Below are 72,089 nucleotides of genomic sequence, written 5' to 3'. Positions count from 1 at the left end.
TGCAACACCCCCACCTCTTGCCCCTCCGATTCTATCACATCTGAAACAATAAAATCCTGGAATATTTAATTGCCAATCGCAACCCTCCTGCAACCATGTTTCACTGATCGCCACAAAATCATACTTCCAGATGTCAATCCAGGCTCTAAGCTTCAATCAAATTTCCTCAAGCTCAATTGCAACAAATTTGAAATCATCATCATCGGTCCAAAAACGCTCACCAAATCCACCCAAAACTTCATCCTCAACATTGATGGTCTCCGAGTATCCACCTCCCCTCACATCCGGAATCTTGGAATCATCTTTGATCAAACCCTCTCCTTCGACAAACACATCAAACACATCACAAAGACAGCCTTCTTCCACCTCAAAAACATTGCCCGTCTCCGTCCATCCCTCTCCTCCACAGCTGCAGAAACCCTCATCCACGCCTTCATCACCTCCCGTCTGGACTACTGCAACAGCCTCCTCTATGGCGCACCCTCAAAAATCATCAGTAAACTTCAATACATTCAAAACTCCGCTGCCCGTCTACTCACCCACACCCCGATCCGTGACCATATCACCCCCGTCCTTTACAAACTCCACTGGCTCCCCATCCCCCAGAGAATCCAGTACAAAATCCTCCTCATATCCTACAAAGCCCTCCATAACCTGGCCCCATCCTACCTGACCGACCTCCTCCACAGGCACACTCCCACCTGCACCCTCCGCTCTGCTGCTGCCAATCTCCTATCCCCCCACATCCGGACCAAACTCAGATCCTGGGGGGACAGGGCTTTCTCCATCGCTGCTCCCACCCTACGGAACTCACTACCCCAAACCGTTAGAGACTCCGCCACACTCACCACATTCAAAACATCGCTGAAGTCTCACCTGTTCAGTACTGCCTTCAACCACTGAAGGTCACCTCACCTTCTGTCTCCTTTCTCTGTTCGTTTACTTACTTACTTATTTATCTATTTATTCATTTCCCTATGTTCTCTAAATCTCTGTAAAGCGTATTTGAGTATATGAAAAGCGCTATATAAATAAAATGCATTATTATTATTATTATTATTAAGCTCATCCACCTTTCTTACAATGCTCCTAGCATTAAAATATACAAATTTAAGGGACCCATCATTTCTTATTCTCAGTTTATTTATTTTCACTTCTTTCTCTCCTACATATTGGGTCTGAGTGTTACTCTTTTCTGCCTCCTGCCTCACACACTGCCTATTAGCTATCTGTGTTTGAGTCCCTCCCCCCAACCGTACTAGTTTAAAGTCTCCGCAATTACCTTAGCAAATCTTTACCTTAGTAAAGCAAGTGATATGGTGAACGAGCAGGTTGCCAATGAATTATTAGAGGAAGAATACAATAGACTTAATCAACTGGGTATAAGTCAGAGCTATGAAGATCACAGAATGTTCCAGCAGATACAACAATAGGATGTACGGGATTCGTCATAACTGGGGACTGGGAAGTGCTTACGGATCTTCTAGTTGTGATTGGATGAACATTTTTTCCATGGCTCTCAATTGTGCCCTCTCCATTCTGTTATTTGGAAACTATATAAACATTGACTTGGTATGTATGGGTATGTACGTCCCATCCTGTTCCGGAGACCGTGGGCTCTGTCGGAGCAGGCTTGGAGGAATCATCGCAGCGCTGCATTAAAGGTTTGAATTGATGAGCAAGTGTTTGGATCAATTATTATTAAACTAGATTGACATAAATAACCGGAATCGTCACAAGGATACCCAGATCTTTTTGTACTTCCCCATTTCCTAACTTGACACCATTCAGACAATAATTGCTTTCCTGTTCTTTCCACCAAAGTGGATAGATAACCTCACATTTATCCACATTGAACTGCATCTGCCATGCATCTGCCCACTCACGCAACCTGTGCAAGTTACGCTGCATCCTCATAGTATCCTTCTCACGGTTCACACTGCCACCCAGCTTTGTGTCATCCACAAATTTGCTAATGTTTGAACATTAACATTTCAACGAATAACACATAATGCTCCAAATTAAATTTAAAATGCTTGCTTCAAATCTAAGAAAGAGGCAGTTGATCAACTCTGCTATGCCCTGCGCCCAGTGTGAAATATTAGTTCCAGCCGGTGAACACGAAGGATGACTATTATCTGAATGGTGTCAGATTAAGAAGAAGGGGAGGTGCAACGAGACCAAGGCGTCAGTGTCACTCACTGAAAGTAAGCATACAGGTACAGCAGGCAGCGAAGAAATCTCATGGCATGTTGGCCTTCATAGCGACAGGATTTGAGTACAGGAGCAAGGAGGTAACACCCGGAGTATTGTGGACAGTTTTGGTATCCTAATTTGAGGATGCCCATTCTTGCCATTGCGGGAGTGTAGCGTAACCAGGTTCACCAGGTTAATCCCCGGGATGGCGGGACTGACATATGATAAAAGAATGAATCGACTGGGCTTAAATTTACGGTAATTTAGAAGGATGAGAGGGGATCATATAGAAACATGTAAAATTCTTAAGGGATTGTACAGACTAGATGCAGGGGGAAATTACTATTTTGGGGGAGTCCAGGATCAGGAGTCACAGTTTAAGAATAAAGGGAAGGCCATTTAGCATTGAGATGAGGAAAAACTTCTTCACCCAGAGAGATGTGAATCTGTGGGATTCTCTGCCACAGACGGCATTGGATTCACTGGATGTATTCAATGGAGAGCTAGATAACGGAGTCAAAGGATATGGGCTATGGGGAGAAGCCACGAACAGGTGCTGATTCTGGATGATCAATCATGAATTGGCTAGTCCTGCAACACCTTTCAATGTTTTCTATGTTTTCTAACACAAGGTGAGGCTCTGTTCAATTTGTTGTTTATTTTGTGATGAATGGTTTCCGACCGGTCGACAGGTTGATGTTAATTTAAGCCCACAGACCAGACAACAAGGTTCGTCTGGCGGCAAATGACCAACTCATCCTTGTGGCCTGTCCACAAGGCAGTTCAGAGAGTGCTGCCACACACACCGACAATATTTGTGCCTATTTAACAAGAAATGCATGAGAACATGTTTACCTTCATGGTGTGTACATATGGTACACGTAAAAACTGAAAGAAACACTTCACTTAAGCAGTTGACAGGCCGATTTTTGAGCTAATCTTGGTCTTGGTCTTGGTTCTGGGTGCTCCAAAATATTCCAAATGGAATTTAAACTGGAGGTGGCGGAGTATGGACTTAAGCATGCAGGGCTTCTTGGAGAAGTGCTGCCTGAAAGGTAGTTGCGTCTAGTTGAGTAACTATAGTAGGGTGAAGACTATTCCATGCTTTAATTGTGCGAGGGAAGCATGAATTGCTATACACATCTGTCTAGATAGCTGGGATCTCAAATTGAATCGAATGCCCTCATCTACTCCTGATGGGGTTGGGTTTGGTGTAGATGTGGTAATCTATGTCGAGCTGACTATTTATCATTTTGTAAATACAGGTCACACGGCGGGCTTTACGTCTGTCTTGGAGAGTGTTCCACCCCAATGAATTTAGAAGTTCGGTAACACTCGCTTCTCTCTCTTAGGATTTTGTAACAAAACGAGCTGCCTGTCTTTGGACAAGTTCGATGGAAGATTTTTTTTAAATTGTGTATGGGTCCCATGCTGCAACTGCGTAGTCCAAATATGGTCTGAAGCAGTCCCATAGTCCATGCTTGCCCAACCTCCCCCGAGGGCTCCGAAACCTCTTTCCAGGCAACAATTGTGAGATATCCTGGGTAAGGGTGTAGATTTACTCAAATGAAGTACAGTTATTCAATGTTATCAGTGATCGGTCTGGATAAGCAGTGACATTATCAATGCGGTCAGTGGTGGGTCTGGATCAGCAGTGACATTATCATTATGGTCAGTAATGGGTCTGGAAAGCAGTGACATTATCAGTGTAAGACAATAACTGCTGATGCTGGTAGAAATCGAAGGTATCGCAAAATGCTGGAGTAACTCAGCAGGTCAGTCAGCATCTAGGAGAGAGGGAATGGGTGACGTTTCGGGTCGAGACCCTTCTTCAGACTGATGTCAGGGGGGCAGGACAAAGAAAGGATATAGGTGGAGACAGGAAGACAGTGGGAGAATTTGGAAGGGTAGGAGGAGGAGAGGGGGGAAATAGAGAGACAGAGGAACAATCTAAATTTGGAGAAGTCAATGTTCATACCATTGGGCTGCAAGCTGCCCAAGTGAAATATGAGGTGCTGTTCCTCCAATTTCCGGTGGGCCTCACTACGGCACTGGAGGAGGCCCACGACACAAAGGCCAGACTGCGAGTGGGAGGGGGAGTTGAAGTGCTCAGCCACCAGGAGATCAGGTTGGTTAAGGCGGACTGAGCAAAGGTTTATTTGACACATTGTTACGACACACAATTTGACACATTATCAGTGTGGTTAGTGATGGGTCTGGATGAACAGTGGCATTATCAGTGTGGTCAGTGATGGGTCTGGATACACAGTGGCATTATCATTGTGGTCAGTGATGGGTCTGGACAAGCAGTGACATGATCAGTGTAGTCAGTGATGGGTCTGGATAAGCAGTGACATTATCAGTGTGGTCAGTGATGGTTCCGGATTAGCAGCGGCATTATCAGTGTGGTCAGTGATGGGTCTGTATTAGCAGTCGCATGACCTCATTTAATTTCGACCCCCATCTCTTGGATGAAATACACGACTGGATAACAATCGTCTGTTTTGCATTATTTCAGGTGTTTGACTGTAATGGTTTAACGCAGGCTCAATATCTTTTGTTAATCTATTGCATCTTGCTGCCCTCCCCACACCAGTAAACACGGTAAACACAGATATATTTGTTTGTTATTGTCATCTGAATAGATGTGTTGAAAATAAGTAAATATATCTCCCCAGCGTGCAATTTAATGAATAAAGATGAAAATTGAAAAGCAGATTCAGATCTGAGAAAGGGGGAGTTGAGAAACTGTGCTGTGCCCATCGCCCAATGGGGAATATTAGTTCCAGCCGGTGAACACAAGTTGAGGCTCTGTTCAATCTGCACTTTATTTTGTCGTGAACGACACAGACCAGTCGATAGGTCGATGTGAATTCAAGTCCTCAGACAGCAAGGACAGTCTAAACGCATATCATCAACTCATCTGTCTGGGCTGTCCATGCAGCGGTTCAGAAAGTGCTGCCACACACACAGAGTTGATTCCTGTGGTGGAAGGAACTGCAGATGCTCTTTTAAACAACAGATCGACACGAAATGCTGTATTGAGTCTGAAGAAATGCCTCGACCCGAAACGTCATCCATTCCTTCTCTCCAGAGATGCTGCCTGACCCGCTGAGTTCCTCCAGCATTTTGTGTCTACCTTCGAGATAGACACGATATGCTGGAGGACCTCGGCGGGCCAGGCAGCATCTCTGAAGAAATAAATAGTTGACGTTTCAGGTCGACACCCTCCTTCAGACTGACACTCAGTCAAGAAGTGTCTCGAACCGAAACGTCACCTATAACTTTTTTTAGAAATGCTGCCCGACCGGCTGAGAGGACTCTAGCATTTTGTTTCTATCTTCGACTTAATTGCTGTGCGCATTTATCAAGTATTTGAAGAGTGCATATTCCCTATGACGGCGCTAACTGGGACACGTTGAAACTGAAAGAAGCAGTTCTGAGATGAGAGACAGATATTTTTTAAAAGGGTCGATGTATGTGACAGGCAATACTTATGTTTTCTGTTTAATCTGCACCTTTGAGAAAGGTCGACACCTGTTGCTTTTAGTTCTTTGGATTTCCAGACTAGAGTTTATTGGTGACTAAATAACCAAACAGATGACAGGCTGTTTAGAAGCAGTGGGTACATGTCAGTGGTGTACCTGGTACACTCGTCAGACGCAGGTTCCTGTGACCCATGGTGAGGGATAGTACGTTTGAGTTGCAATTTCATCTCCCTCTGAACTTTTCCTCTCCATGTACCTGCTCAAATGCTTTGTGTTATTATTTTCAACCACGGCCCTAACCTTGCCAACATGATTCTATGCACCTCTGTAAGATCGACCACTCTTTACCCTCCTGCGTTCCAATGAATAAATTCTTGGCTTGTCCAAACTCTCCCAGTAACTCCGCTCCGAACCTTTTTCTGGGGACACACAGTCGTAAATCTTCACTGCACTCGTTACAACTTAGTGGCTTTTTTCCTATGCGTGGTAACGAAAAAACAAACAAACCACTCCAAGAGACCCCTCGATAACTTCTTGACCAGCCGAACATAGACGTCCAACCATATAACCATATAACCATATAACAACTACAGCACGGAAACAGGCCCGTTCGGCCCTACCAGTCCACGCCGACCACTCTCTCTGACCTAGTCTCATCTACCTGCTCTCAGACCATAACCCTCCAATCCCCTCTCATCCATATACCTATCCAATTTACTCTTAAATAATAAAATCGAGCCTGCCTCCACCACTTCCACCGGAAGCCCATTCCATACAGCCACCACCCTGTGAGAAAAGAAATTACCCCTCATGTTAACCCTAAACGTTTGTCCCTCAATTCTAAAGTTATGTCCCCTTGTTGGAATCTTCCCCACTCTCAAGGGGAAAAGCCTACCCACGTCAACTCTGTCCGTCCCTCTTAAAATTTTAAAAACTTCCATCAAGTCCCCCCTCAACCTTCTACGCTCCAAAGAATAAAGACCCAACCTGTTCAACCTCTCTCTGTAGCTTAAGTGCTGAAACCCAGGCAATATTCTAGTAAATCTCCTCTGTACCCTCTCCATTTTGTCGACATCCTTCCTATAATTTGGCGACCAGAACTGCACACCATACTCCAGATTCGGCCTCACCAATGCCCTGTACAATTTTAACATTACATCCCAACTTCTATATTCGATGCTCTGATTTATAAAGGCAAGCATACCAAATGCCTTCTTCACCACCCTATCCACGTGAGACTCCACCTTCAGGGAACAATGCACAGTTATTCCCAGATCCCTCTGTTCCACTGCATTCCTCAATTCCCTACCATTTACCCTGTACATCCTATTTTGATTTGTCCTACCAAAATGCAGCACCTCACACTTATCAGCATTAAACTCCATCTGCCATCTTTCAGCCCACCCTTCCAAAAGGCCCAAGTCTCTCTGTAGACTTTGAAACTCTACTTCATTATTAACTACACCACCTATCTTAGTATCATCTGCATATTTACTAATCCAATTTGCCACACCATCATCCAGATCATTAATGTAAATGACAAACAACAGTGGACCCAACACAGATCCTTGGGGTACTCCACTAGACACTGGCCTCCAACCTGACATACAGTTGTCAACCATTACCCTCTGGTATCTCCCATTCAGCCATTGTTGAACCCATCTTGCAACCTCACTATTAATACCCAACCATTTAACCTTCTTAATCAACCTACCATGTGGAACCTTGTCAAATGCCTTACTAAAGTCCATATACAGACAACATCCACTGCCTTGCCCTTATCAATTTCCCTGGTAACCTCTTCAAAAAATTTAAGAAGATTAGTCAAACATGACCTTCCAGGCACAAGTCCATGTTGACTGTTTCTAATCAGGCCTTGTTTATCCATATAATTATATATATTGTCCCTAAGTATCTTTTCCATTAATTTTCCCACCACAGACGTCAAACTAACAGGTCTATAATTGCTAGCTTTACTTTTTGAACCTTTTTTAAACAAGGGCACAACATGCGCAATGCGCCAATCTTCCGGCACTATCCCCGTTTCTAATGACGTTTGAAATATTTCCGTCATAGCCCCTGCTATTTCTGCACTAACTTCCCTCAATGTCCTAGGGAATATCCTATCAGGCCCTGGAGACTTATCCACTTTTATATTTTTCAACAGTGTCCGTACCTCCTCTTCTTTAATCCTCATAATTTCCATCACTACTCTACTTGTTTCGCTTACCTCACATAATTCAACATCCTTCTCCTCGGTGAATACCGAAGAAAAGAAATTGTTTAATATCTCCCCCATTTCTTCCGGCTCAGCACATAGCTGTCCACTCTGACTCTCTAATGGACCAATTTTATCCCTCGCTATCCTTTTGCTATTGACATATCTGTAGAACCCCTTGGGGTTTACTTTTACATTACTTGCCAAAGCAGCCTCATATCTTTTTTTCGCTTTTCTAATTTCCTTCTTAAGAATCATTTTACATTCTTTATATTCCTCAGGAACCTCATTTACCCCCTGCCGCTTATATTTATTGTATATCTCCCTCTTTTTCCGAACCGTGTCCAATTTCCATGGAAAACCACGGCTCTTTCAAATTATTATTCTTTTCTTTCCACCGAACAGGGACATAAAGACTGCACTCTCAAAATTTCACCTTTAAATATCCTCCATTTCTCTATTATATCCTTTTCATAAAACAAAATGTCCCATTTCACTCTTTTTAAATCCTTTCTCATTTCCTCAAAATTAGCCTTTCTCCAATCCAAAATCTCAACACATGGTCCAGATTTGACCTTCTCCATAATTATATCGAAACTAATGGCATTGTGATCACTAGACCCAAAGTGCTCCTCAACACATACCTTCGCACCTGACCCGTCTCATTTCCCAACAGGAGGTCCAACACTGCCCCTTCTCTGGTAGGTACCTCTACGTATTGCTGCAAAAAAACTATCCTGCACACATTTTACAAACTCCAAACCATCCAGCCCTTTAACAGAATGTGATTCCCAGTCTATGTACGGAAAATTGAAATCACCCACAATCACTACTCTGTGCTTACTACTAATATCTGCTATCTCCTTACATATTTGCTCTTCCAATTCTCGTTTCCTATTTGGCGGACGAAAATACACCCCTATAAGTGTTGCTAAACCTTTCTCATTTCTGAGTTCCACCCAAACAGTCTCCCTAATCGAGCCTTCTAGTCTGTCCTGCCAAAGCACTGCTGTGATATCCTCCCTGACAAGCAATGCAACACCCCCACCTCTTGCCCCTCCGATTCTATCACATCTGAACAATGAAATCCTGGAATATTTAATTACCAATCGCAACCCTCCTGCAACCATGTTTCACTGATCGCCACAACATCATACTTCCAGATGTCAATCCAGGCTCTAAGCTCATCCACCTTTCTTACAATGCTCCTAGCATTAAAATATACACATTTAAGAGACCCATCATTTCCTATTCTCAGTTTATTTCTTTTCCCTTCTTTCTCTCCTACATATTGGGTCTGAGTGTTTCCCTTTTCTGCCTCCTGCATCCCACACTGCCTATTAGCTATCTGTGTTTGAATCCCTCCACCCAACCGTACTAGTTTAAAGTCTCCGCAATTACCTTAACAAATCTGCCCGCCAGGATATTGGTTTCCCTCACGTTCAGTTGCAACTCGTCCTTTTTGTACAGGTCATACTTCCCCCAGAAGAGGTCCCAATGATCCAGAAACTTGAATCCCTGCTCCCTGCACCAGTCCCTCAGCCACGTATTTATCCTCCACCTCACTCCATTCCTATTCTCACTATCGCGTGGCACAGGCAGTAAGCCTGAGATTATTGCTTTGGAAGTCCTTTTTTTAAACTCTCTTCCTAGCCCCCTAAATTCTCCTTTCAGGACCTCTTCCCTTATCCTACCTATATTGTTGGTACCTATATGTACCACGACCTCTGGCTCCTCTCCCTCCCCTTTCAGGATATCCTGGACACGCTCAGACACATCCCGGACACCGGCACCAGGGAGGCAAACCACCATCCGGGTCTCCCGACTGCGTCCACTGAATCGCCTATCTGACCCCTTCTATAGAGTCCCCTATTACTATCGCTCTCTTCTGCCTTTCCCTACCCTTCTGAGCAACAGGGCCGGACTCCGTGTCAGAGACCCGGGCGCCGTCGCTGCCCCCAGGTAGGCTGTACTCCCCAACAACACTTAAACAGTAGTATTTATTACCAAGGGGTACATCCACTAGGGTACTTTCTAGTCACTGCCTCTGCTCCTTGACCCACTTGTCTGCCTCCCGCGGTCTTGGAGTGACCACCTCTCTGTAACTCCTCTCTATAATCTCCTCACTCTCCCTGACCAGACGGAGGTCATCAATCTGCCGTTCCAGGTTCCTAATACTGTCCCTTAGCAGCCCCATCTCGTCGCACCTGGCGCAGATGTGGATGTCTGGAAGACTATCAGACTCTCAGATTCCCCACATCCGACACCCAGAACAATAAACTGCCCTGGCACTCCTACTCCCCAAACAAAGTCCCGTACTCGGTTTCTAAACCTAACGCCTGGTCGCTACTCCAACTGCTCCAACCGCCCACCCAAAAGAACTGAGTGATCTCCTGGGAGAGGCGAAAAACCGGATTAAAAACCCAGGCCAATTTGGGGAAAAAAATCCGGGAAATTCCTCTCCGACCCCAAGCTAGGCGATCGAAACTTGTCCGGGAGATCACACAGGTCTTATTCCTGACTAACCCACACAATACCTCCCAAGTAACACAGCTTGGTGGTGGTGCTGCTGCTGCTACTGCTGCTACTGCTGCTGATTGCTGCTATGCTGCTGATTGCTGCTATTGCTGCTGATTGCTGTCTCTGCTGCTGATTGCTGCTCTGCTGCTGATTGCTGCTCCTGCAGCTGATTGCTGCTAATTCTGCTGATTGCTGCTTCTGCTGCTGATTGCTGCTACTGCTGCTGATTGCTGCTACTGCTGCTGATTGCTGCTGATTGCTGCTTTTGCTGCTGATTGCTGCGCCTGCTACTGATTGCTGCTGCTGCTACTGCTGCTGATTGCTGCTACTGCTGCTGATTGCTGCTACTGCTGCTGATGGCTGCTTCTGCTGCTGATGGCTGCTACCTCTGCTGATGGCTGCTACTGCTGCTGATGGCTGCTACTGCTGCTGATGGCTGCTACCTCTGCTGATGGCTGCTACTGCTGCTGATGGCTGCTACTGCTGCTGATGGCTGCTTCTGCTGCTGATTGCTGCTTCTGCTGCTGATTGCTGCTGCTGCTGCTGATTGCTGCTACTGCTGATGATTGCTGCTTCTGCTGCTGATTGCTGCTCCTGCTGCTGATTGCTGCTACTGCTGATGATTGCTGCTATGCTGCTGATTGCTGCTGCTGCTGCTGATTGCTGCTCTGCAGCTGATTGCTGCTACTGTTGATGATTGCTGCTACTGCTGCTGATTACTGCTTCTGCTGCTGATTGCTGCTACAGCTGCTGATTGCTGCTACTGCTGCTGATTGCTGCTAATGCTGCTGATTGCTGCGATTGCTGCTGATTGCTGCGACTGCTGCTGATCGTCTATATTTATTTCCCTGAGTGATAAGTGTCGATGCCTCAAATCTTCTGCACCACCCTATTTACCTGTGATGCCTCGTACACAGATCTGTGTACGTTTAATCCATCTGCTCGACCACACACCCCAGTGAAGGTCAGGACCTGGATTGACTTCCCAAAATAAACACTTCCCACTTCTCTGAAATAAGCCCCATTTGTTATTTCTCTGCACTATTTCCCAGCTGAAAGAAAACACCCTGCTATAATTCTTGATAACCATCAACTGGCTGCAAAGAGAAACCTGATAACTAGGGACAAGTCATCCTAGCACCTGTGGTGAGAACATTACCGGAGAGGATTCTAGACATAGACATAGAACATAGGTGCAAGAGGAGGCCATTCGCCCCTTCGAGGCAGCAACACCATTCATTGTGATCATGGCTGATCGTCCACAATCAGTAACCCGTGCCTGCCTTCTCCCCATATCCCTTGATTCCACTGGCCCCTAGAGCTCTCTGAGCGTGTGTATGTGTATATGTGTGCAGCATAAACTTTGTGATTCGTACAGCCAAAACGGTACACCATAGCGCCACGATTGTTGGCTCACGTTACTCACCATTTTCCTGGGCATATGATGTAACAACTCTCATACAAATGTAAGCTACATTTTGAAAGCGAGAGAGATTTTAAAGCTTACAAATTTCCTTTCTAACCCCTTTTCTTGAAGGTGTTCAGCGTGTGACGTCACATTGGGACCCGCACGACTTCAGGAGATCAGCTCGCTCCCCCCCGGACATATAACTAATGCGCTCCCCCCGGAACTTTAACTAATGCGCCCCCCATGACCTTTACCTAATGCGCTCCCCCCCCCGGACATTTAACTAATGCGCTCCCCCGCTGGACATTTAACTAATGCGCTACCTCCCACGGGAACCTTTAACTAATGCGCCCCCGGACCTTTAACTAATGCGCTCCCCCCGCCGCGGACCTTTAACTAATGCGCTCCACCCCACCCGGAGCTTTAACTAATGCGCTCCACCCCATCCCGGACCTTTAACTAATGCGCTCCCCTCCGGAAATTTAACCAATGCGCTCCCCCCGGACATTTAACTAATGCGCACCCCCCCTGCACCTTTAACTAATGCGCTCCCCCCCACCGGACCTTTAACTAATGCGACCCCACCCCCCCCGGACCTTTAACTAATGCGCTCACCGCCCCCCGAACCTTTAACTAATGCGCTCCCCCCCACCCCGGACCTTTAACCAATGCGCCCCCGGACCTATAACCAATGCGACCCCCCCGGACCTTTAACTAATGCGCTCCCACCCCCGGACCTTTAACTAATGCACGCTTTCCCCACCCTCGGGAGCACCGCCGCCCGTCCATGCATGCCTCGCGCCTGACATTCCTCAGATCGGCAGCGCTGACAGCCGGGAGGTGCAGTCGCCTCTTCCGCTCCGAGAGGGGAGTGAACCCTCCCGACTGACGGTAGGGCCGTGCTCGGTGCCTTGCTCTCCCCTTAACTCTCTCCTTTCCTCTCCCCTTTCTTCTCTCCTTTCCTCTCCGCTTTCCTCTCGCCTTTCCTATCCCCTTTCCTCTCCCTTTCTGCTCTCCTTTCCTCTCCCCTTTCCCTCCCCTTCCCTCTCCCTTTTCCTCTCTTCAATCCTGGAGGAGCTTTAAGCGGCGTTGCGGGGCCGCAGCCAAAAAAAGCCGTTAAAGACGTTGACAAACACGGGGGGCGGCGCCCGCAATAGTGACTGCAGTGGGCAATGGGGGTGGGGGCGAGGTGAGGTGTGGGGGTGAAGAGAGCGTCAGGGGGGAGGATGGGGAGGAGGAAGGGGGAAGGAGAAGGAGGGGGGAGGAGAGGTAGAGAGGAGGGTGAGGAGGGGGAATAGAGGTGGGGATGGAGTGGGTGAGGGGGTATGGGGAGGAGGAGGGGGTAAGGGTGGAGGAGGATGGGGATTGAGGGATGAGGGGGTAGGGTGAGGAGGAGGTCGGGGGTCGAGTAAGTGAGGAGGGGTGGGGGGAGGCGGAGGGGTGGGGTGACGAGGAGGAGGGTGTTGGAAGAGGATGGGGTTCGAGTGGGTGGGGGGGATGGGGGTGGGGGTAGGAGGAGGAGGGTAGTTCAAGTGGGTGGAGTGGAGGTTGGGGGTAGGAAGTTAGTGGGGTGGGGGAAGGAGAGAGTGGGGGAGGAGGGGGAGGGGAGGGGGAGAGGTTGGGGGTGGTGGGGGAAATGCGGGGGGCTGGTGGGGGAAGGGGAGGTGCATGTGGGGGTGGGTAATCGGATGGAGTGGGTCAGTGCGGGGAGGAGGGGGCGTAAGGGGGATTGAGTGGGGGGCTGAGGCTGCTTCACCAATACAGGAGAGGCTTTGGGGCCAGGTTTTACTCACTCACACCCTCTCACCTTCCCTGTCCCCCCTCTAGAAGGAATGGCCCCAACGTGGTCTAGTATATTATCAATCTAGAGGAGTTGTTGGCCTGGCTAACCTGGCTAAACAGGTTACAACCTGGCTAAACAGTGTCCGCTTCCTGCCACAGGGGTGTGGAATACTCCGATTCCGGGGTCCTAAGGCGGAGAGAGGCAGTTTCGCGTCAGCAAAATTGGTGAACATGCAAAGACCAGAAGGCACAGCTTTAAGAAAAAGATTAAAGTTCAATTGAACTGCCTGGGACACGTGTTTCTTTTAACCAGAGAGTGTCGCGTCCCTGAAACGCTCTTCTAGTGCAGGTGGTGGAGGTTGGTTGTATCATGGCTGTAATGAAGTGATCATACCGACGCTGTAATACAACACATGGCTTTTAATGCAACACTTACACCACAGGAGATGCAGTACATTCCAGCTCCGAGCTGCTGCACCTACATACTGACGCAGGCAAGTTCTTAATATATACAGCACATAATGGGCGGGACTACTACTAACAAACACTACGATTGGCTAGCATGCAATAGCCCATCTACATCACTACTAACAAACACTACGATTGGCTAGCATGCAATAGCCCATCTACATCTCTTCTTGTAGAAATAAAGAAACAACGGTAGCTTAAACACTGAACAACAAATGTAAAGAACATACTAGCAAAGTTACACAAAATCAACGGTACACAAAATCGCCATATCTAATGGGTGGCCTACAAACCCGTCCGGTCCTCTTGCGGTACGAGACCGCCTCACCTCCTTTCGTGGGAGAACAAGGGGAAGAGAGTGGGGACGCAACAGGCGACTTGACAGGACTAGTGGGAGACGACACGGGCGCGTCAGGCACCGACCGACGCGGGGAACCCGCGGCAGGAACAACGGTTGGTGGTGAATCAAAGGTGGGAGCAAACACGAGATGCGGGGAGTCACGACTCGGAGACGCAGGACGCGGTTCCTTCACCTGAAGGATGTGTTGACGGTTGCGTCTGTAGATGGCCCCATCCACTTTGACCAGGTATGAACGTGGCTACGTGGAAGGCCCGTAAATGTGTCCCAGCCGTGCATTGCCCTTGTCGGTTTGCAGACGAACCACTTGCCCACGTGCAAGAAGCGTGAGTGGCCTACTGGACCTGTCAAAAAACCGCTTATGTGCGTCCCGGTGACGCTGTAGCTGCCGCTGCACCACGGACGGAGACCGAACATGCGGCTGAAGCAGCTGCTGGGAGACAGGCAGGGGAGCACGGGTTTGGCGAGACATCAGACGCTGGGCTGGCGAACCTAGGACAGGATCTCGAGCATTGTTTCGTATATTGAGTAAGTCCAGGTATACGTCAGATTTGGCAAGGTAAGCTCGTTCCATGAGCTGTTTCGCACTCCGGACGGCGCGTTCAGCGAGCCCATTGGACTGCGGGAATTCGGGGCTGCTGGTAATGTGTTGGAAGTCCCATCGGTTAGCAAAGTCCTTAAACGCTTGGCTGGTGAACTGCCTACCGTTGTCAGACTGAAGACGTGCAGGGGATCCATGTGTGGAGAGGTGCCGTTGCAGCTTCTCGATCACAGCCTCCGAGGAAATGGTCCGCAGTAGGTCTATCTCGAACCATCCCGAGTAAGAGTCAACCAAAACCAGTTAGTGTTTCCCGCGCCACTCGAAGATGTCGGTAGCCAAACAGGACCATGGAAGAGACGGGACCGGTTGGGGCAGTAGGGGCTGCTTCTGTTGATGTGGTGCCAGGCTGTTGCAGACAGCGCACGTTTCGGTTCTTTCACGTATGTATTTAGTCATACCGGGCCAGTAAAACATGCTTTGCGCCCGTTGAAGGGTTGCCTCGGTGCCGGGGTGACCCCTGTGGACGTCGTTGCAGTATTCGTCCCGGAGTGCGGCTGGGACCACCGCTTTATGGCCCTTGACTATGATTCCGTCCTGGAGCACTAGTTCGTCGCGAACCAGGAAATAGGGACGTATCTCAAACGAGGTATTTGATTGCTTGTGGGGCCAGCCGGCCCGTATGACTGTGGACAACAATTGTAAAGTCTCATCAGCAGCCGTGTGTTCGGCTAGGCGGCGTAGACGATCAGTCGGCACAAACGAGACCTTCATGACCGAGAACTCATCCTGTTCGGAGAGGTGCTGTTCATTGATTCTGCGCGGGGCTCTGGATAGCGTATCTGCTATGTGCATGTCTTTACCCCTCTTGTAGACGATCTGGAAATCAAACCGCTGCAGCTGCATTATCATCCGTTGCAACCGTGCAGGGGCAGCGTGAATCGACTTGTTTAAGATAGTGACCAGCGGCTGGTGGTCAGTCTCGACGGTAAAGGTCTTGCCAAAGATAAAGTCCTTAAACTTGGTGCAGGCGAAAACCACTGCGAGCAGCTCCTTTTCGATCTGCGCATGACGCTGCTCGGTATCAGTCAGAGAACGGATGCATACGAGACGGGCTGGAAGCCGCCACCAGTCGTGGTCTGCAGGCACGCAGCGCCTAACCCGTACTGGGACGCATCGCAGGTGATGGTAACCGGTAGTGCCAGATCAAAATAGGAAAGTGTTGGCGCACTAGCTAGCTGTAGCTTGAGGGTGTCAAAAGCCCTTTGGTGCTGCTGATACCAGGACCACGCCGTGTCTTTGTGTGTCAGTTTGCGCAGGGGGGCAGATAATTCGCTAAGGTTGGGGATAAAAGGCAAGACGCCAGGCAGTGTTTAGTTAGATTCTTTATTATTCTTTACTCGCCTTGCTGTCGCCTGGTCAAGGGCGCCGACGACGTAAAAGTACTTCGTCAAATCGACGGTTACCCCTCGCACAGCAAACTGTGCCTCTGCCTGCTGAAACCAGACCTCAGGCTCTTCGGTCCACAGGGTCGGGAGTTTGAGGGCGACGGCCTCGAGGTCGGCAGGGCCGAGGGCGGCAGGACCGGGTTGCGCGAGGGCGGCAGGACCGGGTTGTCCATTGTTCGACATCACTACGTGTGATGTCCGTCGAGGTCACCAATGTAGTGGCCTGGCGGAGGCCAGAGAAAAGGCAAGACGCCAGGCAGTGTTTAGTTAGATTCTTTATTAGGCTGTGAGCTGGTGCCCACAGCGTAGTTCTCCAAGGGATGATCCACGCCTTCCCTTGGTCTGGCTTTTAACCCCTTTCACCTGTCCGTCACGTAACGAGGGGGCTGACCCGAGGAGTGGCCTGATCCGCCACACCCATATAATTAACCATGCCGAGGAATCGTTATAAACCGACAAAGTCGGTAGGAACCGGCCGCTCATTGATGGCTGCAGTTTTCAGTGGATCTGGTCGGAGACCGCTGCTGGTGAAAACATGTCCGACGTAAATGACCTCAGGAAGGCGAAACCTGCACTTTAGTGGATTCAGTTTGAGATTAATGTCCCTGGCGCGGTCGAGTACACGCTTCAGATTAACATCGTGTTCAGCCAGGTCGCGACCGTAGATAAGAATATCATCAACGATGATGGCGCACGGGTACTCCGCAAAACAACTGTTCCATGGTACGTTGGAAAACTTCGCTGGTGGAGTTGATGCCGAAAGGCATCCTCAGAAACTTGAAACGGCCAAAAGGTGTGGCGGAAGTAGTGAGGTTGGAGGATTCCGTGTTAAGTGGAAACTTCCAAAAAGAGATTTTGGCATCCAGGACCGAAAACACTGCTGCGTTACCAATCTGTGCAGCTACATCTTCTATGGTTCGCATAGGGTAGTGAGGGCGCTTGATAGCCGTATTAAGATCTCTGGGATTGATGCAGATGCGGTTCTCCTGCTTATTTTTCTTAGTTGCGACGACCATTGTGGAAACCCAATCAGACGGGTCAGCTACTTCGGCAATAACACCCATTGAGACCATGCGTTTGAGTTCATTGTATATTCTGTCACGCATGGCATGTGGAACCCGATGTGGCGCTCGGACCACAGGAGTGACGGCAGGATCCACAGTGATGCGATATTTGGCAGACAGCGTGCCCAGTTCATCATCAAAGAGGTCTTTGTAATGCGACAGCAGCTGTTGAGTAGGCTCATCAGCGAGGCATAGTTTGTGGACCGCGTGGCCGAAAAACACCAGGCCTAGATCGCGGCATGCGTTGATACCGAGCAACGTCTCTGAATTTGATGCAACAATGTAAAACAGCAGGGTGCGGGTCTGCTCACCAACAGTGACAACTTTGTATTTGCTCCTGCACCCACTTTCCAAGTGGGTGCAGGATCTCTCCCCCATAAGCCCGAAGCGTTGAGGAGGCTTTATCAATACGCTCAGCAGCGCGAATTTTGTCGAACGCAGTTACTGACATAACGTTGACCTTCGCACCCGTGTCTACCTTGGCGAGTAGAGGCCTGCTATTTACAAACACAGTTACTGCAGGGTCAAGTAGCTTGTTAGACGGAGGGAAGAGGGAATGAATGACTAAACTGCTATCTGCACTGACGGAACAGAGCGTGGGGGCTGACCCCTGTGAATCGTGATCGGCGAATTCCTGGTGAAGCAGGTGCAAACTGGTCCTGGGAACATTAGCAGTCACACGAGAACGACAACACCTAGCGAAATGGTTCAACTTTTTACAGGAATTCCAAGTCTTTCCGGAAGAAGCACAGAACTGACGACCCTTTGCAATTCAAACAGCGAGCATCAGGCGCGTTAGAGGGTCTGCGGGAGGAGAAGTCTGTAAGGTTAACGCTATGCTGCTGGCGTGGGTTGAAATGGACAGGAACAGCATGGGAAGCAGTAATCTCCGAAATACGGCAGGAGTGGATAGCCTGGTTTAGGGTCAACTCAGTGTTGCGAAGCAGCACAGCTCTCAGTTTGTCATCAAGCATGCCCCCTACCAACCTATCTCGAACATGTTCGTCCCGCAACGCACCAAATCGACAGCTCGCAGCCATGTGGCGGAGGTCACTAATGAACTGTTCAACCGGTTCATCAGCCCGCTGGAAACGAGCATAGAACTTTGTTCTTTCAATTATATGGTTCGAAGGCATCTGACACAGTTCCCTGAATTAGTTTAATAGAACCGCAGGGTCATCTATAGTCTCGGCAGGAGTGATTACCTGGTCGCCATCACCCACAACAGCAGGAGCAAAAACAAAGTTGTCAGCTCGGTTCATAGCCTCAGGACCCGCAAGGTTGTGTAAAACAGATGCACGCACATCAAGAGGGTCATTGCGATGAACAATGCGAGCATAATGAGTATAGTCACGCTCTAAAATGCGCCATCGTTCAGCAATGTCTAAATCAAAAACCAGAAGGTCCGGGCGACGGCACGAATTAGCCATAATAGAGTAAAACAGGAGCAACTAAACAATGAAAATAAAACCCGATAAACACAGAGGAGTAGGTTCGAATCGACTGACACCATGTAATGAAGTGATCATACCACCGCTGTAATACAACACATGGCTTTTAATGCAACACTTACATCACAGGAGGTGCAGTACATTCCAGCTCCGAGCTGCTGCACCGACTGACTGACGCAGGCAAGTTCTTAATATATACAGCACATAATGGGCGGGACTACTACTAACAAACACTACGATTGGCTAGCATGCAATAGCCCATCTACATCACTACTAACAAACACTACGATTGGCTAGCATGCAATAGCCCATCTACAATGGCTTTTATGATGCATTTGCATGGGCACGTGGACAATCAAAGACTTGCGGGATTTGGATCATGCGTCAGCAGATGACATAAATATATCTTGACATCATGTTCGGCCAAGAAATGATGGGCCGAACTTATCTTTCCTGCGCTGTACATTTCCATATTCTATGCACAAATGCACCGGTCAGCGTAAAAAATATATACCACAGTTGAGAATGCAGAATTATGATTTTTTTATTGCGTGCACCACGTTCAACCAAAAAGGATTGTTTTTGTAAACGCTATTGAAACAAAACCGTTAAATAATACATAAATGCAATCATTTCAAACTCACGTTCATGAGATAGGGCAAATGAGCATTTTGCATCAGTTTGGTGATGACACTCATTCCTTCTCTCCCGAGTTACTGCAGCATTTTGTGTCTACCTTCGATTTAAAACAGCATCTGCAGGGGGGGGGGGTTCCAACACTTTAAAATACACGTGGACAGGGTGCATGAATATAAATGATTATGATGAATGATGGGCAATCGCAGGCAAATGGGACTCACGTCGATGGAGCATGGAAGAGCTGAGCCCCAGGGCCAGATTCCGTGCTTTGTGACTCTGAATTCCGCAGGTATTCCGTAACTTGTCCTCGCCGTGTACGTTTGCATTTAAAAGTTTGGGCAGTTTAACGGAGTACGATTAAAAAACTAAAATAAGTGAAAATGGGTGATAGATTGTCGGCGTGGATCGAAGGGTTAAAGAGCTTGTTTTTGATGTGTGTGTAGCATGACTTTATGAGCGAACAAGTGCACGAATTATCCTGAGTGGGAATTTCACCGCGTTCATCAGCTCCTGTCTGAATTTACTCTGGGTCGCCACGTATATACACGTGTTGGTGCAGGTACTGAGAAGCTGTAAGAACCCCGAAGTGACGGTCGTGATATTGTAATAACCGGTGGGGGAGCCGTCATATCCGATCTTCGCAATACGCGTAAAGATGTAAAAGGCAGCTTGTGTTGCCCACAGCAATATGAAAGTGCCCGTGATACTAAAGAGTAAAACAATGGATTTCCTGCGGTTCTCCATCTCCGGGTCCTTGTCATTCTCTCCGTTGCTGCGGCCCCGGAGACCCCTGCGGACTCTGCTGGCCGCTACAATCCGCCTGACCGTCAGCACATTGATCAGAAGAATCAGAAAGAATGGGAGACAAGGGGTCAGAACGCGGTGTGTGACATCATATGCGATCCATGCAGACGACGTATAGAAGGTGGGTTTAGCGTAGCACTCCCAGGGGAGATTATCAAATTCGTAGCTAGGCTCCATCGTAAAACACCTGGGAATATTCTCCAAACAGCCCAGCACGACCACTGCCCCGATAACTACAGCCGCCGTTCTCTCGGTACAATATCTTATTTTCAGCTTCTCACAACAAATGGCCACAAACCGATCGAAGGTGAAGGCTACCGTCAGCCAGACAGAGACCACGGTGGTTGCAAAGACGAGGAATGTGATAGTCGTGCACACGGGAGTAATGTTCAGAAAAGAATACGGAAAATGAATTTGAATAGTCTTACGTAGAAACGGATCAGTGATGCCGACCAGGAGATCAGACGCTGCCATGGCCATCAGGTAGCGAGTGATGCATTTGGAGAGACCGCATTTACCTCGACAGAGTATCACTATCGCCAAAAAGTTCACTGTGAAGGACAGAAGAGGTATTACTGACACAAGACCTGCACAAATGTATCTGAGGAACATTGTCTGATTGGAAGGTTTTCAAACTTGGATGCGTTGACCAAATGATCTTTCGCCCCGACAAAGTACAGCGAGTGCGGCGTTTGGATCGCGGTGTCCACGCAACCCATCAAACGCCAATGTATATTACGTTCACAGCTTTTAATTCCGTCCACATTCTTATCAACTGCCCTCCAGATTGCAGCATCCATCCACACTCAGGCCCGTATACAGTAGTGAGAGAACCATTAATAGGCAGGTCAACTGCACGTGGGAGGAAAGATGAGCGCAGCCAGGAATAGCGCGGAGTCGGAGGAGGACGAACGATGAAACATTGCACATGTGGCACGGGAGGTAGAGATTGAACCTGCATCTCCGGAACTGTGCGACATCGGCAGTACTGACTATGGCGCGGTGGCGAGGATGTAGAGAGAGTGACGCAGGCCAGGATAAACAACGGGCATGACGTACACACTGCGGTAGTTACACAAGGAAAATGGATGTCTGACCAAATTAAACAAATTAATTATTGGAACAGGAAAAAAATGTTTGTTTAAGGTCGGCAGCGACGGAGTACTTCACCGAATGTCTCACAGCATGAACACGTACATGAAAATCAAAGACAAAACAAATTACCGAAAACAGCGACATTCGCTATGGTAGGGTAATATATATCTTCAATTCGATAGATCAATGGATATCCCATAGCTGTAAGACACAATTAACTCCTGTGGCTCAGTCAGTCCGTCATCGCCGCAGCTCTGTGGCCCTGCTTTCTGGTGCGCACCGAGATATACAGAGCGATAGGTCTCCAGCGACATGAACTCATATCTTCTGATCATCATTAGTGACACTCACGAAACAAACACCTTGCGTCACAGCCATTGACTGCGCCATGGGAGATGGCAAGCAAACAACTTAACGATCGAGTAAAAAAAAAGCGGGTCGCTGAAAAGAGAGTCTGAATAACGGTCACAATCCGAAACGTCACCTCTACACGTTCTCCAAAAATGCTGCCTGACCCTCTGTTACACCAGCACTTTGTGTATGTTTCACTGCAAATAGGAATTCATGCTTTCCAATGAATGGATGTTCCCTGACACTGGGTTATTTCATTTAATGTTGGTGCGATTTCGATGAATATCACCAGTGATCGCATCTACCACTGCAGCTATCGTATTTTTCCACCCAAAATAAATCATCATTCACACCACGGCGTCCCTGATATTGCAAGACAGATACTGAAATATTCGTTTGAATTTCCATTCGACATTTCTTCCTCACATTTTTGACCACGAATAGTGGTGGTGATATAATGCTGCTTCCCCGCCTTGATAACCGCATCTGGTCCAACAGTCCCCGGTCCTGGCGTGCTTCTCACACACTCCCTTCCTTCCATTAATCCCAGTTCCACTGAATATCGACACTGAGGGTAGCCCCTGATAAAATATTACTTTCGAAGACAATAACAAGCATCCGCAATTGCTGGTTTATACCAAAGATAAACACAAAACACTGGACTATCTAAGCGGGGCAATGTATATTTTATTATATTTTATGTAATGGCAGTTTCTATACCATCTCAAAGTCCAACTTCGATAGCCATTACTGCTCGGGATGGAGTGGAGGTATAGCTGATGCACACACCGCACCCTGAGATAACAACAACAAATCTTCCAAACGCTGTTTCTTGATTAATTGGTCTTTATTTAAGTAGCACAAATCAAAAGAGTAATTCATAACTTTTGGTTCTTATCAACTGTTTCTTCTGCAAACAATACAGTCGAGATCGTGTAGTCGTGTGGTCGTGGTTGTGGTAGTGTGGTCATATGGTTAAAAACTGTATTCTCTCCATCCTCCGAGACTAAACTGACCCCCAATCTCTGTGGCTCCGCTAGCCTCCTCAGATGTAGGCACTCCCCATTACGTATCAAATCACACCAACAAGCAAGCAACAACAAAAAAACAGAAACTAGGAATATTAAACAAAGCCGTAATATGATGATAGTAACTAATTTAAGCGTAAATGGCTCCTACACATCGGCCCCTAATTGTTCTCCGTATACAATGAAGTAATTACCAATAGATATTAAAAGGAGCTATAAAAGCTTACGAAGTTGCGACAGCATTTGATTTCTTCCCCCATGCCCGATCTGTTCATAAAATGTCGTAACAGCAATGTTGAAATATGAAAGTTCTTGGAGAGAATAATAGGATGCTTAGCCTCTTCAGGCATCGCTAGTTTATTCAGGCGACCAGCTAGTCTCAGACATCCTTTATCCAGTATCGGATCAAGCCTGCATAAATGACTACTTATTTTAACACCATGCTCATCAGCTTGTAATGTTGATAGCTCTTCCTTGTATCATTGTCTTTGACAGAAAGAGATAAATGCATCGTTTCTGCCTTAAAAAGATCATCAGGCCATCAGCACGGTCCCCGGTATGATGCCTTGAAGACTTGCATCTCTTTGTCAACTTTTTCTTTCAGCTTGTCAGGATCCGTTTCAAAGCTGCTCAAAGCATCCCGAGTTTGTCTTTCTCTTACGAGTCCACAGCAAAAGCATTGTAGTTTAAGAATCTAAGCTACCAAAGCCTTCAACTTATTCCATGATGAGAAATGGGTAATTAAATAGATTGTTGAATTCAATGGATCCTTGATAATGGCGTTCACTGAGATATCTTGCTTGATCTCAGGATCATTAGCAGATATTTCAGTTTCTAGGTTAAATCTTGGCAATTCTCGATCTGGTTTACAGAGGTACTATGGCCCATTGATCTATCTCTTACTGCTCCAGGTTTGCTGTTAACCCTCTAGAGGCTTCATCCGCAGGATTTTCCTTGGTATTAACATACTTCCACTGTGATACATTAGTCGCAACCCTTATAAAAGAGATCCTGTTTGCTACAAATGTTTGGAAGCGTTTGTCTTCATTGTTGATGTACTTAAGCACTGTCATGCTATCAGTCCAGAAGGTAGATTCCTCCAGCTTAAGCTGCCTTTCTTTTTGCAGCAATATGGCAATTCTGAGAGCCAAGACTGAGGCTGCAAGCTCCATTCTGGGAATCGTCATTTGCTTCAATGGTGCCATTCTGAACTTTCCCGTTAAGAATGCAGCATGTACTTCATTGTTATCAGTTTCCAGTCTCAGATATGAAACAGTACCGTAACCATTTTCACTTACGTCAGACAAATGATGCAGCTGTGCAAATTTGATTCGAACAAAGTTTGTAGGCTTCATACACCGTTCCACGCTGAACTCCGAGATCTTGTCGAGATCTACTAACCACTTTGTCTATCGCTGAGAGAAGGTTTGCGTTGTACTCTCATCCCATTCAAATTTCGTCTTCCTGAGATCTTGTAAAATTTACTTGGCTGGTAGTGTAAATGGTGCAAGGAATCCCAAAAGGGTCGTAAAGAGAACCAATCACGGATAGGATTCTTCTTCTTGTACATGGTCGTTCCTGAATCGAAATTCTGAACTTGAACACATCTGTTTCAACGAACCAGTGCAATCGCAGTGCTCTCTTCATAGGCAGATTGTCCTTGTCCAAATCCAACTCCCGGGTCTCCTTGGCCCTGTTATCTAGTGGAATGGTTTCCAGTACAGCACGGCTGTTGCTGATCCATTTCTATAGCATGAATCCTCCCTTGTTGCAGAGGGAAGTCAAATGTTTTACCATTTCAATCGCTTCTTGTTCCGTAGGCATGGATTTTAAACAATCGTCACATAGAAATTGCTCTTTACTGTGTTTGCCACGAAGTTGTAACGAGTGCAGTGAAGATTTACGACTGTGTGTCCCCGGAACAAGGTTCGGAGCGGAGTTACTGGGAGAGGTTGGACAAGCCAAGAATTTATTCCTTGGAGCGCAGGAGGATAAAGAGTGCTCGATCTCACAGAGGTGCATAGAATCATGTTGGCATGGTTAGTGCCGTGGTTCAAAATAATAACACAAAGCATTTGAGCAGGTACATGGAGAGGAAAGGTTCAGAGGGAGATGAAATTGGAACTCAAACGTACTATCCCTCCCCATGGGACACAGCAACCTGTGTCTGACGAGTGTACCAGGTACACCCATGCCATTTAGTCACCAATAAACTTGTCTGGAAATCTAAGGAAGTAAAATCAACAGGTGTCGACATTTTTCAAATGTGCAGATTAAACACAAAACATAAATATTGCCTGTCACATACATCGACCCTTTTAAAAAATAACTGTCTTTGATCTCAGAACTGCTTCTTTCTGTTTCAACGTGTCCCAGTTATGCACTTTTCAATTACTTGACAGATACGCACAGCAATTAAGTCGAAGACAGACACAAAATGCTAGAGTACCTCATTCGGTCGGGCAGCATCTCTGGAAAAAAGTTATAGGTTCCGTTTCGGTTCGAGACCCTTTTTGACTGAGTATCAATCTGAAGAAGGGTGTCGACCTGAAATGTCAACTATTATTTCTTCAGAGATGCTGCCTGACCCGCCGAGTTACTCCAGCATATCGTATCTATCTCGAAGGTAAACACAAAATGCTGGAGGAAATCAGCGCGTCGGGCAGCATCTCTGGAGAGAAGCAATGGGCGACGTTTCGGGTCGAGACCCTTCTTCAGACTGAAGACAGCATTTCCTGTCGATCTGTTGTTTAAAGTCTGCACTTCCTTTCTACACAGGAATAAACTCTTTGTGCGTGGCAGCACTTTCTGAACCGCTGCATGGACAGCCAGACAGATGATTTGATGCTGGAGAGATACATTTACTTATTTTCAACACATCTATTCAGATAACTGTAATAAACAAATATATATGTGTTTTACCGTGTTTACTAGCGTGGGGAGAGCAGCAAGATGTAATAGATAAACAAAAGATACTGAGCCCGCGTTAAACCATTACAGTCAAACATCTGAAATAATGCAAAACAGACGATTGTTATCCCGTCGTGTATTTCACCCAAAAGATGGCGGTCGAAATTAAATGAGGTCATGCCACTGCTAATCCAGACCCATCACTGACCACACTGATAATGCCGCTGCTAATCCGGACCCATCACTGACCACACTGATAATGTCACTGCTTATCCAGACCCTTCACTGACCACACTGATAATGTCACTGCTAATACATACCCATCACTGACCACACTGATAATGCCACTGTTTATCCAGAGACATCACTGACCACACTGATAATGTCACTGCTTATCCAGACCCTTCACTGACCACACTGATAATGCCGCTGCTAATCCAGACCCATCACTGACCACACTGATAATGCCGCTGCTTATCCAGACCCATCACTGACCACACTGATAATGTCACTGCTTATCCAGACCCTTCACTGACCACACTGATAATGTCACTGCTAATACATACCCATCACTGACCACACTGATAATGCCACTGTTTATCCAGAGACATCACTGACCACACTGATAATGTCACCGTTTATCAAGACCCATCACTGACCACTTTGATAATGTGTCATATTATGTGTCGTAAAAACGTGTCAAATAAACCTTTGCTCAGTCCGCCTTAACCAACCTGATCTCCCGGTGGCTGAGCACTTCGATTTCCCTTCCCACTCCCAGTCTGACCTTTCTGTCATGGGCCTCCTCTGGTGCCATAGTGAGGCCCACTGGAGATTGGAGGAACAGCACCTCATGTTTCACTTGGGCAGCTTGCAGCCCAATGGTATGAACAATGACCTCCAACTTTAGATAGTTCCCCTGTCTCTCTATTTCCCCCGCTCTCCCGCTCCTCCCCTTCCCAATTCTCCCACTGTCTTCCTGTCTCCACCTATATCCTTTCTTTGTCCCGCCCCCTGACATCAGTCTGAAGAAGGGTCTCGACCCGAAATGCCACCCATTCCCTCTCTCCTAGATGCTGCCTGACCTGCTGAGTTACTCCAGCATTTTGTGATACCTTCGATTTGTACCAGCATCTGCAGTTATTGTCCTACACTGATAATGTCACTGCTGATCCAGACCCATCGCTGACCACACTGATAATGTCACTGCTTATCCAGACCCATCACTGACCACACTGATAATGTCGCTGCTTATCCAGACCCATTAATGACCACACTGATAATGTCACTGCTTATCCAGACCCATCGCTGACCACACTGATAATGTCACTGCTTATCCAGACCCATCACTGTCCACAATGATAACATTGAATAAATGTACTTCCTTTGAATAAATGTACAACCTTTCCCAGGATATCTCACAATTGTTGCCCTGAAACAGGTTTCGGAGCTGTCGGGGGAGGTTGGGCAAGCAAGGACTACGGGACTGCTTCAGAACACATTTGGGATACGCAGGTGCAGCATGGAATCCATACAGAATTTAAAACTTTTCTTCCATCGAGCATGTCAAAGACAGGCAGCTCGTTTTGTTACAAATACCTATGTGAGGGAAGCGAGTGTTACCGAACTTCTAAATTCATTGTGGTGGAACATTCTGCAAGACAAACGTAAAGCCCACCATTTGACCTGTTTTTACAAAATGTTAAATGGTTAGCTCGACATAGATAATGACATTTACACCAAACCGAAATACATCAGTGGTAGATGAGGGCATTCGGTTCAATTTGAGATATCGGCTGTCAAGAAAGATGTGAACAGCAATTCATTCTTCTCTCGCAAAATTAAAGCATGGAATAGTCTTCACCCTACTATAATTACTCAACCAGACGCAACTACATTCCAGGCAGCTCTTTTCCAATAAGCCCTTCTTGCTCAAGTCCATACTCCGCCACCTCCAGTTTAAATTCCATTTGGAATATTTTGGAGGACCAAGACCCAAGACCAAGATTAGCTCAAAAATCGGACTGTCAACTGCTTAAGTGAAGTGTTTCTTTCCATTTCTACATGTACCAGATGTACACACCGTGATGGTAAACATGTTCTCATGCATTTCTTGACAAATAGGAACAAATATTGTCGGTGTGTGTGGCACCTCTCTCAAAACTGCTTGTGGACAGGCCACAAGGATGAGTTGGTCATTTGCCTCCAGACAAACTTTTCTGTCTGGTCTGTGGGCTTGAAATAACATCAACCTGTCGACTGGTCTGAAACCATTCATCACAAAACAAACTGCACATTTAACAGAGCCTCACCTTGTGTTAGAAAACATAGACAACATAGAAATGATCATCCAGAATCAGTACCCTGTTCGTGGCTTCTCCCCATATCCCATATCCTTTGACTCCGTTAACCCCAAGAGATGTATCTAGCTCTCCCTTGAATACATCCAGTAAATCCAATGCCTTCCAATAGACAATAGACAATAGACAATAGGTGCAGGAGTAGGCCATTCAGCCCTTCGAGCCAGCACCGCCATTCAATGCGATCATGGCTGATCACTCTCAATCAGTACCCCCGTGGGAGAGAATTCCACATATTCACAACTCTCTGGGTGAAAACGTTTTTCCTCATCTCAGTGCTAAATGACCTGCACTTTATCCTTAAACTGTGACTCCTGGTTCTGGACGCCCCAAAATGGTAATTGTCCCCTGCATCTAGCCTGTCCAATCCCTTAAGAATGTTATATGTTTCTATCCGATTCCCTCTCGTCCTTCTATATTCCAGTAAATTTAAGCCCAGTCGATTCATTCTTTTATGATATGGGTAGTATATGAAAATAACTGCAGATGCTGGTACAAATCGAAGCTATTTTTTCACAAAATGCTGGAGTAACTCAGCAGGTCAGGCAGCATCTCGGGAGAGAAGGAATGGGCGGCGTTTCGGGTAGAGACCCTTCTTCAGGCTGACCATATTCTTTTACCATATGTCAGTCCCGCCATCCCGGGGATTAACCTCGTGAACCTGATTACTCCCGCAAAAGCAAGAATGGCCTTCCTCAAATTAGGATACCAAGACTGCTCCCAATACTCCGGGTGTGACCTCATTGCTCCTGTACTCAAATCCTGTCGCTCTGAAGGCAAACATGCCATGAGCTTTCTTCGCTGCCTGCTGTACCTGTATGCTTACTTTCAATGAGTGACATGCAAGAACGCTTTGGTCTCTTTGCACCTCCCCTTCTTCCTAATCTGACAACATTCAGATAATAATCAGCCTTCGAGTTCACCGGCTGGAACTATTATTTCCCACTGGGCGCAGGGCACAGCAGAGTTTATCAACTGCCTCTTTCTCAGATTTGAAGCAAGCATTTTTAATTTAATTTGAAGCATTATGTGTTATTCGTTCAATTGTTAATGTTCAAACATTAGCAAATTTGCGGATAACACAAAGCTGGGTGGCAGTATGAACTGTGAGGAAGATGCTATGAGGATGCAGGGTGACTTGGACAGGTTGTGTGAGTGGGCAGATGCAGTTTAACGTGGATAAATGTGAGGTTATCCACTTTGGTGGAAAGAACAGGAAAGCAGATTATTATCTGAATGATGTCAAGTTTGGAAATGGGGAAATACATAGAGATCTGCGTGTCCTTGTGACGATCCCGGTTCTTTATGTCACTCTAGTTCAATAATAATTCATCCAAACACTTGTTCTTCAATTCAAACTCTTAATGCAGCGCTGCGATGATTCCTCCAAGTCTGCTCCTGCAGAGCCCACGGTCTCCGGAACAGGATGGGACGTACATACTCATACATACCAAGACAATGCTTATGTAGTTTCCAAATAACAGAATGGAGGGGGTACAATTGAGGGGCATGGCAACATGTTCGTCCAATCACAACTAGCCCCGTAGGCACTTCCCAGTCCCCAGTTATGACCAATCCGGTAAATCCTATTGTTGTATCTGTTGGAACATTATGTGATTAGGACGTTAATCACTTCGCAACCGTCCATAGCAAAGCAAGCAGTGATAGTTGTTTCTAATTAACCTTTACCCAGACGGCTATCTTTTTAGTCCTTGACTTAATCAGACTTACTTCGTATTTTACCTTAATTCCTCATTCCCCCCTTTTGTCATTTTATGACATCTATCAGGGCGAAAACTCAGCAGAGGCTCATCAGAGGCGGGTTATATAGTCATCCGACTTTATACCTGACCTCGCGGTGCTTTATATGCCCCCAGAGCCTGGCCCAAGCGGTGTTCAGGGTCCATAATACATTTCCCTTTTACAATGGCACCTCCTTCCCCAGCCAGCAGATAATCCAGTGCGTATCGGTTCTGCATTGAGAACAGCCGTATGTCTGACAGGCCCTCCTTTATTTCATTTATAGCCTCCACTGTGTTATTCCCCAGAATGGTGAGTCCGCACACAAGATAGCTTCCATTGTTGGACGCCATGGGCCCCTGCGGTCCTACCTAGAGTTATGGTGCTCAATATTCCCCAACCAATGGGGTGATCTCTACTATTACCGATCGCAGCTGGTTCCATCCAGTTAGCGCAAAATTCCTAAGAAATTCCTCATTTTGTTTTTATTTGGCCAACGGCGGATAAGTAGAAGCTCCACCGTACTGGGCAGGGTATAGTTGTGGGGGTAAGGATTCCTATCGCCACTTTGTCTGGGGTCTCTTTTCCCATTACCAGGAAATTGGTCCCTATCCCATTACTCAGGAAATAATAGAAAAATGGAAACATAGAAAATAGGTGCAGGAGCAGACCATTCGGCCCTTCGAGCCTGCACCACCATTCAATATGATAATGGCTGATCATCCAACTTAGTATCCCGTACCTGCCTTCTCTCCATACCCCCAGATCCCTTTAGCCACAAGGGCCACATCTAACTCCCTCTTAATTACAGCCAATGAACTGGCCTCAACTACCTTCTGTGGCAGAGAATTCCACAGATTCGCCACTCTCTGTGTGAAAAAAAACTTTCTCATCTCGGTCCTAAATCCTTCCCCCTTATCCTAAAACTGTGACCCCTTGTTCTGGACATCCCCAACATCGGGAACAATCCGGGTTTGGTATAAACTACTCCCGGGGTTCCTCCGTCAGAACCTGAAGTTGGACCAGTGCTACTCCAGTTATCATTACAGGGGAACCGGGAGTTGCTATCCACCAACATATCATCGGGTACATGTGTGGTTCTAAGGAATTACCTCTTGTGCCAAAGCGTGGTACAATGGGGAAGGTTGTTAATCGCCAGGTGTGTCTTATTTCCCCAACCACAGAATGTCTGCCACCCACTCTCAAGGTCAACACATTGGCTGGTGTTATGGCAAGTGGACCCCCAGGTTGTTGGCTGCGCCGGAATGTCTCCTTTGTGGTAACGCAGCTTACAGTGTTCTGGATTTTTACCACGGCACACCAATACCCGGTTCCATTCCAACAATTGGGGTATCCAGAGGTTGGTCCAGAGGTCTTTATACAGGTGGCTTGGTAGCTCTGACTTTGGGGATATTTAAAGGTAATGTACATAACGGGAGGGGGTAAACCGTACCCTTGGATAAAGTAGCTGGGCTCCATAACTGGGATTTGAGCGAGGTTGCAGGGTGACTTGGACAGGTTGGGTGATTGGGCGGATGCATGGCAGATGCAGTTTAATGTGGATAAGTGTGAGGTTATTCACTTTGGTGGTAAGAATAGGAAGGCAGAGTATTATCTGAATGGTGTCAAGTTAGGAACAGGGGACAGACAACGAGGTCTGGGTGTCCTTGTGCATCAGTCACTGAAAGGAAGCATGCAGGCATAGCAGGCAGTGAAGAAAGCCAATGGAATGCTGGCCTTCATAACAAGAGGATTTGAGTATAGGAGCAAAGAGGTCCTTCTGCAGTTGTACAGGGCCCTAGTGAGACTGCACCTGGAGTACTGTGTGCAGTTTTAGTCTCCAAATTTGAGGAATGATATTCTTGCTATTGAGTGCGTGCAGCGTAGGTTTACTACGTTAATTCCCGGAATGGCGGGACTGTCATATGTTGAACGACTGGAGCGACTAGGCTTGTATACACTGGAATTTAGAAGAATTTAGAAGGATGAGAGGAGATGTTATCGAAACGTATAAGATTATTAAGGGATTTGACACGTTAGAGGCAGGAAACATGTTCACAATATTGGGGGAGTCCAGAACAAGGGGCCAGATTTTAAGAATAAGGCCATTTAAAACTGAGATGAGGAAGCACTTTTTCTGTCAGAAAGTTGTGAATCTGTGGAATTCTCTGCCTCAGAAGGCAGTGGAGGTCAATTTTCTGAATGCATTCAAGAGAGAGCTAGATAGAGCTCTTAAGGATAGCGGAGTCAGGGCGTATGGGGCGAAGGGAGGAACGGGTTACTGATTGAGAATGATCAGCCATGATCACATTGAATGGCGGTGCTGGCTCGAAGGGCCGAATGGCCTCCTGCACCTATTGTCTATTGTCTATTGTCTATAATGCGGAAATAGGTTAAGGGGTAGGTCGTGTAGAGAAAGCAGCGGCTCTGTAGAGGAATTTGATGGGTTGGGAGAGTGGCAAATGGAATATAGTGTAGACATGAGAGAGGGGATTTCTTTAGTCGGACGGTGGTAAATCTGTGGAATTATTTGCCATAGAAGGCTGTGGAGGCAACGTTAGTGGGTATCTTTAAGGCAGCGATAGATAGATTCTTGATTAATATGGGTGTCAGAGGTTATGAGGAGAAGGCATGAAAATAGGGTAAGGAGGGAGAGATAGATCAGCCAGGAATGAATGGCGGAGTAGACAAGGTGGACCGAATAGCCTAATTCTGCTCCTATCCTTTATGAACTTATGACAATATTGCGGTGAAAAAGTTACCAATCAGATTCCTATTTAAAGTTTTCCCCTTCTACCTTGAACCTATGTCCTCTGGTCCTCTGAGCAAAAGATTCTGTGCACATACCCGAACTATTCCTCTCGTGATCTTTTACTCTAATAGATCACCCCTTATCCTCCTGTGCTCTTTGGAATAGAGATCCAGCCTACTCAACCTCCCTATAACTCACACGTTCTAGTCCTGCAAACATCTTCGAAAATCTTTTCTGAACCCTTTCAAGCTTGACAATTACTTTCCCCTAACAAGGTGCCCAGAGCTGAACACAATATTATAAATGCTGTGACCAGTGATGTGCCTCAGGGTTCAGTGTTGGGCCCGTTACTCTTTGTCATGTACATCAATGATGTGGTCTATAAATCTAAATCCCTCTCCCTACACCAGCCCCTCAGCCACACTACACCAGCCCCTCTTCCTGCCCTCACCAGCACAAAGCATTCCAGACATACCCACCACAGACGTCCTACTTTTCAGCCTTCTTCCTAACTCTCGAAACTCACGATGCAGAACCTCCTTCCTCTTGTTCCCAACGTCTTTTGTGCCCACGTGCACAACCATTTCCCGCTGCTCACCTACCCTCTTGAGGATGTTCTGAAGTCGGTCCGAGACATCTTGGACCCTGGCACCAGTGAGGGAACACACCATCATCGTGTCCCGCCTGCCGCCACAGAATCTCCTGTCCGCACCTCGGAACATGGCCGCACCTCGGAACTTGACACACCGATATGGCTCTGCCCGACGTCGGTCTCCCTGATCGAGTCTCATCGTTAGGTTTGGGTCCACCGACCTATCCGCCGCTCAGACTGGAAGCGTCGTTTGCCCCAAATGCTCCCAAGAGGAAATTCCCCCGTGGTCTCCTGCACCCGCTTCATCCTCGTTCTTTCTGTCCCTACCCGTCGCATCTGGTGCACTCTTGGAATGACGATCTAACTGCCATGTCCAGGAAGCTTTCGTGTTCCAGGTCATCCAGCAGCCGCTCCAGTTCCCTAACTCGGTCATTGAGAAGCTGCACGTGGACACAGTTCCCGCAAGTGTAGTGGTCAGTGACAGCAGCACAACCTGCATCACAGGCACTGCACTCGTGTCCCTGCCATTGCGCTTAAATATTTAAATTAAAAACACAACAGAATAAGTGTAGCCTCCTTGCGTCAGCCGCCTGGCCGAAGACTCTTGAGCCAAAGACTCGCACTTTACTCACCAAGGCCGCTACCCCGAGACCAAGCCCTGCTTTTATTTTCTGTTAACTAATTTTACTAATTAGCAAATTTTAAAAAATGCTGACTTAGATTCTGCAGCCATTGCCCGCACTCGCTCCTTCACCTGGCGCTTCTCTGTCGACCTTAACATGAACATCCACCACAATGACTCCTCCTTAACCCTCACTGTGATGGAAGGGGGGAAAATCAATGTCTCCCGTCATTGCTCTCCAGTGGTCTGGGGCCCCAAACCTGCCGTTGACGGGACTATCTTGACTACCGTTGCCGGCGGCGGTCCTTCCTCAAGCTCCTGCATCGAGAGGGGAGGGGTGGGGGGGTCTCAGCTCCCCGGCGTCGGGGAATCTACCCCGAGTCGGGGCTATCGAAGCTCGTGCGGCTTTGGAGCTTCCCGGCGTCGGTCTCAATCCGAGACTTCGAGCTCCTTGATTCTAAACTCCGCAGAGCGCGGTTGGAGCGTCGATCCCATGCAAGGAATCGGCTCCAGTGGTAGGTCCACGCCACGCGGCGGGGCTCAAAATCAGGCCCGAGCAAGGCCTCCAGCTCCACGTTGTGAGGCCGCAGAGCGATCCGGAAAATAATCGCATTTCCGGCAAGTTAAAAAAGTTTCCCACGACGCTCGCTGCCACCCCCCCCCCGCCCCCCCCCCCCCCACACACATAAAAGAAACCAGAGAACTTTAGCACATGCTTTCTGAACACACCAAAAATAACAACAAGAAGACGAAAAAGACAGACAAATTAGAGGCGAGGCTGCCATCGCGGCGCGGCACTGTCATTCGTAGAAAGAACAGAAAAAAGTTTGATCTTCCACGGAGAATGTTTCATCTTCCCCTGACATGGCATTTATCGATATCCACTGTTGGTCCAGTTCAGTGCACGTTGGTTCACAATCCGCTGGGCTGAATGCTTTACATGAAGTCGCGGTGACGCAGCGGTAGCGTTGCTGCCTTAGAGCGAATTATCTGCCTCAGAAGGCAGTGGAGACCAATTCTCTGAATGCATTCAAGAGAGAGCTAGATAGAGCTCTTAAGGATTGCGGAGTCAGGGGGTATGGGGAGAAGGCAGGAACGGGGTACTGATTGAGAATGATCAGCCATGATCACATTGAATGGCGGTGCTGGTTCGAAGGGCCGAATGGCCTCCTCCTGCACCTATTGTCTATTGTCTATTGAATGCAGCGCCGGAGACTCCGGTTCGATCCTGACTACCGGCGCCGTCTGTACGGAATTTGTACATTCTCACTGTGACCTGCGTGGGTTTTCTCCGAGAACTTCGGTTTCCTCCCACACTCCAAAGACGTACAGGTATGCAGGTTACTTGACTGGGTAATTGCAAAAATTGTCCCTAGTGTGTGTAGGATAATGTTAATGTGCGGGGATCGCTGGGCGGCGCGGACTCGGTGGGCTGAAGGGCCTGTTTCCGCGCTGTATCTCTAAATCTAAATCTAAAAAATCTAAATGAAGCTGAGTTGGGAAAGTGTTCTTAATTCAGACTGAATGCGACATGATTTACGTTCAACATGCAGCAACCTCAAGAGGTCTAATAGACAGAGCCTGTGAATAGATGGGTCCCGCGTCAGTGAGAGCTGCCCCATCGTAATCCCATTCAATAAGGATAGTCAACGGCAGGCAGCAATCTGAGACGGCTACAGACTGCGGTGGGGACGACATCTCTGTGCCAGCTATGGCTGGATCCGCGAGCGGAGATCCTGAATTGTTGATGAGGAGACCCGTGGTACTTTATTGGTGGTGAATCAACAGGAAGCCGGTGAAAGTTGTCGCGCCGGGTAACCTGCTCTAGAATCACAGAGTGGCCTGGAAAAAAAAAGGTTCTTCGGCTTAATCAGTCAATGCGCCCACCTGAGATACCGTGATTGCGTTGCGCTTGGCCAATATCTCTTAAAGCACGTCCTTTCCTTGTCCCTGACATAATGACCTTTAACAGGGTTTTGCACCCGCCCCTACTACCTCCTCTGTTCCACTTTGTTCTGTATAACTTGATCATGCAAAACCTGCACCATGCGACAGCTTTTAATATTTTACATCTAAACATTACTTTGAACTCTCCTTGTGGACTCCCTTACCCTGCTTAAAATCCTATGTCCAGCCATAACTTCTTTGTCTCCCATAATTTAATGTATGTCAACGTCACCACAATAGCTCTTGCGCTCCAGCAGAACTGCACACAATTTGTACGGTCATACAGGAGATGATGGGAAATTGCTTTCATCAGAGGGTGGTGAATCGGTGCACGATAGGCTGTGGAGACCATCAATTATTTTTTAAGGCAGAGATAGGTAGATTCTTGATTAGTACGGGTGTCATGTGGTCATGGGTAAAAGGCAACAGAATGGGGTTCAGAAGGAAAAATAGATCAGCTATGATCTATTGTACTCGATTGTACCAGACCCTACCTGACAGAAGGCAATTCTGAATTTAGTGTTGTCCAATTAACCAAATAAGGGAACTCAAGGTAAAGGATGCGCTTGGAGGTCGTGACCATAATATGATTAGATTTAATCTATAATTTGAAAGGGAGAAGGTTGAACCAGGAATGTCAGTGTAGCAGATGAACTAAGAGGACTGTGAAGGCATGAGACAGGAGCTGGCCAAGGTCGAATGGAAAAGGATCATAGCAGGAATGACGGTGAAACAGCAATGGCAGGAATTTCTGGGCATAATCCAGAAGATTATTCACTTGGTTATTCAGAAGGTTATTCACTCTGGAAGTAAGAATAGAAAGGCAGATTATTATCTGAATGGTGTCAAGTTAGGAAGAGGGGATGTTCAACGAGATCTGGGTGTCAATAGACAATAGACAATAGACAATAGGTGCAGGAGTAGGCCATTCAGCCCTTCGAGCCAGCACCGCCATTCAATGCGATCATGGCTGATCACTCTCAATCAGTACCTCGTTCCTGCCTTCTCCCCATACCCCCTCACTCCGCTATCCTTAAGAGCTCTATCCAGCTCTCTCTTGAAAGCATCCAACGAACTGGCCTCCACTGCCTTCTGAGGCATTGAATTCCACAACTTCACCACCCTCTGACTGAAAAAGTTCTTCCTCATCTCCGTTCTAAATGGCCTACCCCTTATTCTTAAACTGTGGCCCCTTGTTCTGGACTCCCCCAACATTGGGAACATGTTATCTGCCTCTAATGTGTCCAATCCCCTAATTATCTTATATGTTTCAATAAGATCCCCCCTCATCCTTCTAAATTCCAGTGTATACAAGCCCAATCGCTCCAGCCTTTCAACATACGACAGTCCCGCCATTCCGGGAATTAACCTAGTGAACCTACGCTGCACGCCCTCCATAGCAAGAATATCCTTCCTCAAATTTGGAGACCAAAACTGCACACAGTACTCCAGGTGCGGTCTCACCAGGGCCCGGTACAACTGTAGAAGGACCTCTTTGCTCCTATACTCAACTCCTCTTGTTACGAAGGCCAACATTCCATTGGCTTTCTTCACTGCCTGCTGTACCTGCATGCTTCCTTTCATTGACTGATGCACTAGGACACCCAGATCTCGTTGAACTCCCCCTCCTCCTAACTTGACACCATTCAGATAATAATCTGCCTTTCTATTCTTACTTCCAAAGTGAATAACCTCACACTTATCTACATTAAACTGCATCTGCCATGTATCCGCCCACTCACACAACCTGTCCAAGTCACCCTGCAGCCTTATTGCATCTTCCTCACAATTCACACTACCCCCCAACTTAGTATCATCTGCAAATTTGCTAATGGTACTTTTAATCCCTTCGTCTAAGTCATTAATGGTGAGTCTGTGGAATTCTCTGCACATAGTGGCCATTCCATCAGTACTACCTCAAAGTGTGTCACTCCACCAGCACTACCCACAGTGTGCCGCTGCATCAGTAATAAAATATAGTTTGTTGCTCCATCTGTACTACCCTACACTGTGCCACTTCATCAGTGCCTCCCCACAGAGCGCAGCACCATCAGGAATATCACTCGGGTTATCGTCGCATCAGTACGTGTGTCACTCCATCAGAAAAATCCATTATCACTCCATCAGTACTACCACGCAGCGTGTCACTCCATCAGTACTCCCCCACAGTGTCAACCATTAGTACTTCCTCGCAGTGTCACTCCATCAGTATTCCCCACAGTATGTCACTCCATCAGCCCTATCTCACTGTGTCACTCCATCAGTAATTCCCCACAGTTTCACTCTATTAGTATTTCTCCACAATGTATCACTGCATTAGTACTACCCGATGTTTATCATTCAATCAGGACTATCCCAGTGTGTCACCCCATAAGTGCTGCCACAAATTGTGTCACTCCATCAGTATTGCCGCTCAGTGTGTCACTGCATTAGTACTACACCACATTTGTGTCATCACAATAGTACTACCGCTCAGTGTGTTACTCCGTCGGTGAAACCGCAGAGTGTCTCACTGCATCAATACAACTCCATGGTGTTACACTCCATCAGCACTGCCCAACATCATGTCACTCCAGTGCAACCCTAGAACGTGTCACTCCATCAATGCTCCCCGCAGTATGTTCTTCCATCAGTACTCCCCAAAGTGTTTCACAACATCAGGACTATCTCAAATGTGTCATTCCATCTGCAATACCCCACAGTGTGCTAACCCATCGCTGCGACTCCATGGTGTGTAAATCCATCAATATGTCACCACAGTTTGTCATCGCAACAGTACTACCGCACAGCGTGTCAATCAATCAGTATTACTGTGTCAATCCAACAGAATGTGTTATTGCATCAGTCCTACCCCACAGTGTGTCATTCCATCAACACACCTCCACAGTACGTCATTACATCAGTACTACTCCACAGTGTTACACTCCATCAGTACAACACTGGTGCGTGTCACTCCATCAGTACCACCCTACAATATGTTATTCCATCAGTATTACACCACAGTGATGCACTCCATCAGTACTGCCTTGAGCTTGTCATTCCATTTTGTACGACCACACAGACTCATTCAATTAGTATTAACCATCAGTGTAACCCTCCATCTGTACTGCCCCACCGTCATTCCTACCTCAGTGTGGAAGTCACATTGTGCAACCCGACAGTACCACCGAACATTGTGTCAATACTTGCCCACTGTGCGCCGTTCTGTCCATACCACCCCCAGTGCGTCATTCAATCAGCACTACACCGAAGTATGTCACTTCATCAGTACAACCGCGCAGTGTGTCACTCCATCAGTACTGCTCCACAGCGTGTCACTCCATCAGTTTTACCCCAAGGGGTGGGGTGATGGAGTGACAAACTGCGTGGTAGCACTGATGCATTGACATGAGTACTACCACACAGTTTGTCAATCCGTCAGTACTACTTCAGTGTGGAACTATATCAGTACGACCCCAGGGTGTCAGTCCATCAATTCTACGCCACAGTGTGCGAGTTCCTCAGTACTACCTCACAATGTATCACTCCATTAGTCTACCCCACAGTTTCATCCATCAATTCTTCCCCACAGTATGTCATTACAACAGAACTACCTCACAATTTGTCCACACCCTCCTATGGAAAGCCCAAGCCAGATGGGCGGGCCATGTCGTCAGAATGCCCGAGAGTCGACTGCCAAAACAGCTTCTGTATGGGGAACTGTGTCAGGGCAAGCGCTCAGTAGGAGGACAGAAGAAACTGTTTAAGGACTGCCTCAAAGTGTCCCTCAAAGACTTGGACATTAACCTCAGCAGTTGGGAGTCTTTTGCTCTGGACCATCCAACCTGGCGTAGCAAGCTCACCACAAGAGCCCGTGCAGCAGAGAACAGACGCACTGCACAGGCCCAGAGGAAACGCACCGCGCGCAAGGCCCGGGCTACCTCCACTTCCACTGCAGCACCCATCCACTTTTGTCCTACGTGTGGGCGTGCCTTCCGGGCCCGGATTTGCCTCAACAGTCACTTCAGGACCCACAGTCACCAATCCTCCAACTGAAATTGATGTCATGGTCATCTTCGAACCCGAAGGACGAACAACAACAACAACAACACAGCACATTGTGTCACTCCATCAGTACTACCCCCACATTGTGTCACTCCATCAGTGCACTGCACAGAGTGTAACTCCATCAGTACTACTGCGCAGTGTGTCACTTCATCAATACAACTCCAAAGTGTGTCACTCCATCAGTACCAACCCACAGTGTGTTAATCCACCATTACTACCATACATTGTGTCACTCCATCAGTTCCACTGCACAGTGTGTCACTCCATCAGTAATGCCCCACAGCGTGTCACGTCGTCACTAAAACCCACAGTATGCCATTACATCATTACAAACACACATGTTCACACCCTCAAACACAGTCAAACACGCACACAAACATACCCGCGCACGAAGACACAAACAATCTCTCAAATGCAATCACAAACAAGTAAATATACTCTCACACATTCTCACATACAATCACACGTACACATGCATTCACACTAACAGATATTCACACGCACTAGCACGAAGAGACACGCACTCATTCTCACATACTTACACACGAACACATTTTCTGACAACACCATCATATACTCTCACACACACACACACACACACTATCAAAGAATTACATACTCAAACACTCTGACAAACTCACATCCCACATATTCTCTCACATTCTCACAAACAGCCACACACACGCACAGACGCAAACACGGTCCTTCACAAACCCACATGCACTCTCCCACTCAGAGACACAGATGCATTCAATCGCACTTGCATCCACATTTACTAATGCTCACACACTCACACGCACACTCACGCACTCGCACAGACAGACACACACACACACACACAAATATAGGCACTCTTACATGCTCTACCGCTCTCTCACACGCAGACCCGCATGCTCACGTGCACATTTTGGGATTGAGCGTATCCTTGGATGTTCGCGTCGAGCAGCGCAGCGCAGCGGGGCCAGGATGTTCCCGGTGAGCGGGGCCAAGCCCTGCAGTCGGCCCGGTCGGCCCGGCTCGCCCACCGCGGACGGCGATGAGAATCGCGCCTCGCGAGCGAGGAAGGAGCCGCGAGGGACCGCAGAGAGCGAGGTGGGCCGTTGGGGAGCGAGGAACGCCGCCGAGAACGAAGGGGCGACCCGCGGTGCGGCGGCAGGCAGGAGATAGAACTATTCGGCCAACGTTTGTAACTTTGTCGGCGTCAAAATGTGGCGACACTTTTGTACTGCCTAGGTGAGGTTTTCTGCATGATGTTACCGGGTTGTCTGCAATACTAAGCATTTCACTCTACCTCATTACGTGATAATAAGGTATCATTGAATCATTGAAATTCCTGCAACTGCATACACTAACACACACACACACACACACACACCGACTCATGTGCACAGTCTCACACATTCACACTCGCATACACGTGCTAGCACACCCTTGCACGGACTCGCACACTCACACTGTCACACACAATCAATATCCAATGCGAGTCAGGCTGCACCTCTGGAGAAATCTAGTTGAGTATGTCAGTTCAGAGCAGTTTATTGTCACGTGTACCGAGGTACCGTGAAAAAGCTTTTGTTGCGTGCTACCCAGTCAATGGAAACAAAATACTTCATTACAGTCGAGCCATTTACAGAGTATATATACATGATAAGGGGATAACGTTCAGTGCAAGGTAAAGCCTGCAAAATCCGATCGAGGATAGTCCGAGGAGCAACAAAGAGTTAGATAACAGTTCAGCACTGCTTTCTGGTTGTGGTGGGATGATTCCATTGCCTGATAACAACCGGGAAGACACTGACCCTGAAACTGGAGGTGTGCATTTTCACACTTCTGTACATTTTGCCTGATGGGAGAGAGGAGAAGCAGGAGTGGCAAGTGTGCGACTCGTCCTTGATTATGCTGCTGGCCTTGCCGAGGCAGCGTGGTTTATAAATTGAGTCAATAAAAGGGAGTTTGCTTTGTGTCATGGTCTGGACAATTCGCAACAATTTCTTGCGTTCTTGTATGGAGCTGTTCGCAAACCAAGCTGTGATGCATCTTGATAAAATACTTTCTATGGTGCATCTGTCGAAGTTGGTGAGAGTTGTAGAGGGCAGGCCGAACTAGCTAAGCCTGCTAAGGACATGGATGGGTGAAGTTCGGTTCGAGACCCTTCAGACTGATTGTGGTGGGACGGTGGAGAAGGCTGGAACAGCAGGACAAAGCGAGTTGAATGATGAGTGGGTGAAGAACGTTTTCATAGTTAGGTGGTTGAGACCAGAGGTTAAAAGATAAAAGTTGCGAGATAAGGATTGAGCAGGATGGAATTATAAAGAGAGAGGAGGGAATATCGGTTGAAGGTGAGGTGGAGGGGTTGAACAGGTGCGAGTCCGCGTGAAGCAAGAGAAAGGGCGAGGGAAAAGCGGGAAGTTGCACGTTAGTTACCTGGCATTTGCTAATGTTCATACCATTAGGTTGCAAGATTACCAAGCGGACTATGAAGTGGCATTCTTTCTGTTTTAATGTAACCTCTCTGGCGCTGGTGCAGTAAGAGTGGGAGTGGGAGGGGAGAGAGGTTGGCAGAGATCGGGCGGCACAGAGAGGGAGAATAGAGAGTGTAGGGGAGAGAGTAACAGTTCAGAGAGAGAATAGCAGTAAAGATGGAGAGAGGGAGAGAAAGAGAGGAGAGAGAGATGATGCATCATTCGCCGTTTGTTCTACTTTTAAGACAATTCTGAGGCGGCAATGGTTCTGTTCACAGAGTGTCGTGAGTCTTTGGGTCGTTCCTCCTCAGAGCTGATGAAGGTAGAGAATGTTGTTGTCCCGCCACAAAATCAGACCCACTGCAGGCAAGGAGTGAATGGTTACAGGCCCTAGAATTTGGGATTGCCTTAGTGGGTGAAGTGGATTGAAGGAAATAAGATAAACAACATGAGGCGGAGAGATGGATCCAATGGAGTTTGAAACAATATCCCCTTTGCTGGAACAATGCCGCTCCCAATTTCCATCCGTCAGTATCGCCACCATTCCCAGTCTTTGGAGTTTCTCAATCAATTCCCTGATTAAATAAATCACGACCTGTCTCAGCGGGGATTTCACTTGGCTGATGTCATCTGTTTGCGAATCATTTCAAAATATCTATTTTTTAAACTCTGTTGAAACTTCACTGTCCCGGTGGAGACGGGAAATGGTATAAAATCTCCGGGAATGTTCTGCCCCAGCATTTCATTCCGAGAGATTACCGGGAGCTCACGGGGACACGTCGCTGGGCAGAGAAAATGGGGGAAAAGGTTTTGCAATATGACAACGTGGAGAAAAACTTGTACGTGATCATTGCTGCCGTTGGAGTCCCTGGTAAGTGAGCAGAACAATTCAAGTTTTATAACTCCGTCTGTTAACCGGTGTTGACCTGATTCTGATCGTGTTACATGATTCCCAACTAATGATCGTTGTACAAGAATATGTGAAGTGTATCAATCCTCTCAGTGAAGTAACGTCGTTGTAATTTTTCTTATTTTCAGACAGCCGAAACTAACCCTTTTTCTCCCACTTCCGAGACCCACTAGAATGTTGTTCTTGTCTTCAGTGGGACCTTGCCCAGAGTTGTCACAGTGCTCGGGACAGGCAGCTCTCCGGGACGGTGTGACTCGGAGGGGTTTACATTGTGAAGTTCACTGTGTCTGAGTTATTGATCAGAGTGAACACCCGCTCCTGTGGACACGTCTCACTGTGGATTCTGTCACAGTTGGATTCAACCCGCCTGTTGGTCAATAATTGGATCGATCTCCTGAACCGGTGGCCGCGGATCTACCGTCGTGTGTTGTTACCGAACTGAGGAATGAATCCATTAACGGAGCCGCTCTGCTGCCGGATCCTAAGTTGTCCCTGCCTTCCCTCTGGAACCCTCCTCGTCCCCATCAGATGCCGAGTTCCCAGTGCCCTGGTTAAACGCGGCCGGTCACGGTTAAGTCTGTCAAACCGGCCCCATCAGAGACTGTGAGCGGGGTTAACTGTAGACAGGACCATTCCGCCCATTGTAGCGGGCGGCTGTTCCTTCCCTCCCCGTCCTTTACCCCGCCCGTCGACTTATCTCCTCTCCCCTGAAGCAGGCAGGTCGGGCACAGTCGGAGCCGGGTCTGACATTGTTAAACCTGCAGCCGCGCACCGACTCCAACACTCCTGATCTCCAGCTGAAAGTGGAGCCGGTGTTCAGCCCCGGAGACCGTGTTCAGTAATGCTCAGTGTCCGCTCCCCTTCTCTTTCCGCAGTGAATTTAGTGGCGATTGTGATCCTGTCCCGGGGAAAGTGCGGCCTCTCCACCTGCACCACTCGCTACCTGGTGGCCATGGCAGCGGCCGATCTACTCACCCTGATCACCGAGGTCATTTTGTATCAGATCCGATTACGTTACATTCCTTGGAGTTTCCTGTCCATCACCCCTGTGTGCAGTGTTATCAATGTACTGCTATATGCAGCTACAGACTGTTCCGTCTGGTTCACCGTCACTTTCACCTTCGATCGGTTTGTCGCCATTTGCTGCCAGAAGCTGAAAACTCAATATTGCACCGGGAAAACTGCGGCTGCGGTTCTCGCAACAGCCGGCGTTCTGCTCTGTCTGAAAAACGTACCCCGCTACTTCACACAGAAACCCAGAACGATCATCGACAATGTCCCGTGGAGGTGTCTCGCGATCGACAGTTATTTCACTGACCCCGGGTGGGTGGCATTTGACTGGTTCGACACGGTTTTAACTCCGTTCATCCCTTTTGCTGTCATCCTGCTGCTCAACGCTCTGACAGTCCGGCACATTTTAGTGGCCAGTCGGGTCCGTCAGGGGCTGAGGGGTCAGAGCAAGGGGGAGAAGCGCAGTGACCCGGAGATGGAGAGCAGGAGGAGGTCTGTGGTTTTACTCTTCACCATCTCCGGCAGCTTCATCCTCCTGTGGCTGCCGCTGGTTGTAAACTTCGCCTACTATCAGATCACAGCAATTGGAATTCATCAGAATGCTTCTCAACTTATCTTTCACTACGTCGGGATTTTGCTGAGTAATCTCAGCTGCTGCTTGAACACATTTATTTACGCGGCGACCCAGTCCAAGTTCAGGGAGCAGGTGAAGAGCGCGGTGAAATATCCGCTCACCTCAGTGCTTCGGCTCATCAATAAATGCTCGCCCTGAGCGCATCCAAGAGGCTGCCTCAGTTTCTCCGCTCCGGGCTCCGGCTTCTCAAATTCACCGCCGGATCTTCCACGTGTCAGTTCCGTGCCGATGATGCCATCGACGGATCTGCTCCGGGACCCGAAGCCCTTCACAGCGAGATCTGCCACAGCTACCCATTCGACCCTCTCTCCGTTCTCTCTGTCACCCTCTCTCCCCTCTTTCTTTCTCTCTCCCTTTCTCTCCCCGTCTCTCTCACCCCCTCCCACTCTCCACCCACTCGCTCTCCCTACCCCATCTCTCACTCTCCCCCTCCCTCCCCCTGTGTCTCTCCACCCTCTACCTCCACTCTCTCTCTTTCCCACTTCTCCCCCCTCTCTACCCACATTCTCTCTCGCCCCTCGCACTCTCTCCCCTGTCTTCCCCCCCTCCCCCACTTTTACAACCCTCACACTCTGCCTCTCCCCCCCCTCTCTCTCCCCTATCTCTCTCTCTCCTCCTCTCTCTTCCCCTCTCCGTTCCCCTCTCCCTCTCCCCATCGCTCTCCCATAATCCCCCCTTCTCTCTCTCTCTCTCTCTCTCTCTCTCTCTCTCTCTCTCTCTCTCTCTCTCTCTCTCTCTCTCTCTCTCTCTCTCTCTCTCTCTCTCTCTCTCTCTCTCTCTCTCTCTCTCTCTCTCTCTCTCTCTCTCTCTCTCTCTCTCTCTCTCTCTCTCTCTCTCTCTCTCTCTCTCTCTCTCTCTCTCTCTCTCTCTCTCTCTCTCTGTCTCTCTCTCTCTCTCTCTTTCTCCCTGTCTCTCTGTCTCTCTCTCTCTCTCTGTCTGTCTGTCTCTCTGTCTCTCCCTCTCTCTGTCTGTCCGTCTTTTTATCACGTACTTGGGGGTAGAGCGCTTCCACCGCCAGCTGAAGGCTGCCCTGAAGACCCGGCTCGTTGACCCGGACTGGGTCGATGCTTTTCCGTAGGTTTTACTGGGTGTCCGCACTGCGCCCAAAGAGGACTTGGCCACCTCCTCGGCTGAATTGGTGTTCGGGGCCTCGTGAACAGTACCCGGTGAGTATATTCCATCAGCCCAGGGTCAAGCGGAACCGTCGGCCGCCCTGCAACGCCTTCGGGAGACGGTGGTTTCGCTGGCACCGTTGCCGACGTCTCGCCATGGTTCGGTTCGGTCGCATGTCCCTTCCGCTCTGCAGGACTGCTCGTTTGTTTTCCTGGGCCGGGATGCACACCGGACGCCTCTTCAGCGTCCGTATGAAGGGCCATTCAAGGTGCTCGAGCGTGGCTCTGCCACCTTCGTTTTGGACATAGGGGGTCGTCCTGAGACTGTCTCTATTTCGCGGCTGAAGCCGGAGCACGTGGACATTAGCCAGCCGGTCCTACTGGCACGGACACGCCCTCGGGGTCGTCCTGCGTCCCGGCCCTTACCCCCAGAGTCACCGCGGTTGTCTTCCCCTGGCGGAGTGGTTCCAGTTCCTCCGACCGCCGTGGTGCGGGCTGGTCGTCTCATACGTCCCCCTGTCCGTTTCGTGCCTCCGGTTCTTGGGGGGGGGGGGGGGGTCCAGTGGCGATGCCCGGGGATTAGGCCACTCCCTGTGTCATCCCCCTCGGCACGGGTTGGACAGGGCTTGGGAGGGGACTAGTGCTACGGGGTTTGCCTGAAGGGGATAGAGAGAACTCGAGCTGGAGACTGGAGAGAGCGGATGTTCTGTTGCTGCATTAAATTACTGTTAATACTTACCTGGCGTCTTGCCTGAATCCTACTGCGTCCAGGCCCACTATAGTATCGTGTATTACATTGTACGATATCGTAGTGTGTTATATGTTTTTATAATGTATCATTACAGGGTACAGGAAAGAATTAGGCCATTCAGCCCATCAAATCTACTCCGCCATTCAATCATGGCTGATCTATCTCCCCTCTTAAACCCATTCTCCTGTCTTCTCCTCAAAACCTCTGATACCCGTACCAATCAAGAATCTATCAAGCTCTGCCTTAAAAATACCCACTGACTCCCACTGCTCCCTAGAGCCTACCAGGGAGAAGGCAATTCTGGATTTAGTGTTGTGTAATGATCCTGATCTGATAAGGGGACTAGAGGTAAAAGAGCCATTAGGAGGCAATGATTACAACATGATAAGTTTTACTCTGCAAATGGAAAGGCAGAAGGGAAAATCGGAAGTGTCAGTATTACAGTATAGCAAAGGGGATTACAGAGGCATGAGGCAGGAGCTGGCCAAAATTGACTGGAAGGAGGCCCTAGCAGGGAAGACGGTAGAACAGCAATGGCAGGTATTCCTGGGAATAATGCAGGTTTGCAGGATCAATTTATTCCAAAGAGGTGGAAAGACTCTAAGGGGAGTAAGAGACACCTGTGGCTGACAAGGGAAGTTAGGGACAGCATAAGAATTAAGGAGAGGAAGTATAACATAGCAAAGAAGAGTGGGAAGACAGAGGATTGGGACTCTTTTAAAGAGCAACAAACGTTAACTAAAAAGGCAATACGGGGAGAAAAGATGAGGTACGAGGGTAAACTAGCCAATAATATAAAGGAGGATAGCAAAAGTTTTTTTAGGTACGTGAAGAGGACAAAAATAGTCAAGGCAAATGTGGGTCCCTTGAAGACAGAAACAGGGGAATTTATTATGGGGAACAAAGAAATGGCAGACGAGTTAAACCGTTACTTTGGATCTGTCTTCACTGAGGAAGATACACACAATCTCCCAAATGTTCTAGGGGCCGGAGAACCTAGGGTGATGGAGGAACTGAAGGAAATCCACATTAGGCAGGAAATGGTTTTGGGTAGACTGATGGGACTGAAGGCTGATAAATCCCCAGGGCCTGATGGTCTGCATCCCAGGGTACTTAAGGAGGTGGCTCTAGAAATAGTGGAAGCATTGGAGATCATTTTTCAATGTTCTATCGATTCAGGATCAGTTCCTGTGGATTGGAGGATAGCAAATGTTATCCCACTTTTTTAAGAAAGGAGGGAGAGAGAAAACGGGTAATTATGGACCAGTTAGTCTGACATCAGTGGTGGGGAAGATGCTGGAGTCAATTATAAAAGACGAAATTGCTGAGCATTTGGATAGCAGTAACGGGATCATTCCGAGTCAGCATGGATTTACGAAGGGGAAATCATGCTTGACAATTCTACTGGATGTAACTAGGAAAATTGACAGTGGAGAGTCAGTGGATGTGGTGTACCTCGACTTTCAGAAAGCCTTCGACAAGGTCCCACATAGGAGATTAGTGGGCAAAATTAGAGCACATGGTATTGGGGGTAGGGTACTGACATGGATAGAAAATTGGTTGACAGACAGAAAGCAAAGAGTGGGGAAAAATGGATCCCTTTCGGAATGGCAGGCAGTGACCAGTGGGGTACCGCAAGGTTCAGTGCTGGACCCCAGCTATTTACGATATACATTAATGACTTAGATGAAGGGATTAAAAGTACCATTAGCAAATTTGCAGATGATACTAAGCTGGGGGGTAGTGTGAATTGTGAGGAAGATGCAATAAGGCTGCAGGGTGACTTGGACAGGTTGTGTGAGTGGGCGGATACATGGCAGATGCAGTTTAATGTAGATAAGTGTGAGGTTATTCACTTTGGAAGTAAGAATAGAAAGGCAGATTATTATCTGAATGGTGTCAAGTTAGGACGAGGTGATGTTCAACGAGATCTGGGTGTCCTCGTGCATCAGGAAGCATGCAGGTACAGCAGGCAGTGAAGAAAGCCAATGGAATGTTGGCCTTCATAACAAGAGGAGTTGAGTATAGGAGCAAAGAGGTCCTTTTACAGTTGTACCGGGCCCTGGTGAGACCGCACCTGGAGTACTGTGTGCAGTTTTGGTCTCCAAATTTGAGGAAGGATATTCTTGCTATTGAGGGCGTGCAGCGTAGGTTCACTGGGTTAATTCCCGGAATGGCGGGACTGTCGTATGTTGAAAGGCTGGAGCAATTAGGCTTGTATACACTGGAATTTAGAAGGATGAGGGGGGGGTCTTATTGAAACATATAAGATAATTAGGGGATTGGACACATTAGAGGCAGGAAACATGTTCCCAATGTTGGGGGAGTCCAGAACAAGGGGCCACAGTTTAAGAATAAGGGGTAGGCCATTTAGAACGGAGATGAGGAAGAACTTTTTCAGTCAGAGGGTGGTGAAGGTGTGGAATTCTCTGCCTCAGAAGGCAGTGGAGGCCAGTTCGTTGGATGCTTTCAAGAGAGAGCTGGATAGAGCTCTTAAGGATAGCGGAGTGAGGGGGTATGGGGAGAAGGCAGGAACGGGGTACTGATTGAGAGTGATCAGCCATGATCGCATTGAATGGCGGTGCTGGCTCGAAGGGCTGAATGGCCTACTCCTGCACCTATTGTCTATTGTCTATTGTCTATTTGAGGCAGAAATTTAGTAACGCCCACCAGGCGCTGTAGCCAGTGCAATGTGCTGTTGTTAAGGGCCGTGAGATCTACCCCTCCACCAGGGGGACGGGTGCAGTCGAAAATGACGTGCTGCGCTGTTTGCTGGTCTGCTCCACACACGCAGGCTGCTGATGGACGCAACCCGCAACGATGCATGTTGGCGTAGAACCGGCAGACCCCTGTGCGGAGTCGGTTCATGGCGACCCACTCTTTGCGGGGCAAATCCGAGCCGGGTGGGTCTGTGGTGTTCGGTGCGACAGTGAATTGAGGAGGTCGCGATGTATGTTCCCAGCTGGTTCTCCATGCTGCTAGTATGTTGACACCGGAGCCACAGAGGGTCGCTGCATGACGGGAGAAAGGGTGACGAGATGACAAGCTTTGAGGTCCCTCACAGCTAATCCAGACCCATCACTGACTACACAGGTAATGTCACTGCTTATCCAGTCCGATAACTGACCACACTGATAATACCACTGCTTATCCAGACCCATCACTGATCACACACATAATGTCACTGCATATTCAGACCCAACACTGACCACACTGATAATGAAACTGCTTATCCAGATCCGTCACTGATCACACAGATAATGTCACTGGTTATCCAGTCCGATAACTGGCCACACTGATAATGAAACTGCTTATCCAGACCCATTACTGATCACGCAGATAACGTAACACAAATGGACTTCGTTCGATGATCTACACCCATTACCAGGACATCTCACAAAACAACCACTTACCCAGTTCCGTCGCACACTAGCCCATGTATATTTTAACCAGTGACACATTTCTCTCATGCGGACTCACAGCAGATGAATTGACATGTTTGTATGTTACCTAAACATGGATAACCATGGAAGAGAATTGGTGAACTTATAATGTTAAATGGGCGCTTAATCTAGTTTGTCTTGATCTGAATCTATTCTACGGTCCCAGGACAGGGATCCATAGACAAGTGAGGAATATCTTACCGCACTGTGTGTGCTCTAAACCTCCCGTTAATTCATCTTTTTGCCCCGGTTCCAGCTCAAGACTGCTGACAACTCTGGACATACTGGTGGTTGAACTTCCCATCTGCGTCCGATACTGAACACACATGCTCCTGAACATCCGAAAAAGAAATAAATCATAATATACCTGATGCTCCAAATACCCACCACTCCTCAGTTGCATTTAAAATATCTGTGAGATAATTTAGTGTCGTTCTGTCCACCATCTCATGGAAATGATGTCCCATCGCCAGAGGCAGCGCAGAACAGATTCACCACGGTGTTATCTGGAATGGACAGCGTTAGTTAGAAGACAGATTCGATCTGGTGGGTTCGGTTTAATTGGAGCACAGAATGCAGAGGGGTGACCTCATAGAGGGTTATAAAATTATGACAATTATAGAGAGCGTTGATGGTCACAGTTATTTCACAGTGTCAGGGGACTAACCCCAGAGAAGATACGTTTAACAGGGAGGGAAGAATTCAGGGAATTCCAAGGGGCAATATTTCCACGATAAAAGCGGTGCAATCATTCCATAGGAGGAGATGGGGTCACGTACATTCAAAGGCTTAAATAACATCTGCACAGGTGGCTGCCTCATCTCTGGATTACTACCAGTGCCACGTGCTAGTCAGAGTATGAATAGGAGGATATTTCAGATGAATACGTGGCTTGAAAAATGGTGCAAGGGGGAGGGATTCAATTTTTTAGGACATTGGAACCAGTTCTGGGAGAGGTGGGACCAGTACAAACAGGACGGTCTGCACCTGAGCTGGAATGGAACCAATGTCCTAGGGGAAGTGTTTGCTAGTGCTGTCGGGGAGGATTTAAACTAATGTGGCAGGGGGATGGGAGCAGGAGCAGAAAGACAGAGGGGTGTAAAATGAGGGTAGAAGCAACAGGTAGCAAGGTGAAAAGTAAAAGTGGCAGGCAGACAAATCCAGGGCAAAATTCAAAAAGGGCCACTTTTCAACATAATTGTATAAGGGATAAGAGAGTTGTAAAAACAAGCCTGAAGGCTTTGTGTCTCAATGCAAGGAGTATACGTAATAAGGTGGATGAATTAAATGTGGAGATAGTTATTAATGATTATGATATAGTTGGGATTACGGAGACATGGCTCCAGGGTGACCAAGGCTGGGAGCTCAACATCCAGGGATATTCTATATTCAGGCGGGATAGACAGAAAGGAAAAGGAGGTGTGGTAGCGTTACTGGTTAGAGAGGAGATTAAAGCAGTGGAAAGGAAGGACATTAGCTTGGAGGAAGTGGAATCGATATGGGTAGAGCTACGAAACACTAAGGGGCAGAAAACGTTAGTGGGAGGTGTGTACAGGCCACCTAACAGCAGTAGTGAGGTTGGGGATGGCATCAAGCAGGAAATTAGAAATGCGTGCTCTAAAGGTGCAGCAGTTATAATGGGTGACTTCAATCTACATCTAGATTGGGTGAACCAAACTGGCAGGGGTGCTGAGGAAGAGGATTTCCTGGAATGTTTGAGAGATGGTTTTCTAAACCAACATGTCGAGGAACCAACGAGAGAACAGGCCATTCTAGACTGGGTATTGAGTAATGAGAAAGGGTTAGTTAGCAGTCTTGTTGTGCAAGGCCCCTTCGGCAAGAGTGATCATAATATGTTGGAGTTCTTCATTAGGATGGAGAGTGACAAAGTCGATACAGAAACAAGTGTTCTGAACTTAAAGAAGGTAAATTTGAGGGTATGAGGCGTGAATTGTCCAAGATAGACTGGCGATTGATGCTGAAAGGGTTGACGGTGGACATGCAACGGAAGGCATTTAAAGGTCGCATGGATGAACTACAGCAAGTGTTCATCCCAGTTTGGCAAAAGAACAAACCAGGAAAGGTAGTGCATCCGTGGCTAACAAGGGAAATCAAGGATAGTATTAAAACAAAAGATGAAGCATACAGATTAGCCAGAAAAATGTAGCATACCAGAGTACTGGGAGAAATTCAGAGTCCAGCAGAGGAGGACAAAGGGCGTAATTAGGAAAGGGAAAATGGATTATGAGGGGAAAACTGGCAAGGAATATAAAAGCTGACTGCAAAAGCTTTTACAGATATGTCAAGAGAAAAAGATTAGTTAAGACAAATGTAGGTCCCTTGCAGTCGGAAACAGATGAATTGATCATAGGGAACAAGGAGATGGCAGACCAATTGAACAAATACTTGGGTTCTGTCTTCACTAAGGAAGACATAAACCGTCTGCCGGAAATAGCGGGGGACCGGGTGTCTAATGAGATGGAGGAACTGAGGGAAAACCAGGTTAGTCGGGAAGTGGTGTTAGGTAAATTAAATGGATTAAAGGCAGATAAATCCCCAGGGCCAGATAGGCTGCATCCCTGAGTGCTTAAGGAAGTAGCCTCAGAAATAGTGGATGCATTAGTGATAATTTTTCAAAACTCTTTAGATTCTGGAGTAGTTCCTGAGGACTGGAGGGTAGCTAATGTAACCCCACTTTTTAAAAAGGGAGGGAGAGAGCAAACGGGGAATTATAGACCAGTTAGCCTAACATAGGTAGTGGTGAAAATGCTAGAGTCAGTTATTATAGATGTGATAGCATCACATTTGGAAAGTGGTGAAATCATTGGACAAAGTCAGCATGGATTTACCAAAGACAAATCATGTCTGACGAATCTTATAGAATTTTTCGAGGATGTAACTAGTAGAGTGGATAAGGGAGAACCAGTCGATGTGTTATATCTGGACTTTCAGAAGGCCTTCGACAAGGTCCCACATAGGAGATTGGTGTACAAACTTAAAGCAAACGGTATTGAAGGTTCAGTGTTGTGGTGGATAGAAAATTGGTTTGCGGACAGGAAGCAAAGAGTAGGAATAAACGGGTCCTTTTCGGAATGGCAGGCAGTGACTAGTGGGGTACCGCAAGGCTCAATGCTGGGACCCCAGTTATTTACAGTGTATATTAATGATTTGGCGAGGGAATTGAATGCAACATCTCTAAGTTTGCGGATGACACGAAGCTGGGTGGCAGTGTTAGCTGCGAGGAGGATGCTAGGAGGCTGCAGATTGACTTGGATAGATTAGGCGAGTGGGCAAATGCATGGCAAATGCAATATAATGTGGATAAATGTGAGGTTATCCACTTTGGCGGCAAGAACAGGAAAGCAGAGTATTACCTGAACGGTGACCGATTGGGAGAAGGGGAGATGCAACGTGACCTGGGTGTCATGGTGCACCAGTCATTGAAAGCAAGCATGCAAGTGCAGCAGGCAGTGAAGAAAGTGAATGGTATGTTGGCATTCATAGCAAGAGGATTTGAGTTTAGGAGCAGGGAGGTTCTGCTGCAGTTCTACAGGGCCTTGGTGAGACCGCACCTGGAGTATTGTGTGCAGTTTTGGTCTCCTAACCTGAGGAAAGACGTTCTTGCCTTAGAGGAAGTACAGAGAAGGTTCACCAGATTGATCCCTGGGATGGCGGGACTTTCATATGAGGAAAGACTGGATAGACTGGGCTTGTACTCGCTGGAATTTAGAAGACTGAGGGGGGATCTTATAGAAACATATAAAATTCTTAAGGGGCTGGAGAGGCTAGATGCGGGAAGATTGTTCCCGATGTTGGAGGAGTCCAGAACCAGGGGTCACAGCTTAAGGATAATGGGGAAGTCTTTTAGGACCGAGATGAGAAAACATTTCTTCACACAGAGAGTGGTGAGTCTGTGGAATTCTCTGCCACAGAAGGTAGTTGAGGCCAGTTCATTGGCTATATTTAAGAGGGAGTTAGATGTGGCCCTTTTTGCTAAAGGGATCAGGGGGTATGGAGAGAAGGCAGGTACAGGCTACTGAGCTGGATGATCAGCCATGATCATATTGAATGGCGGTGCAGGCTCGAAGGGCCGAATGGCCTACTCCTGCACCTATTTTCTATGTTTCTATGTTTCTATGTTTCTATACAGCGCGGAAACAGGCCCTTCGCCCTCCCCCCCGGATCCGCGCCGACCAGCGAACCCCGTCCATTAACTATATCCTATACCCAATTTTAGCCAACGAACCTACAAATCTGCACGTCTTTGGAGTGTGGGATGAAACGGAATATCTCGGAGAAAACCCATGCAGGTCACAGGGAGAACTCCTCGGATTTCCAGGCTCGAGTTCAGTTTGAAATCAGTCCAAATCATCTGTTGGACACTTGCGAGGTAGATTACCGATGCGCCTACGGTTTTAGAGACACCACCGCACAATACAATATCGTAACTGTTGTGCGGTCAGTGATGTGTCTGTGTTGCTACAACTGGGGATGCCAATGACAGAGCACATTAGAGAATACAGAACCAGCGATTGCAGTGGTGTGTCAAATGATCATGGTAACAGCACGGAAAAGGCCCTTCGGCCCGATGGAGACGCGAATTTACATTAATATCAGCTACTTTTATTTGTCCAATATCGCTGCATTCCGATAGAAACATAGAAACATAGAAAATAGGTGCAGGAGTAGGCCATTCGGCCCTTCGAGCCTGTACGCACCGCCATTCAATGGCAGAGTCGGGTAGTGGAGCGTTGAGGTCCATCGCGACTTGCGAAGGAAAATCGGGGTCACCAGTGTAGTGGGTGCGGTCACCACAGAAATCAGGCCAGACGTCAGGTAAGTAGTAGTTATACTTTATTCCGCAACGAACACATACACCGCACTAAAGCTCGTGAGTCGACACACCCAAAACCCTTTATAGCCCCAGACCACCTGACCCAAGGGAACTGACCCAGGAAGTGACCTAATCTCCCCCATCCACTGAGTGCCGTGTGGGATGACCAAGGGGGTTGCCTAGCCCCCGGGCACCGCCACAGGACCCCCCCCCCAAGAACCGAAGGCACGAAACGGACAGGGGGACGGACGAAACGGCCAGCCCGCGTGCACGCGACGGCGGGCTAAGGAACCTGAACCACCCCGCCAGGGGAAGGCACCCGCGGGAACTCCGGGGGTAAGGGCCGGGACGCGGGACGACCCCGAGGGCGAGGCCGCGCCAGTAGAACCGGCTGGCTAACGTCCACGTGCGCCGGCTTCAGCCGCGAAAGAGAGACCGTCTCAGGACGACCCCCCATGTCCAACACGAAGGTGGCAGAGCCCCGCTCAAGCACTTTGAACGGTCCCTCATAAGGCCGCTGAAGGGGTGTCCGGTGGGCATCCCGACGCAGGAAAACAAAAGGGCAGTCCTGCAGGGCGGAAGGGACATGTGACCGCACTGAACCGTGGCGAGACGTCGGCGCCGGCGCCAGCGATCCCACCGTCTCCCGAAGGCGTTGCAGGGCGGCCGAGAGCTGTTCTGCCTGACCCTGGGCGGAGGGAACGAACTCCCCGGGCATCGTCAGCGTAGCCCCGTACACCAAGGAGGTGGCCAAGTCCTCCTTGGGGGCGGGGCGGACACCCAGTAAAACCCACGGCAACGCGTCAACCCAGTCCGGGTCAACGAGCCGGGCCTTCAGAGCGGCCTTGAGCTGGCGGTGGAAACGCTCCACCATGCCGTTCGCCTGCGGATGGTACGCTGTGGTGCGGTGCAGGTTAACCCCCAGCAGTTGGGCCATGGATGACCGCAGCTCGGAGGTGAATTGCGGCCCTCTGTCGGACGTAATGTCAAGCGGAAGCCCAAACCTGGCAATCCAATGTGCCGCCAAGGCACGGGCACAAGTAGAGGCACACGTGTCCGGCAGTGGAACTGCCTCCGGCCACCGCGTGAAACGGTCCACCATAGTCAGGAGGTAGGTGAGACCCCGAGAAGGCGGCAGCGGCCCCACGATGTCCACGTGGATGTGGTCAAAACGGTGGCGAGGAACGGGGAAATCCTGGAGCGGCGCACGCACATGCCACTGTACTTTTGCAGTTTGGCACGGGATACAGACAATAGACAATAGACAATAGACAATAGGTGCAGGAGTAGGCCATTCAGCCCTTCGAGCCAGCACCGCCATTCAATGCGATCAAGGCTGATCACTCTCAATCAGTACCCCGTTCCTGCCTTCTCCCCATAACCCCTCACTCCTCTATCCTTAAGAGCTGTATCCAGCTCTCTCTTGAAAGCATCCAACGAACTGGCCTCCACTGCCTTCTGAGGCAGAGAATTCCACACCTTCACCACTCTCTGACTGAAAAAGTTCTTCCTCATCTCCGGTCTAAATGGCCTACCCCTTATTCTTAAACTGTGGCCCCTTGTTCTGGACTCCCCCAACATTGGGAACATTTTTCCTGCCTCCAATGTGTCCAATCCCCTAATTATCATATGTTTCAATAAGATCCCCCATCATTCTTCTAAATTGTAGTGTATACAAGCCCAATCGCTCCAGCCTTTCAACATACGACAGTCCCGCCATTCCGGTAATTAACCTAGTGAACCTACGCTGCACGCCCTCCATAGCAAGAATATCCTTCCTCAAATTTGGAGACCAAAACTGCACACAGTACTCCAGGTGCGGTCTCACCAGGGCCCGGTACAACTGTAGATGGACCTCTTTGCTCCTATACTCAACTCCTCTTGTTACGAAGGCCAACATTCCATTGGCTTTCTTCACTGCCTGCTGTACCTGCATGCTTCCTTTCATTGACTGATGCACTAGGACACCCAGATCTCGTTGAACTCCCCCTCCTCCTAACTTGACACCATTCAGATAATAATATGCCTTTCTATTCTTACTTCCAAAGTGAATAACCTCACACTTATCTACATTAAACTGCATCTGCCATGTATCCGCCCACTCACACAACCTGTCCAAGTCACCCTGCAGCCTTATTGCATCTTCCTCACAATTCACACTACCCCCCAGCTTAGTATCATCTGCAAATTTGCTAATGGTACTTTTAATCCCTTCGTCTAAGTCGCGCCCAATGTCCAACCTGCTTGCGGAACCCGGGCCACACGAAACGGGAAGCCACGAGGGTCGTCGTCGCCCGAATGGAAGGGTGGGCCAGCCCGTGGAGCACCTCGAACACCCGGCACCGCCAGGCAACAGGCACGATTGGGCGCGGCTGCCCGGTGGAAACATCGCAAAGCAGCGTCGCGCCCCCAGTGCCACAGGGAACGTCCTCCAACCTCAGGCCCGAAACGGCGGTACGGTAGGCGGACATCTCACTATCGGTGAACTAGGCCGCCGCCAGGGCTGAGTAGTCGATGCCATCGGCCACTTGCAGGGCGTCGTGGACCGCGGGTCGAGACAAGGCGTCGGCCACCCGGTTGTGTTTACCCCCGATGAAACGGATGGAGGTAGTGTATTCAGAGACGAAAGCCAGCTGCCGCTGCTGGCGAGCTGACCACGGGTCGAACACCTTGGCGAACGTAAAGGTGAGGGGCTTGTGGTCCGTGTAGGCAGTGAAGGTACGCCCCTCGAGGAAATAGCGGAAGTGGCGGACCGCAAGGTAAAGGGCAAGGAGCTCGCGGTCAAAGGCACTGTAGTTCCGCTGTGCGCCGCTGAGGTGCGTACTGAAGAAAGCGAGAGGGTTCCAACACCCATCCATGTGCTGTTCGAGCACCTCCCCAACCGCTACTTCCGAAGCGTCGACCGTCAGGCTGGTTGGTGCATCCGCCCGTGGGTGCACGAGCATCGTGGCCGCAGCCAGGGCTTCCTTGGTATTGTCGGCAGTTACGCCCCGCAGGGCGAACTGCGCCTCGGCCTGGTCAAACCAGAAGTCGGGGTCGTCGGTCCACAAGGGAGGCAGCCTCACTGCCACGGCGTGGAGAGCGGCGCGGGCGGCAGGGTCCAGAGGCTGCTGACTGGCAGAGTCGGGTAGTGGAGCGTTGAGGTCCATCGCGACTTGCGAAGGAAAATCGGGGTCACCAGTGTAGTGGGTGCGGTCACCACAGAAATCAGGCCAGACGCGAGGTAAGTAGTAGTTATACTTTATTCCGCAACGAACACATACACCGCACTAAAACTCGTGAGTCGACACACCGAAAACCCTTTATAGCCCCAGACCACCTGACCCAAGAGAACTGACAAAGGAAGTGACCTAATCCCCCCCCGTCCACTGAGTGCCGAGTGGGATGACCTAGGGAGTGGCCTAGCACCCGGGCGCCGCCACAACTTCCCCCTTATCCTTAAGCTGTGACCCCTGGTTCTGGACTCCCCCAACATCGGGAACAATCTTCCCGCATCTAGCCTCTCCAACCCCTTAAGAATTTTATATGTTTCTATAAGATCCCCCCTCAGTCTTCTAAATTCCAGCGGATACAAGCCCAGTCTATCCAGTCTTTCCTCATATGAAAGTCCCGCCATCCCAGGGATCAATCTGGTGAACCTTCTCTGTACTCCCTCTAAGGCAAGAACGTCTTTCCTCAGGTTAGGAGACCAACACTGCACACAATACTCCAGGTGCGGTCTCACCAAGAACCTGTACAACTGCAGCGGAACCTCCCTGCTCCTAAACTCAAATCCTCTTGCTATGATTACCAACATATCATTCGCTTTCTTCACAGCACTGAGCCTTGCGGTACCCCACTAGTCACTGCCTGCCATTCCGAAAAGGACCCGTTTATTCCTACACTTTGCTTCCTGTCCGCCAACCAAATTTCTATCCACCTCAAAACGGAACCCTCAATACCGTGTGCTTTAAGTTTGTACACCAATCTCCTATGTGGGACCTTGTCGAAGGCCTTCTGAAAGTCCAGATATAACACATCGACTGGTTCTCCCTTATCCACTCTACTAGTTACATACTCGAAAAATTCTATAAGATTCGTCAGACATGGTTTGCCTTTGGTAAATCCATGCTGACTTTGTCCAATGATTTCACCACTTTCCAAATGTAATGCTATCACATCTTTAATAACTGACTCTAGCATTTCCCCCACTACCGATGTTAGGCTAACTGGTCTATAATTCCCCGTTTTCTCTCTCCCTCCCTTTTTAAAAAGTGGGGTTACATTAGCTACCCTCCAGCCCTCAGGAACTACTCCAGAATCTAAAGAGTTTTGAAAAATTATCACTAATGCATCCACTAATTCTGAGGCTACTTCCTTAAGCACTCTGGGATGCAACCTATCTGGCCCTGGGGATTTATCTGCCTTTAATCCATTTAATTTACCTAACACCACTTCCCGACTAACCTGGATTTCCCTCAGTTCCTCCATCTCATTAGACCCCCGGTCCCCCGCTATTTCCGGCAGACGGTTTATGTCTTCCTTAGTGAAGACAGAACCAAAGTATTTGTTCAATTGGTCTGCCATCTCCTTGTTCCCTATGATCAATTCACATGTTAGCGACTGCAAGGGACCTACATTTGTCTTAACTAATCTTTTTCTCTTGACATATCTATAAAAGCTTTTGCAGTCAGTTTTTATGTTCCTTGCCAGTTTTCCCTCATAATCTATTTTCCCTTTCCTAATTAAGCCCTTTGTCCTCCTCTGCTGGACTCTCAATTTCTCCCAGTCCTCTGGTATGCTACTTTTTCTGGCTAATCTGTATGCTTCATCTTTTGTTTTAATACTATCCTTGATTTCCCTTGTTAGCCACAGATGCACTACCTTTCCTGGTTTGTTCTTTTGCCAAACTGGGATGAACACTTATTGTAGTTCATCCATGCGACCTTTAAATGCCTTCCATTGCATGTCCACCGTCATCCCTTTCAGCATCAATCGCCAGTCTATCTTGGACAATTCACGCCTCATACCCTCAATGTTACCTTTCTTTAAGTTCAGAACACTTGTTTCTGTATCGACTTTGTCACTCTCCATCCTAATGAAGAACTCTACCATATTATGATCACTCTTGCCCAAGGGGCCTCGCACAACAAGACTGCTAACTAACCCTTCCTCATTACTCAATACCCAGTCTAGAATGGCCTGTTCTCTCGTTGGTTCCTCGACATGTTGGTTTAGAAAACCATCTTCTCAAACATTCCAAGAAATCCTCTTCCTCAGCACCCCTGCCAGTTTGGTTCACCCAATCTATATGTAGATTGAAGTCACCCATTATAACTGCTACGCCTCCCTGGTGAGACCGCACCTGGAGTACTGTGTGCAGTTTTGGTCTCCAAATTTGAGGAAGGATATTCTTGCTATTGAGGGCGTGCAGCGTAGGTTCACTAGGTAAATTCCCGGAATGGCGGGACTGTCGTATGTTGAAAGGCTGGAGCAATTAGGCTTGTATACACTGGAATTTAGAAGGATGAGGGGGGATCTTATTGAAACATATAAGATAATTAGGGGATTGGACACATTAGAGGCAGGAAACATGTTCCCAATGTTGGGGGAGTCCAGAACAAGGGGCCACAGTTTAAGAATAAGGGGTAGGCCATTTAGAACGGAGATGAGGAAAAACTTTTTCAGTCAGAGAGTGGTGAATCTGTGGAATTCTCTGCCTCAGAAGGCAGTGGAGGCCAATTCCTCTGAATGCATTCAAGAGAGAGAGCTGGATAGAGCTCTTAAGGATAAGTTCTTAAGGAACTTCTTAAGGATAAGAGCTCTTAAGGAAAGTTTGCAAGAAAATTGCAAGAAAGTTACAAGAAAATTTGCAAGAAAGTTACAAGAAAGTTACAAGAAAATTTGCAAGAAAGTTTGCAAGTTAGCAAACAAGAAAGTTAGTCAGCAAATTATACTTTTACACTTCACAGACACATCGCGGAAACAGGCCCTTTGGCCCACCGAGTCCACACCGACCACGATCGCCAGTTGACACACTAGTTTAGTTTGGAGAGACAGCGTGGAAAGTTGGACTAGTGTGGATGGGGCATGTTGGCCAGTGTGGGCAGGTTGGGCCGAAGGGCATGTTTCCATGCTGTGTGACTTTAAAAATGTATGTATATTTTTATGTTTATACTTTATTGAGTCTGAAGAAGTCTTGACCCGAAACGTCACCCACTCAGTCTCTCCACAGATGCTGCCTGACCCGCTGAGTTACTCCAGCACTCTGTGAAACGTCACCTATCCATGTTCTCCACAGATGCTGCCTGACCCGCTGAGTTACTCCAGCACTCTGTGAAACGTCACCTATCCATGTTCTCCACAGATGCTGCTTGACCCGCTGAGTTACTCAAGCACTCTGTGGAACGTCACCTATCCATGTTCTCCACAGGTGCTGCCTGACCCGCTGAGTTACTCCAGCACTCTGTGAAACGTCACCTATCCATGTTCTCCACAGATGCTGCCTGACCCCCTGAGTTACTCCAGCACTCTGTGAAATGTCACCTATCCATGTTCTCCACAGATACTGCCTGGCCCGCTGAGTTACTTCAGCACTCTGTGAAACGTCACCTATCCACAGATGCTGCCTAGAAAGTTACATGAATGTTTGCAAGTAATACATAAGAATGTTTGTCAAGAAAGTTTCCAAAAAAGTTACAAAAAAGTTACAAGAAGGTTTGATAATAAAGTGGCAATAAAGTTTGTCAAGCAATTTACAAGAAAGTTACAAGAATGTTTGCCAAGAAAGTTACAAGAAAGTTTGACAAGACGTTTCCAAGTTACAAGAAAGTTTGCAAGTAATATATAAGAAAGTTTGACAAGAAAGGTTCCAAGAAAGTTACAAGGAAGTTACAAGAAAGATACAAGAAGGTTTGCAAGTAAGCTTGGCAAGAAAGTTAGCAAGAAAGTTACAATAGACAAGAGACAATAGGTGCAGGAGGAGGACATTCGGCCCTTCGAGCCTGTACGCACCACCATTCAATGTGATCATGGCTGATCATTCTCAATCAGTACCCCGTTCCTGCCTTCTCCCCATACCCCTTGACTCCGCTATCCTTAAGAGCTCTATCTAGCTCTCTCTTGATTGCATTCAGAGAATTGGCCTCCACTGCCTTCTGAGGCCGAGAATTCCACAGATTCACAACTCTCTGACTGAAAAAGTTTTTCCTCGTCTCAGTTCTAAATGGCCGACCCCTTATTCTTAAACTGTGGCCCCTGGTTCTGGACTCCCCCAACATTGGGAACATGTTTCCTGCCTCTAACGTGTCCAACCCCTTAATAATCTTATATGTTTCGATAAGATCTCCTCTCATCCTTCTAAATTCCAGTGCACACAAACCTAGTCGTTCCAGTGTTTCAACAAGAAAGTTTGCAAGAAGGTTTGACAAGAAAGTTTGCAAGAAAGATGCTAGAAAGTTGCAAGAAAGTTGCAAGAAAGTTACAAGAAAGTTACAAGAAAGTTACAATAAAGTCTGCAATAAATTTACAAGAAAATTTGCCAAGAAAGTTAGCAAGAAAGTTACAAGAAAGTTTGCAAGAAGGTTTGACAAGAAAGTTTGCAAGAAAGTTACAAGAATTTTTGCGAGAAAGTTTGCAAAAAATTTACAAGAAAATCACAAGAAAGTTACAAGAAAGTTTGACAAGAAAGTTTGCAAGAAAATTACAAGAATGTTAGCCAAGAAAGTTTGCCAAGAAAGTTAAAAGAAAGTTTAATAAGAAAGTTACAAGAAAGTTACAAGAAAGTTACAAGAAAGTTTGACAAGAAAGTGACAAGAAAGTTTGACAAGAAAGTTACAAGAAAGTTTACAAGAAAGTTTGAAAAGAAAGTTTGACAGGAAAGTTACAATAACGTTACAAGAAAGTTACAAGAAATTTTGCAAGAAAGTTTGACAAGAACGTTTGCAAGTTAGCTAACAAGAAAGTTAGTCAGCAAATTAGACTTTTACACTTCACAGACACATCGCGGAAACAGGCCCTTTTTCCACCGAGTCCACACCGACCACGATCGCCAGTTGACACACTAGTTTAGTTTTGAGAGACAGCGTGGAAAGTTGGACTAATGTGGATGGGGCATGTTTGCCATTGTGGGCAGGTTGGGCCGAAGGGCCTGTTTCCGTGCTGTGTGACTTTAAAAATCTATGTATATTTTTATGTTTATACTTTATTGAGTCTGAAGAAGAGTCTCGACCCGAAACATCACCCACTCATTCTCTCCACAGATGCTGCCTGACCCGCTGAGTTAATCCAGCACTCTGTGAAACGTCACCTATCCATGTTCTCCACAGATGCTACCTGACCCGCTGAGTTACTCCAGCACTCTGTGAAACGTCACCTATCCATGTTCTCCACAGATGCTGCCTGACCCGCTGAGTTACTCCAGCACTCTGTGAAACGTCACCTATCCATGTTCTCCACAGATGCTGCCTGACCCGCTGAGTTAATCCAGCACTCTGTGAAACGTCACCTATCCATGTTCTCCACAGATGCTGCCTGACCCGCTGAGTTAATCCAGCATCCTGTGGAACATCACCTATTCATGTTCTCCACAGATGCTGCCAAGAAAGTTACAAGAAAGCGTGACAAGAAGTTTCCAAGAAAGTTACAAGAAGGTTTGCAAGTAATACATAAGAAAGTTTGACAAGAAAGTTTCCAAGAAAGTTACAAGAAAGTTACAAGAAAGTTACAAGAAGGTTTGACAAGAGAGTGACAGTAAAGTTTGTCAAGAAAGTTACAAGAATGTTACAAGAAAGTTACAAGAACGTTACAAGAAAGTTACATGAATGTTACAAGAACGTTACAAGAAAGTTGCAAGAAAGTTACAAGAAAGTTTGCAATAAATTTACAAGAAAAATTGCAAGAAAGTTACAAGAAAGTTTGCAATAAATTTACAAGAAAGTTTGGCAAGAAAGTTACAAGAAGTTACAAGAAATTTACAAGAAAGTTACAAGAAAATTTGACAAGAAAGTTTACTAGAAAGTTTACAGGAAAGTTACAAGAAAGTTCCAAGAAAGTTTGACAAGAAAGTTTGACAAAAAAGTTACATGAAAGTTTCAAGAATGTTACAAGAAAGTTTTAAGAAGTTTGACAAGAACGTTTGACAAGAAAGTTACAAGAAAGTTACAAAGAAAATTTGCAATAAATATACAAGAAAGTTACAAGAAAGTTTGACAAGAAAGTTACAAGAACGTTACAAGAAAGTTACAGGAAAGTTACAAGAAAGTGTGACAAGAAGTTTCCAAGAAAGTTACAAGAAGGTTTGCAAGTAATACATAAGAAAGTTTGACAAGAAAGTTTCCAAGAAAGTTACAAGAAAGTTACAAGAAAGTTACAAGAAGGTTTGACAAGAGAGTGACAGTAAAGTTTGTCAAGAAAGTTACAAGAAAGTTTGACAAGAAAGTTACAAGAAAGTTACAATAAAGTTACATGAATGTAGCAAGAACGTTACAAGAAAGTTTGACAAGAAAGTTACAAGAAAGTTATAAGAAAGTTTGCAATACATTTACTAGAACGTTACAAGAAAGTTTGTAAGAAAGATTGCATGTATGTTATAAGAAAGTTTGACAAGAATGTTTACAAGAAAGTTACAAGAAAGTTTGCCAGAAAGCTACAAGAATGTTGCAAGAAAGTTACAATAACGTTTGGCAAGAAAGTTACAAGAAAGTTTGCAAGAAATTTACAAGAAAGTTTGACAAGAAAGTCACACGAAAGTTACAAGAAATATAGCAAGAAAGTTACAAGAAAGTTACAAGAAAGTTTGCAAGAAAATTACAAAAAAGTTACAAGAAAATTACAAGAAAGTTTGAGAGTTTACAAGAAAGTTTGCAAGAAAGTTACAAAAAAGTTACAAGAAAGTTACAAGAAAGTTACAAGAATGTTGCAAGAAAGTTACAAGAAAGTTACAAGAAAGTTACAAGAAAGTTATAAGAAAGTTTGTAAGAAAGTTACAAGAAATGTTGCAAATAAGTTATAAGAAAGTTTGACAAGAAAGTTTGCAAGAAATTTACGAGAACGTTACAAGAAAGTAACAAGAAAGTTACAAGAAAGGTAGGAAGAATGTTACAAAGAAAGTTTGACAAGAAAGTTACAAGAAAGTTACAAGAAAGTTTGCAATAAATTTACAAGTAAGTTTGACAAGAAAGTTTTTAAGAAAGTTACATGAAAGTTACAAGAAAGTTTGCAAGTAAGTTATAGGAAGGGTTGACAAGAATGTTTGCAAGAAAGTTACAAGAAAATTCCAAGAACGTTCCAAGAATGTTCCAAGAAAGTTTGACAAGAATGCTTGACAAGAAAGTTTGACAAAAAAGTTACATGTAAGTTACAAAAAAGTTACAAGAAAGAGGCAAAGATTGACAAGAACGTTTGACAAGAAAGTTACAAGAAAGTTACAAGAAAATTTGATAAGAAAGTTACAGGAAAGTTACAAGAAAGTTTACAAGAAAGTTTGCAAGGAAGTTACCAGAAAGTTACAAGAAAGTTACAAGAAAGTTACAAGAAAGTTACAAGAAAGTTTGCAATAAATTTACAAGTAAGTTACAAGAAAGTTACAAGAATGTTTTTAAGAATGTTACATGAAAGTTACAAGAAAGTTTGCAAGTAAGTTATAGGAAGGGTTGACAAGAATGTTTGCAAGAAAGTTACAAGAAAGGTACAAGAAAATTTGACAAGCAAGTTTACAAGAAAGTTTACAAGAAAGTTACAAGAAAGTTACAAGAAAGTTACAAGAAAGTTGCAAGAAAGCTACAAGAATGTTGCAAGAAAGTTACAAGAACGTTTGGCAAGAAAGTTACAAGAAAGTTTGCAACACATTTACAAGTTTGACAAGAAAGTCACACGAAAGTTACAAGAAATATAGTAAGAAAGTTACAAGAAAGTTTGCAAGAAAATTACAAAAAAGTTACAAGAAAATTACAAGAAAGTTTGAGAGTTTACAAGAAAGTTTGCAAAAAAGTTACAAGAAAGTTACAAGAAAGTTAGCAAGAATGTTGCAAGAAAGTTACAAGAGTAACAAGAAAGTTAGCAAGAAAGTTACAAGAAAGTTACAAGAAAGTTTGCAAGAAAGTTGCAAGAAAATTTGTAAGAAAGTTACAAGAAAGTTTGCAAGAAAGATTCAAGAAAGTTTCAAGAAAGTTACAAGATATTTAGAACAAAGTTATAAGAAAGTTTGCAAAAAAGTTACAAGAAAGTTACAAGAAAGTTTGCAACACATTTACAAGAAAGTTTGACAAGAAAGTCACACGAAAGTTACAAGAAATATAGCAAGAAAGTTACAAGAAAGTTACAAGAAAGTTACAAGAAAGTTTGCAAGAAAATTAAAAAAAAGTTACAAGAAAATTACAAGAAAGTTTGATAGTTTACAAGAAAATTACAAGAAAGTTTGCAAGTAAGTTTGGCAAGAAAGTTAGCAAGAAAGTTACAATAGACAAGAGACAATAGGTGCAGGAGGAGGACATTCGGCCCTTTGAGCCTGTACGCACCGCCATTCAATGTGATCATGGCTGATCATTCTCAATCAGTACCCCGTTCGTGCCTTCTCTCCCCATACCCCTTGACTCTGCTATCCTTAAGAGCTCTATCTAGCTCTCTCTTGATTGCATTCAGAGAATTGGCCTCCACTGCCTTCTGAGGCAGAGAATTCCACAGATTCACAACTCTCTGACTGAAAAAGTTTTTCCTCGTCTCAGTTCTAAATGGCCTACCCCTTATTCTTAAACTGTGGCCCCTGGTTCTGGACTCCCCCAAAATTGGGAATATGTTTCCTGCCTCTAATGTGTCCTACCCCTTAATAATCTTATAAATTATTCTACCTTCTAAATTCCAGTGCACACAAACCTAGTCGTTCCAGTGTTTCAACAAGAAAGTTTGCAAGAAGGTTTGACAAGAAAGTTTGCAAGAAAGATGCTAGAAAGTTGCAAGAAAGTTGCAAGAAAGTTACAAGAAAGTTACAAGAAAGTTACAAGAAAGATTGCAAGAAAGTTACAAGAACGTTACAATAAAGTTTGCAATAAATTTACAAGAAAATTTGCCAAGAAAGTTAGCAAGAAAGTTACAAGAAAGTTTGCAAGAAGGTTTGACAAGAACGTTTGCAAGAAAGTTACAAGAAAGTTTGGCAAGTAAGTTTGCAAGTTAGCTAACAAGAAAGTTAGTCAGCAAATTAGACTTTTACACTTCCAGAGACATCGCGGAAACAGGCCCTTTTTCCACCGAGTCCACACCGACCACGATCGCCAGTTGACACACTAGTTTAATTTTGAGATACAGCGTGGAAAGTTGGACTAGTGTGGATGGGGCATGTTGGCCAGTGTGGACAGGTTGGGCCGAAGGGCCTGTTTCCATGCTGTGTGACTTTAAAAATCTATGTATATTTTTATGTTTATACTTTATTGAGTCTGAAGAAGTCTTGACCCGAAATGTCACCCACTCATTCTCTCCACAGATGCTGCCTGACCCGCTGAGTTACTCCAGCACTCTGTGGAACGTCACCTATCTGTGGAACGTCTGTGGAACGTCATCCATGTTCTCCACAGATGCTGCCTGACCCGCTGATTTAATCCAGCACTCTGTGAAACGTCACCTATCCATGTTCTCCATAGATGCTGCCTGACCCGCTGAGTTAATCCAGCACTCTGTGAAACGTCACCTATCCATGTTCTCCACAGATGCTGCCTGACCCCCTGAGTTACTCCAACACTCTGTGAAACGTCACCTATCCATGTTCTCCACAGTGATACTCTGTCGAGGTAAATGCGGTCTCTCCAAATGCATCACTCGCTACCTGATGGCCATGGCAGCGTCTGATCTCCTGGTCGGCATCACGGATCCCTTTCTACGTCAGACTATTCAAATTCACTTCCCCTATTCTTTTCTGAACATTACTCCCGTGTGCACGACTGTCCAATTCCTGGTCTTTGCAACCACCGCGGTCTCTGTCTGGCTGACGGTAGCCTTCACCTTCGATCGGTTTGTGGCCATTTGTTGTGAGAAGCTGAAAATAAAATATTGTACCGAGAGAACGGCGGCTGCAGTTATCAGGGCAGTGATTGTGCTGGGCTGTTTGGAGAATATCCCCATGTGTTTTACGTTGGAGCCTGGCTACGAATTTGATAATCTTCCCTGGATGTGCTTCCCTAAACCCACCTACTATACGTCGTCCGCATGGATCGCATATGATGTCACACACCGCGTTCTCACCCCTTGTCTCCCTTTCTTTCTGATCCTTCTGCTCAATGTGCTGACGGTCAGGCGGATTGTAGCGGCCAGCAGAGTCCGCAGAGGTCTCCGGGGCCGCAGCAACGGAGAGAATGACAAGGACCCGGAGATGGAGAACCGCAGGAAATCCATTGTTTTACTCTTTAGTATCACGGGCACTTTCATATTGCTGAGGGCAACACAAACTGTCTTTTACATCTTTAAGGGTATTGCGAAGATCGGAGATGACGGCTCCCCCACCGGTTATTACTATATCACAGATGTCACGGCGACGATTTTACAGCTTCTCAGCACCTGCACCAAGTATATACGTGGTGACCCAAAGTAAATTCAGACAGGAGCTGATGAACGCGGTGAAATTCCCACTGAGGGTAATTCGTGTACTTGTTCGCTCATAAAGACATGCTACACACACAAACAAAAGCAACCTTTTTGACCATCAATGCACGCCGACAATCTATCACCCATTTTCACTTATTTCAGTTTCTTAATCGTACTCCGTTAAACTGCCCAAACTTTTAAACGCAAAACTTACACGCTGAGGACAAGTTACGGAATACCTGCGGAATTCAGAGCCACAAAGCACGGAATCTGGTCCTGGGGCTCAGCTCTTCCATGCTCCTTCGACGTGAGTCCCATTTGCCTGCGATTTCCCATCGTTCATCGTAATCATTCCTATTCATGCACCCTGTCCAAGTGTATTTTAAAGTGTAGGAAATAAAAACTGCAGATCCTGTTTTAAATCGAAGGTAGAGTCAAATCCTGGAATAACTCAGCGGGTCAGGCAGCATCTCTGGAGAGAAGGAATGGGTGACATCACCAAATTGATGCAAATGCTCATTTGCCCTTTCTCATGAACTTGGATTTGATATGATTGCATTTATGTATTATTTGTTATCTGTTTTGTTTCAATAACATTTAAAAAACAACAAACCTTTTTGGTTTAGCGCGGTACACGTAATAACATATAATAACCATATAACAACTACAGCATGGAAACAGGCCTGTCCGGCCCTACCAGTCCACGCCGACCATTGTCCCTGACCTAGTCTCATCTACCTGCACTCAGACCATAACCCTCTAATGCCCTCTTATCCATATACCTATCCAATTTACTCTTAAATAATAAAATCGAGCCAGCCTCCACCACTTCCACCGGAAGCCCATTCCATACAGCCACCACCCTCTGAGTAAAGAAGTTACCCCTCATGTTACCCCTAAACGTTTGTCCCTCAATTCTGAAGCTATGTCCCCTTGTTGGAATCTTCCCCACTCTCAAAGGGAAAAGCCTACCCACGTCAACTCTGTCCGTCCCTCTCAAAATTAAAAAAACCTCTATCAAGTCCCCCGTCAACCTTCTACGCTCCAAAGAATAAAGACCCAACCTGTTCAACCTCTCTCTGTAGCTTCAGTGCTGAAAGCCAGGCAACATTCTAGTAAATCTCCTCTGTACCCTCTACATATTGTCGACATCCTTCCTATAATTTGGCGACCAGAACTGCACACCATACTCCAGATTCGGCCTCACCAATGCCCTGTACAATTTTAACATTACATCCCAACTTCTATACTCGATGCTCTGATTTATAAAGGCAAGCATACCAAACGCCTTCTTCACCACCCTATCCACATGAGATTCCACCTTCAGGGAACAATGCACAGTTATTCCTAGATCCCTCTGTTCCACTGCATTCCTCAATTCCCTACCATTTACCCTGTACGTCCTATTTTGATTTGTCCTACCAAAATGCAGCACCTCAGACTTATCAGCATTAAACTCCGTCTGCCATATTTCAGCCCACCCTTCCAAAAGGCCCAAGTCTCTCTGTAGACTATGAAACTCTACTTCATTATTAACTACACCACCTATCTTAGTATCATCTGCATATTTACTAATCCAATTTGCCACACCATCATCCAGATCATTAATGTAAATGACAAACAACAGTGGACACAACACAGATCCTTGGGGTACTCCACTAGACACTGGCCTCCAACCTGACATACAATTGTCAACCATTATCCTCTGGTATCTCCCATTCAGCCATTGTTGAATCCATCTTGCAACCTCACTATTAATACCCAACGATTTAACCTTCTTAATCAGCCTTCCATGTGGAACCTTGTCAAATGCCTTACTGAAGTCCATATAGACAACATCAACAGCCTTGCCCTTATCAATTTCCCCGGTAACCTCTTCAAAAAATTCAAGAAGGTTAGTAAAACATGACCTTCCAGGCACAAATCCATGTTGACTGTTTCTAATCAGGCCTTGTTTATCCAAATAATTATATATATTGTCCCTAAGTATCTTTTCCATTAATTTCCCCACCACAGACGTCAAACTAACCGGTCTATAATTGCTAGGTTTACTTTTAGAACCTTTTATAAACAAAGGCACAACATGCGTAATGCGCCAATCTTCCTGCACCATCCCCGTTTCTAATGACGTTTGAAATATTTCCGTCATAGCCCCTGCTATTTCTGCACTAACTTCCCTCAATGTCCTAGGGAATATCCTATCAGGACCTGGAGACTTATCCACTTTTATATTTTTCAAAAGTGTCCGTACCTCCTCTTCTTTAATCCTCATAATTTCCATCACTACTCTACTTGTTTCACTTACCTCACATAATTCAATATCCTTCTCCTCGGTGAATACCGAAGAAAATAAATTGTTTAATATCTCCCCCATTTCTTCCGGCTCAGCACATAGCTGTCCACTCTGACTCTCTAGTGGACCGATTTTATCCCTCACTATCCTTTTGCTATTGACATATCTGTAGAACCCCTTGGGGGTTACTTTTACATTACTTGCCAAAGCAGCCTCATATCTTTTTTTCGCTTTTCTAATTTCCTTTTTAAGATTTCTTTTACATTCTTTATATTCCTCAAGAACCTCATTTACTCCCTGCCGCTTATATTTATTGTATATCTGCCTCTTTTTCCGAACCAAGTGTCCAATTTCCCTGGAAAACCACGGCTCTTTCAAATTATTATTCTTTCCTTTCCACCGAACAGGGACATAAAGACTCTGTAGTCTCAAAATTTCACCTTTAAATATCCTCCATTTCTCTATTATATCCTTTTCATAAAACAAAAATTTCCATTTCACTCCTTTTAAATCCTTTCTCATCTCCTCAAAATTAGCCTTTCTCCAATCCAAAATCTCAACCCTTGGTCCAGATTTGACCTTCTCCATAATGATATTGAAACTAATGGCATTGTGATCACTAGACCCAAAGTGCTCCTCAACACATACCTCCGTCACCTGACCCATCTAATTTCCTAACAGGAGGTCCAACACTGCCCCTTTTCTGATAGGCACCTCTACGTATTGCTGCAAAAAACTATCCTGCACACATTTTACAAACTCCAAACCATCCAGCCCTTTAACAGAATGTGATTCCCAGTCTATATACGGAAAATTGAAATCACCCACAATCACTACTCTGTGCTTGCCTCTAATATCTGCTATCTCCTTACATATTTGCTCTTCCAATTCTCGTTCCCTATTTGGCGGTCTATAATATACCCCGATAAGTGTTGCTAAACCTTTCTCATTTCCACCCAAACAGCCTCCCTAATGGAGCCTTCTAGTCTGTCCTGCCAAAGCACTGCTGTGATATCCTCCCTGACAAGCAATGCAACACCCCCACCTCTTGCCCCTCCGATTCTATCACATCTGAAACAATGAAATCCTGGAATATTTAATTGCCAATCGCAACCCTCCTGCAACCATGTTTCACTGATCGCCACAACATCATACTTCCAGATGTCAATCCAGGCTCTAAGCTCATCCACCTTTCTTACAATGCTCCTAGCATTAAAATATACACATTTAAGGGACCCATCATTTCTTATTCTCAGTTTATTTAT

General features: G+C 46.8%; 2 protein-coding genes across 2 annotated transcripts; one reads left to right on the top strand and one right to left on the bottom strand.

The window, feature by feature from the left end:
- Nucleotides 1-20,028: 20,028 nt before the first annotated feature.
- On the bottom strand, nt 20,029-20,994 carry LOC144611280 (putative G-protein coupled receptor 139). The gene has a single exon (XM_078430325.1). It carries the CDS (start codon nt 20,992-20,994, stop codon nt 20,029-20,031), a length of 966 nt encoding a protein of 321 aa, XP_078286451.1.
- A 10,007-nt stretch (nt 20,995-31,001) lies between these two features.
- LOC144611213 (putative G-protein coupled receptor 139) lies at nt 31,002-44,981 on the top strand. Its single transcript, XM_078430262.1, has 4 exons — nt 31,002-31,145; nt 33,588-33,683; nt 34,303-34,450; nt 44,083-44,981. Exons 1-4 carry the CDS (start codon nt 31,002-31,004, stop codon nt 44,979-44,981), a joined length of 1,287 nt encoding a protein of 428 aa, XP_078286388.1.
- Nucleotides 44,982-72,089: the final 27,108 nt, after the last annotated feature.

Source organism: Rhinoraja longicauda, chromosome 39 (genome assembly GCF_053455715.1).
Source record: "Rhinoraja longicauda isolate Sanriku21f chromosome 39, sRhiLon1.1, whole genome shotgun sequence".
Classification (NCBI taxonomy): domain Eukaryota; kingdom Metazoa; phylum Chordata; class Chondrichthyes; order Rajiformes; family Arhynchobatidae; genus Rhinoraja; species Rhinoraja longicauda.
Note: the sequence above shows the minus strand (reverse complement) of the source record. Positions and strands in the feature narration are given on the sequence as shown.

Coding starts and splice junctions, on each gene's coding strand:
- LOC144611213 (XM_078430262.1), top strand. CDS start 31,002: ATGGGGAAGGTTGTTAATCGCCAGGTGTGTCTTATTTCCCCAACCACA. Junction 31,146..33,587: donor GCCGGAATGTCTCCTTTGTG/GTAACGCAGCTT, acceptor TGCCATGTCCAG/GAAGCTTTCGTGTTCCAGGT. Junction 34,451..44,082: donor GGAAAATAATCGCATTTCCG/GCAAGTTAAAAA, acceptor CAGTGAATTTAG/TGGCGATTGTGATCCTGTCC.
- LOC144611280 (XM_078430325.1), bottom strand. CDS start 20,994: ATGTTCCTCAGATACATTTGTGCAGGTCTTGTGTCAGTAATACCTCTT.